At 31.9% G+C, this 72,089-nt stretch overlaps 4 protein-coding genes across 7 annotated transcripts in view; all 4 read left to right on the top strand.

The window, feature by feature from the left end:
- Positions 1-2,734, top strand: part of LOC129906378 (potassium voltage-gated channel protein Shaw) — a 20,515-nt gene extending 17,781 nt beyond the window's left edge. For 2 of the 4 annotated variants that reach the window (XM_055982122.1, XM_055982121.1), the window contains exon 9: positions 1,601-2,733. In XM_055982122.1, coding sequence (XP_055838097.1) covers positions 1,601-1,773 — 173 coding nt within the window. In that variant the 3' untranslated portion in view covers positions 1,774-2,733. Of the gene's footprint in view, positions 1-1,030; positions 1,114-1,600 lie in introns of all 4 variants that reach the window. The other 2 variants (XR_008770778.1, XM_055982124.1) reach the window with 2 other exon arrangements.
- A 10,584-nt stretch (positions 2,735-13,318) lies between these two features.
- On the top strand, positions 13,319-41,880 carry LOC129906377 (ell-associated factor Eaf-like). The gene is made up of 2 exons (XM_055982120.1): positions 13,319-13,619; positions 41,377-41,880. Exon 2 carries the CDS (start codon positions 41,436-41,438, stop codon positions 41,871-41,873), a length of 438 nt encoding a protein of 145 aa, XP_055838095.1. The 5' UTR covers positions 13,319-13,619; positions 41,377-41,435; the 3' UTR covers positions 41,874-41,880.
- Positions 41,880-48,845, top strand: LOC129906376 (monocarboxylate transporter 10). The gene is made up of 10 exons (XM_055982119.1): positions 41,880-42,522; positions 42,601-42,882; positions 43,003-43,176; positions 43,247-43,406; positions 43,487-43,628; positions 46,822-46,962; positions 47,031-47,192; positions 47,268-47,439; positions 47,499-48,195; positions 48,250-48,845. The coding sequence occupies exons 1-10, from the start codon at positions 42,180-42,182 to the stop codon at positions 48,473-48,475; spliced, it is 2,499 nt and encodes an 832-aa protein (XP_055838094.1). The 5' UTR covers positions 41,880-42,179; the 3' UTR covers positions 48,476-48,845.
- Positions 48,846-58,321: 9,476 nt separating this feature from the next.
- The window catches only part of LOC129906427 (uncharacterized), a 16,573-nt gene continuing 2,805 nt past the window's right edge, over positions 58,322-72,089 (top strand). Inside the window, exons 1-14 of the mRNA XM_055982200.1 lie at positions 58,322-58,534; positions 58,670-58,716; positions 58,807-58,941; positions 59,079-59,251; positions 60,649-60,843; positions 61,275-61,352; positions 61,658-61,741; positions 61,814-62,405; positions 64,731-64,870; positions 64,937-66,760; positions 66,819-66,982; positions 67,248-68,521; positions 68,576-68,771; positions 68,839-68,973. Coding sequence (XP_055838175.1) covers positions 58,495-58,534; positions 58,670-58,716; positions 58,807-58,941; positions 59,079-59,251; positions 60,649-60,843; positions 61,275-61,352; positions 61,658-61,741; positions 61,814-62,405; positions 64,731-64,870; positions 64,937-66,760; positions 66,819-66,982; positions 67,248-68,521; positions 68,576-68,771; positions 68,839-68,973 — 5,077 coding nt within the window. The 5' untranslated portion in view covers positions 58,322-58,494. The remainder of the gene's footprint in view (positions 58,535-58,669; positions 58,717-58,806; positions 58,942-59,078; positions 59,252-60,648; positions 60,844-61,274; positions 61,353-61,657; positions 61,742-61,813; positions 62,406-64,730; positions 64,871-64,936; positions 66,761-66,818; positions 66,983-67,247; positions 68,522-68,575; positions 68,772-68,838; positions 68,974-72,089) is intronic.

Raw genomic sequence — 72,089 nt, 5'->3', positions numbered from 1 at the left:
ATCGAAATAATAATTTCTGGGGCCACTTCCAAGTAAATTTCGTCAACAGGTAGTACACAGACTTTTTTGCACATTTTGCTTATTATTTATTACTATTAATCATTGCTCACTTTTTTTCGAGAAAAAAATATTTTGTATGTTTCATAAGGACAAGTAAAACTTAAATAAAATATTAGCTTAAAAAAAAATGAAAAAAAAAAAAAATCAAGATTACCTACAAAACCTAAAAGATGAACTGTAACTAGCACCCTCTTGCGGTTAGGATAGCGAATTGAAATTTTTCACAACCTTAATGTTATAGATAAGTGGAACAAATTTTACATCTAGTGAGCATTCTGTAGAAGGCACTGTTTTTTTTTGAAAAATTTTACTTTTAAGAAAAATAGCTTTACTAAGAGTAGAAATAATTGAAATCTGTAAATCTGAATATCTTGGACCAAATGGAGATTAAAAAAAAAAAAACAAATTTCTGAATAATTTTCGTAAAAATTAATATTTTTCTAGAAACCGTCGAAAATGAATGTGATAAGTAAAACAAATGCAGTAATTTTGGGGGTAGTGTAATGACTTTCATATTAATATTTTTTGTATTAGTTTTGATATTTCGTTTTAATTTTCTACAAATAATATTATTAAATCCAATACAGTATTCGACTACAGGAATAATAAAACACAGCTTATAATTTTTATTGAAAAGATATTATCTACTATTTTTTTAGGAGAATTATACGAACTCTTAAGAGGGTCAGCAAAATAATTTTTATGAATTTGTATGAATGAATTTTTTTTTCAATTAAATTTTGGGTTTCAAAAAAAAAAAAAAACGTTAAAAGAACGTAAACACATCCAACCATTACATCACCTACCCATTCCCACTATTGTTTTTGGAAATACCAAAAAAAAAAAAAACAATACCCTATTTATTGTTTTTAGTATACCTATACAATTACATATTATTAGTAATTAAACACCGCTTCACATAAAAAAGCTTTCTTTACAGTGGTTTATCGTTTTAAAACTTTTATTTCAGATATGGCGTTCAGTTTTGACTAAAAAAACAAACAATAACACTTCACGCTGGAAACACACTATAAATAGGGAGTCTTGAAAAATGTATAAATTTACATTTAAGATTATAAAAAAAAAAACAAAAACAGTTTTAAAAATTCTTTTCGTTTAAACATTTTTATAAATATAATCTAAAATGTATTTCCCCCATATATAATATACATACATACCATATATCAGTTCTCAGAGTTGCTGAAAATGCACTTTTCTTTTTTATCATTTTCAAAAGAAATCGTTTTTCAAATATTCCAGTGTTACATTCCATATAAATATATATTTATTTATATACAACCCCCACCCCTCAGAAAAAATGCATGTTTCTTACCTGAGTTAAAAAAAAACGCACATTTATTTACATTGTCTTGTAGTAAAACACTCTTGCACAATAGTTCTGGTTTTGGTTTTATGCATGTTCATTAAATTTTTTATTAAAAAAAAAAATTATATTCGTTTCAAATATTTCAATCTTATGTCATTTTTACTAAAAAAAAATATTTTTATTTCTATAAAAAATTTGAAAAAAAAAATACAGGTCCAATTGGTGCCAGTATTGTCGCTATGAGTCCAAGAACCATGTTAGATCTTAATCCAGCCCTAGCAATGAGCAAACCAATTTTCGAATCCAAGGGTCCACCGATTACTACAAAAGATAAAGACGGAGTTCGGAATCCGCTCGACAACTCAACTAAGAAGAACTTTCTTTAACTTTTTTTTGTAATGTAGCAACGACGACGCAACAAAAAGCCATTAAAATGTTGCCGTGCAACATTTTGAAAGCTTGATATTATTTCTTTTTTTCAAACTAGTATCAAACCACATTTTTACGACTTACTTACATTTTATTATAAGCTATATTGTTTTTTATTTGCGACTGCATCAGAATCTCATAAAATACCATTTAAGTTAAGAAAATATTGAATTTTAAACAAAAAAAATAAATAAATAAATAAATATCTTAAACGACTTAAAGAAAAAAACAAAAATAATAAAATATATCTTCTGTAAATCAACATACTCACCCAAATTCATACAAAACATAGAAATGATATTTTAACAAACTTACTTACATATCTTTAACCATATTCATATATATATATGTATAAACAAAATTTATAAATCTAAATTTACATTAAAATTAAAAACAAAAAACCAACAACAACCAAAAAAAAAATTACAAAACAAGAAAATAAATATAAATTACAAATTTAAATTAGTTCCTAGTTCTTAAGTGGTGACCAATCCCAGAGTTGGAAAAGTTTGACAAACTAATACAGGACTATTGGATGAACTTAAGCCAGAAATATTGAAAGGCTACAGAAGATTGATTTGTTTTAATTTTTTTTTTAACTAAAGTAAGTAAGTTATATAGATAAATTACGATATTATTTTTGTAAATACTCATCATGAATGTAAGTAAACTTGAAAAAATCTTCGATTTCAAATAATTCTATTTACATCTATAACTTCTGCTGTAAATGTAGTTTTTTTTGTTTTTTTTTTATGCATCTTTGTTATAAATTCTAAAGTTGTTCTATAAAAACGCCCATGATTAGGTCCAAGAAAAAATAAATAAGCTCACAACGGATTTGTATATATAAACAAACAAAAAATGTTATTACAATTTTTTTATGTTTTTTTTTTTCAAACAGAAATACCTATACAAAATGTATCGATTTAAAAGTTAAAATAAATTATTAAATTAAATACATACAAGAAAAAAAAAAAAATAAAAGTAACTCAAAGTCTTTCCTGTTTCTTAAGCAGATATTATTTTACTACTTTACACTTAAACAAAAAAAAAAAAAAATATAAAAATTAAAATTAATTGCTTATGATTACACTTAAACATTACAAAGCTCAAGTATTAACATAATATCAAATGATTGTGAAATGATACATGACACTCTGTTTCTAGATAGCAATTTTTTAAAATTATCCAACAAAAAAAAAATATCAACTAAATACTGTAATTTAAATGAGGTTAAGTTATATGAATTATCATCCCATTAAATATTGAAAATAATTAAAAAAAAAAAAACAAAAATAAAACAAGTTATAATACATTTATTTTTAATAGGTTAATCAATTGTCAATAATTTTTAACATAAAAGCGAATATTTATTGAAATAAAAATTCTTCATATTTATATTGAATTGTTGTCTTTTATTTAATTTGCGATTGAAATACTTAAAACAACGGTTTTAACAAAGTCGATTTATCTACGCTGAAAAGTCCGGCGGCGAATTGATCACGAATTGAGGTTTGGAATTGAACGTTTTTTGAACCAAACGACACAGTTGACTTTTGTCAAACATAACCGCAATTAAAAAATTGTGGAATTTAGCCAAAATAATTTATGAAAACACGAGTGCTGACGAAACTGATACTGTTTTTCTCCAAACGAACTCAAGCTATTTTTTAAAAACTTGTACGAGTATGTTTAACGTATTACGAGTAGAGCATAATTATCATAGATGTATGTTAGACGCTATTTTCAACAACGGTAAATTTTAATTCTTCAGAAATGGGTGAAACAGAATCTACTATTGGAACAAGAAATGAAAATAAAGGACATGAAACATGATTTACAAGAGACGGATTGTCAAAAAAATCAGCAATAACAGTTAGAAATAAAGTGAAGTATCATACGGCTGACTGACAAGCAGAGAATTTTAGCGACACTCAGTGCGGTATTTTAGTTTAAAATCTGGCCAAAACATTTGGGCACATTTTTCACATCAAATAGGTACCAAATGACAAAAAAGTTATTCGGAAGGAAAAATGTTGATATTCTTGGTACAGTAAAACCCACTTAAGTGATTACCCACTTACCTCCCGATTAGCCGCAAGAAAAAAAAATTTTAAAAATAAAAAAATGCACTTACAATCCTGTTCTATAACTATTCTTAAATTTAGTAATTCATTCCTTATTTTTTTTTTGACTGAAGTTGTTTCATTAAATAATTTTTGAGAAATTTAGTTTTAAAAATTAATTTTGGAAACAAATTTTTTCGTTTTTTAATTGATTTTGTATAAAATTTGCAAACATTATGGACATATTTATACCATTATTTTTTGACCTGGAAGTTTTAAGTCGAATACTAAAGACTTCATTCTAAGTCTAGAATTCCTAAGAATTAAAAAAAAACTGCAACCTTATTTTATCCCTGGGAAACCATGTTTTTTTTATTTGCATTCAAATTTTGTATTTGCATTTTTTTAAATTTTAAACTGAATGCATTTTATCTTGAGAATATTGTGTTAAAATTTTAGGTATATTGAAGCCAAATTGACCAAGTTATGAGTATTTTAATACTTCGCTTACAAACTTTTTATTCCAGAGTTCAAAACTTTAAAATTTGGACAATCTCTTAAAATGCAAGATTGTTCTACCATATATATCCAGCAGTTCAATAATATATATGTACATAGGTTAGGCAATGTTGCGACGTGTTGCGCTATTTTAAAAACACTTATGTTTAAAAAAAAAAACAAACGAAAAAAGTGCAAATTTTTTAAGTATGTATTTCAACCCCTCCGTATGAAAAAATAGAGTTGCATATGCAACTAATTTTTTTTTACCGACTTCCAAAAAGGAGGAGGTTTTCAATTCGCCTGTATTTTTTTTTTTTTAATGTTTGTTACCTCATTACTTTGGACTGAGTGAACCAATTTTGATAATTCTTTTTGTATTGGAAAGCTGGTGGCTGCAATGTAGTCCCATTTCATTAAAGCCATAGGAAATATTTGGAAAACCATAAAATACCATAAAACCCAGTTTTGATCCATGGAAGTCGGTTTTGTTTTTTGATATAATCTTTTTTATCAAAAAACTAAACCGACTTCCATGGATCAAAACAAAACAAAAAAAAAAAAAAAAAAATACAGGCGAATTGAATACTTCCTCCTTTTTGGAAGTCGGTAAAAAAAGATTATTTAAGAATACCATTCATAACTTGATTGTCGATGTCCATATCAAAATTTTGCACCAAAATCACTTTCAAGTAAAAAAAAACTACTAAGAAAATTCACATTTTTTTCGAAAAAAAAATTCGTGTTTACCCAAAAAGTCGTATTTTATTTGTGAGATGGAGCTTTTCATTGCAAAGGGATGCAACATAACAATAAAATTCGCAGTCGCAAATAGACAAGAGTTTCACTCAAGTTCCTTCTGTTCTTTTATTCATATATTTAAGCAACTCTTATAATTTGATTTGCTTTAAGTATGAACCATCCCTGGATCCGCCCTTGGATTCAACTATTTTTCGAAATGAATCTGCGTTGAAGACGCAAATTTTTTAAATCAAAGTAGAACATCGTTAGTTTAAAGAAGTTTGCCGTTATAACACATCTTTAAATCAAAGTTGTTTCAACTTTGAAAAAAAAGCATCAATTTATAAATAAGAAAGAAAAAAATGGCAACCACTGGGATCGAACCTATAACTCTTGGATCACTAGGCGAATGCTTTTCCAACGTTCTATCTCACTGTTGGAAATAAGTGTGATAAAATGCAACAAAAGCTGAAGTCCGACAAAAATTAAAATAATTCTTACTTTGTTTCTATTTTAATTTAAAGTTGTTTCATGTTAATTTTTTCAACATAAAATCAACGTTGAACATATTACATTTTATGTTGCGTTTTTTCCCTCAGTGTAGATTACCTGAAGTAATCTACTCAGCCATGAGATTTAAATTATCATAAAACACTTTTTAGCTGAAATGATAAGATATTTAATTTGATATTTAAAAAATTTTAAATGATATTAGTTTTTTTTTCGGTGTATGAGAGAGTTTTAAGTTTGTTTCTTAGAAAATAAAATTGGACAAAAATATAACATTTTTCATTTTGGTTTAGTTTTGAAATTATAAAACTCAAGGACTATTTTTCCACATTAAAAGAATAATAATATTATTTCAAAGTAGAAAATAAAGTTCGAGGTTCAAGGACGTGTAAAAAGAAGAAAATTATCCTTGTGCTTTGCCTGATTAAATTAGTATCATCTAAGAATGAATTTAATGAACAAAGTTCTCTTTAGAATTGGGGGAAAGTTTACAAATTAAAATTATTAAAAAGAGATATTCTGAAGTATAGTTTATTATTTGTTTGCATCACTGCAATTAGGTAAATCAAACTAAAAAAAAAAAAGAAATAAAATCAAATGAATAGAAATAAAATTCAAATCAAACTTTAATTAAAACACATGCGAGAATAGGCATGTTAAGGATATATCCAATAGTTTTATTATTGTGTAATAATGTGCGGTTCATAAATATCATTTTACTTAAGAAAAAAATGATACGGACAGGGTTTTATGTTGGGTTTATTTTAAGATCTCTTTAATAAATATTCAAAAGCACGGTAAACATTTTTAAAATAGGTAAGTTCTACATCAAAATATTTTTTAAATCAACCAAAACTTATTTATGAAATGTTTAAGACTTAGTTTTCTTAAATTTTATAAATCTGCTCTTTGCGGATAGACTCGTATAAACATGACTCGTGAACTCGTGATTTTGATTTGAGATTAACTAAAAATTATCCAAACTAACCTCTCTGTGGTTTACCTTTATTCAGCTTATTTAACTGGTACTAATATAGTTCCTCCGTCCCTGAAAGCATTCTCTTGTTATAAAACAAAAATTAATATTTCCATGAGAAAAATTTCGTGCCAGAGCAACAATTGGGTATGGGTTCTTATGTCAAGTCATTTGGTCAGAAACTTTTACATCTACCAAATTCTACCCATTTTAAAATCAGTAATGGAAAAATGTTACATTAGTATTTCCCATTTGGTATATAAGCATTTTATATAAGGTAATAACGTAGTTGCAGATGTTTAAATGTTCAAGAATCACGTTTTAAATTTATTAGTTACATTATGTCTCTGGGATTGCAACGAAACTTAAAACTTGATTATACTGAAAATGAAGAAAATAAAGGCGGGAAATGTTTTGTACTACTTCACTGAAACCTAAACTTGGATAAATGTCAACTCCTCGAGTGATTTGATATTCGAAGGACACATACTATACCAGAAAGCTTTCCCTTTAAATGTCCCCAGTGACCGGAGAGCTCACTAATACCGTATTCAACAAAATAAATAAATCTCCACCTCACCTACGTCGAAAATGGATTCTCCATTGTTATAGACTTCAATCCATTAACAAATCAGGAAATTTCAAGTAGCCATGTACCTTATGAGTATCTTAAACTCTATGTTCACAAAAAAGTTATCTAAACGGAAATGCGTTACTATGGAAAGTTCATTGACCTGTATCAGTCAGATTATATCCAACTCGACAAAATTTATTGACTTCACTTCCATTACAAAAACAAAAACAAAAAACATTCAGAAGCTTACTTATAGCTTTCATCCGAAAGTATAGAAAGATCCCTCTTGAAATACTGTTCCTAAGAGGCTTAACTAAATATTCAATCCACAAGAGTTTTAATAATTGTATTTTGGTTCTCTCTATTCTCCCAAAAGTACTATACCTACTCTTCTTCAAAGCATAGATATAGAATTATCTTATTATGATACATTTGCAAAGAAAACGTTGCTAAAATTCAGCAACACAAACATTTCCTCTACTATAAACTATACACACAATTCCCATACACAAAATTTAACATCATCATACAGAGAGCCTATAAACACTTTAACCCAATTTGTTTTCAAAACGTACCGTCCGTCCATCCGTCGTCGTAGTCGAAGTTGAAGCAATCTTTAAGCAAACTTTCCCAAGTACTTCAAAAATATGTTTGAGTGGATAGGATAGGATATATGAAATTTGTACCCCTATCATCGTCAAGGCATTAACATTCATGGTTATGCATTGATATTCGAAAGGAACTTTAAGTGACCAACTATTCGGTCAACAAATATAACCATCGCAACCTTCCCTTCCCCTTCATTTTCACCAAACAAAAAAGGACACTCAGATTTTCAAAATCAACATCAATTGTTTTGCGTTTGGAGGCCGGTTCGGTTCGGTTGGTAGAAGTTCTGGGATCTGACGTGTGTTCGTGTGTTATCGTTATCATCATATCGAATGCCAAACCAAAACTGTACCTTACCTTCTTTCCCATATAACTTCAGGATGAACTTTAATTAATGCACATTGTGTGCCTAACTACTCCAGATGTTTCCATTTGAAAATCTATCTATCTTCATGATATGCTTTCCTTCATGTATTCATGTCTCGGATGAACGCTTTGAAAACAAACATTCGCCATCGCCCTCCGTTCACACAGGCTCTATACACTAGCACAACAGACCTATTCCTATGTTTCATAGTGAGTCCTTGGTCCACAGGATTGCTCTGGAGGTTATATACGTTTATGATGGGAAAGATGGTGATGGCGATATATGGTGAACCAAAACGAACTCTCACACACAGCAGCAGAGATACAACACGTCACATAGAGCGTCACACACAGCATGACAATTGACATTTTATGATATCAGTTGGTTTTGGTTATGGTTTTAAGGACCATCCCCCCGCACGTAGGGTGTCACATATAGTTGGCCTCAAGCGATTTACAGTCACTTGGTACGCTTTTCGAAATTCTAATTATACGCAACCACATCAGATGAAGCTCTCTAAGTGCATTAGTTCTCACCATTAAGAGCCTTCACGTGATTTCAGGAACAACCCGTTATTACACCAACCATCACCATAAGCTTCAACTCCATAGCTACTCCTAACTATATGCTATGGTATACCGAAGAAGGGGGAAAAGGGTTACCTTCACCATAGTATTCAAATGGACATTGTTCTTTTGAAAACTTTAATTTACTTGTAGAATAGGACACGTACAACAAACACGCTCGCTCTGTACAAAGCTATAACCATCATCAGCATCACAGTGTGTTGTAAGCGTTGTCGTCCTTGATTGCATTCCGTCTTTATTTTTTTTTAGTTTTTCGTTGCATATATCTAGGTAGATCCATATGTATCCTATAGACGACGACGAGCGACGACTCTATCTCTGAAAAATGTTTTAGTTCCGGAAAATATAGTTCCAACAAAATAGGCCACTGTGAGTGCGAGTGCGAGTGTGAGGAGTGCATCAGGACGACGACGACGAGCTGGGGGCTCCAACAATGGATTAGAGATATAGACAAAGATACAGAAAGGAAAAGCATCCCTATCATCAACATCATCATCATCATCCAGAGCAACCATATAGTGGATTCCATTCTCTAGTAGAGAGTATGTACATCATTTTGTTGTTGGGATTGTATAGAGTTTATAGTTTATTGTAACACACACAAAGTGAGGGAGGAACTTTAAAACAATTAAAATACGTGAATGTAATTTGAAGACATACGGAAAGTCGGTCAAAATTTTTAACGAACCTAGAGAGCTGCTAGCCCAACCAAGACCATGAAGTAGCTCTCTAGTTATCCTCTGCTTTTATAGTATACCTCCAAAAACAAAAACCACAAACCATATGGAAAATTTTTGAATTTTATCATATCAAAATGAAAAATAAGGGAATTCAAGTGGAAGTTTTGCACCTAATTGCATTAGACTTATGGCGTTGAAGTTTATGATGCGTTGGTATAAATTTATATATGGGAACAAAAAAAAAAAAATTATAGAAAAACAAGATAAATAACCCGCGATTCATCGTCATCAGAAAAATAAAATTCCATCGCCCAGAGGCTAAATCATAGAAACTTATATTGAGTGTGTGTCTCTCCACTCTTTTGTTGGTTTGCCAACAAATCTATCCATCTATTTTCTCTTGCCGTCTTTTCCGTTGATGTTGTCGTCGTTTGCGGCGCTCAGTACTCTAACTTGGAGCGCTGCAAGCATTTTTTTTTTTTCATAACGAAGTAGCTTTTTGGACCACAAGATGGGTATACCTATGTATATATCTACTATTTTGCGAGCTCTTTTGAGCGCCACGTGAGACGACGACGACGGCCGATGATGATGATGATGACGATGACGATGAGGCTAAAGGAAAGCTGTCCGGAAAAGATATATTTTTAGGGTTACCAGGGAGTGGTTTATAAAAGGAAATAAATACCTATATATATTGATAAAAAGCTCATTCAGCAATTATTTACTTCAATGAGGGAAAAGCCACCATAAAACAACGTGAAATCAATGAAAACCACATTGATTTAAATATTATTCGGAATGATTTTGCGTTGAAGATGTACATTTTAACATCAACGTGGAAAAATGGTTAATTTTTGATGGTTTCGTATCTTTAAGTCACATAGGTAAATCAAAGTAGGTCATCTCTAAAACAACGATGTTTCAACTTCAATTTCAATTGGGGACGCACAGTGGGGAAAATGCGGAAAAAACTATTTCAGAAGTACCTACGATTTATTTTGATACTGCATGTGTTTCTAACAGTAAATTAGTTGAAGAATCAGAAAATGAAAACTGTTTTTCAAAAAAAAAAAATTTGGGCCTGGAGATTATCGCTCAAAGTTGAAAAACAGTGAAAACTGATAAAAATACAAGTAGTTTCAAAATGATCCATTTACCGTATAATTTCAGGGTTTGAACCAACTTTTTTTTTAAATAGGCTAAAAATAATTTGACAAACAATATGGTACATTAGTTTAGCGAAAAAGAATGGAAAACATTACATTTTAGTGACTTTTTACTTCCTCTGTTTGCCTCTGTGGGCGGATGGGTTTCGTTAGATAGTGTTAAATCTCAGCAATAGTTTTCAAAAAAAATCTCACCCGAAGACGTCCGTATTCGGTTTTTATAGCAATTTCAATCTGAAAAAGTCATCCAAAAAAGCAAAAAAAAAAAAAAAATAAGCAGCTATTTTCGCCAGACCAATCTTTCTTAATGTATTTTGGTATGCTGAATCTGACCGTTAAGTCCGTTTTGCGAAACAACCCAAAATTTTTGATAAGATTGCAAAAAAAAATTTTTAACCCACAATTTTAGAGTTTTTCCCAATTTAGTCCCTGTTGGGATCAGGAGTTTGTGTTAATGAAACCTGCAATGCACATTTACCTATTAAAACAAATGTTTTTTTCACTAATCCACTTTTTTGACTTTATTTAGGTATAACTATCGGAATCGGAATACAGTAAAACTGGTTATTTGAAGCCTCTCTTATCTTTTTTCCACTTGTCTCCAAAAAAAGATAGAATGATTTGATCTAATGTTCCGCTAATTGATGGAAAAGTTTGGGTTTGGTAGCCGTTTAAATTTTAGAATGAACCAAAAAAAAAAAGTTTTCAAAAAAGTTAAATTTTGAAAAAAATGTCATACCTACTGTTTTTGGACATTTTTCCTTTTTTGAAAATTTAAAATTTTTTTTTTTTTGATTTTTGTAAAATTTTAACCGTATTTATTAATAAAATGTTCTAATAAACTCAGAAGAATTTGATTTTCCTAGTAAAAAAGTGATTGGAAGTAAGTCATTTACAGCAGAAAAAACTTGTTTTCAGATTTTTTAATATAATTTTTTGGACGTGGCAATGGGTGGTCATGGATGTAGATGCAAATTTCATGAAAATTGGTTCAGTAGTTTAGTCTTAATTGAGTTTTTTCCGGTCTCCCATACAAGGTGCCCCACTGTGGGACGCTTCCTAGATTGGTTCCAAATCAGGAAAAAAATTCCTAACCCTGACCCTATATCATTGAGAAATTTTTTCTTTTTTCAATGTTTCGATATTTCATCATTTGCTTTAAAGGGGAAAAAATTACATTTTAGGTATACTTTCAAATATCCGCCATTTACCCAACACTGGACACAGAATATCACCGCTACCCTAGTAACTTCTAATCAAAATAGGGCCAGGAAGGGTTAGAAATAAAAATATATGAAAAAATAGGGTATTTTTTATTAATTTTTTGGACTTGATTTTCGCAAAAGAGTAAAATAAGGACCACCCTAATATACCTATAACGAATTACTCCAATAGAAAGGATTGACCCAATGTTTATCATGGATTGTCAGTATTATTTCTTACCTACCCAGTTTTATATTCTCGAACACTCCGATAAGGATCTGTCGAGTGGGTCACTGTGGTGTATGTGTAACCTTTTTTTTTATTAAAACATAACAATGGTTATTGAAAGGTGTTTCTCTTTATCAGCAGAGTTGATTTTTTTTTACTTTTCTTGACATTGATTGATATAAAATTTGTTGACGAACATGTAAGAGGCCTTCTGTAATACAATGGTTAAATCAATAGCTTAGTTTGAAAATTCTACTGACTCGGTTATTCTCGGGGTCTTCCTTCCCAGTTGTCCAGGTGTAGTGTTGATTGTGTTAGGTTGGGTGAATCCGTTTCTTCTCTTCATCAGGGGGTGAAGTAATGGAGGACTTGGTTGGTTTTTCTAAGGATAGACAGAGAGTGTAGGTTAAACCTAAGGAGCTCGTTGATTCTTCCTTAAATTTTGGATTCTTTCGATCAATTTTGGTCTTGCTGATGAATGATATAACAAACTTAGTTCCCAAATACTGTAATCTTTCCACTCAAAAGTTTCATAAAAAGTTATTATTATGAATTAAACCTTTTAACATAGAAAAAAAAAAAAATGTATTATTTTTACAGAGTTTGGTCTACAAAGGTCAAAAATTTTCTTGATTGACCATAAATAGAATAATATTTGTAATGCAATAACAGCTTAGTTAAAAAAAAAAGGTTACACATACGCCACCATGACCCATGTTTAACCGCAGATCGGTGCAGGTGTAAATCAATACCAAATTCATGCGATTTGGCGATGGCAGCTTACGACTACTACCACGATCTATTAAGCAGGTTCTGAAACGTTAGTGACTAAAATGTTAGTTAATTTTCATTTCTTTGCCAAAAAAAACCTATACAAACTAAGGAAAATGGACTCACAAAAAGAATTAAAGAATAGTTTTCATAAGACAAAAACTATCATCCAATGCCAACAAAAAAGTTTAATTAATTTGTTCACCATATTCAATCCACTGGTAACCCTGGTTTTATACTAAACGACAAACCAGCTAGCAGTGCAGCAGCAGCAGGTGATGATAATGTGTGATGGAGCAGCAGCAGCATTGGAGCAAGCAACCACCAAGAAGAGATTCAAATGGAGAAATTACAAAATCAGTCCGTAGTTCGCATGCCCGAAAAGAGAAAGAACTTTCACACACAGCTTTGTGGCAGAGTTCGGTACTTTGGTTCAGTTCGGTTCGGCGCTGACTTCACTGGATGTTTGTTTTCTGTGTGTAAATGTGATTGTATATGTCTCTATATAGCGCTGGCGAGAGAGTGGACTTGTGGAATGGATACCTATAATATCGTATGGATAGAGGAGAGCTTTGGCCGTCGTTGTCGGTCGTTGCAATGTTTTGCTCCAGAAATCTTCGTCTTTTTCAAATATTCCGATGCTGAAAATTTGTCTCTGCAAGTTTTGCGGCGTGTGTGGTGGCGGAGAGTCTTATATTGCTCCTCTCTGCGGCGGGTGTATAATATAGTGTATGGAGCGCGCGGAACTTCAACAACTTGAAGACTTTACAAGAGCATACGTTTTTCACTCTGCTGGAGCTGCTGTGGAGCCATTGCCATCATAGGTATAGAGCTAGTTGGGATATTTTATATCATTTTGTGTGTTTTTTTCGCACATATTTTTTCGTGCGAGCAATTCGCATTCGTTGGCTCGTTTGTTCGTATATTGTCGGTTGGTCGGTCCTTGGTGCTGTTAGGTGCTCTCGGTGGTTTTTTTTTCGGGGTCTTTTTCGAGGGTATTTTTTCCCTTTGAAGGTAGTATATTTTTATTTCCGTTACCTGGGCTCTGTGAGCAGGTACATCCTTAGTTATAAAAAAAAAAAAAATAAAAAAAAAAAAAAATATTCCACACAATATTCACCGAGAGAGGAGAAGTGAAGAATTAAAGTGCGTGAGGTTTTCCAACTTTTCCGGTATTTTTTTTCCTTCTTTTATTTCTTTTTCTTCTTTCCGTCGTCGTCGTTGTCGTCTATTTGCTTTTTTTCTATTTTAAAGTGCTCCTGCGGATTTGTATCTGTGTATCTCTCTAATAGCAAGCTGTTTTCTCGGGCTTCCCAGGGTCTGAGAAAGTCCGGACGAGAAAATATATAAATTAAAACAAAAGCAAAAGCAAAAACCAACAAATTCACGACTTTTAACAGCTAATGGTATACTCGTCGTGACCTTAATTAAAGACACTAGTGATGGGGTGAATTCCGTCGACACTTTGTCGAAGCTAACGACTGTTCTGCTCTGTGCTGCTGCGGTGCTATCATCATCATCTTCATCATCATCGCTTGATAGAGAGAAAATCACAAACTTACAAAATCAAATCAATACGCGCTGACTTTTTGCCTAGATACGATACAATACAATACAATACGATACGAATACGAAACGCAAACGATACGGTTTCGATTCAATATTCAATTCGATTTGATTCGACAGAGAGAATACGGACTTTATACGGCGAGTAAGAGTATAACCCATCTGCATCATCATCGTCGACTCATCTTGCGTCGATATATATCGTCATTCGCACGTTTATCGACATTTGTCGATTGTCGTTTGTCGTCGTTTTGCCGTCGGTCGTCCGTCATATCGGAGCCATTTCCGAAATCATAGTTCTCATATCGTCAGTAAATCGTGTAAAGTGTGTTGCTGATGCGAGAAGCTGCAGAATATTGCGAGCTCCAAGACCTATCAAAAAATCCCAGGCAATTGAATAAATAATAGAAAGTGTTATTGTTATCGTTATAACAATAAAAATAAATTGTATCTAGAGAAGTGTTTCTTTTTGTTTTTCTTGTTTTTATTCAATCGTCGACGACGGTAGAAAAATTCAATGTAAACGTGTGTATGTAGTAGATTTGTAGTAGAGTGTGCGTACGTGTGTGTGTTGCATAGAGATATATAGCGAACAGAATTTATTGACCCGAGAGTTAAAAATGGTATTTGCGTCCTTGTTCCATCGGAGGAGATAATAGGGTGAATGAGCGCGGCGCGGCATTGGTGATGGAGTGGTGATGTTTCTGCGGAGAATTACTTTCGGGGGATGCATATTTAACTTGACGACTACTATTTGCTTGGTATGTGTTTATTCACCTGCTCAAACGAATATTGTTTTTTTTTTTTTTTTTTTTTTATGTCTTCTATATTTTATTCCTTGTTTGACTTTTTGTTGTTGTTGTTGTAAGCCTTGTTTGGTGGTGACTATAGAGAGGAAGGTATAAGAGTAAGGGTAGGTGTACCTTATTTATTTTTTGTGTAATTTAATTTTGCACTATGGTGGGTTTCCCTGTGTGGATGGATGATGGAGAGGATATCCTACCTGGAAGTAAAGGTAGCTATATAGTACTTATATGCTCCTCTAGGTAGTGAAGGTACTTATTCGAATGCAGTACGTATGAAATTTTAATTAATTTCTGCAGCAAACCGCAGTCTCTCACTCTGCTCTTGTAGACCCTGGGTGGTGTAAAAGTGGTCTGGATGTTGGCACGTAATTTCGGTTTGTTTATCGTTCGTGTAAAACCACAGAACAAATATCCTTCGTTTCGAAAAGCCCCCTGATGATGATGATGATGATGCCCGACTGTGCGCCCGACTGTGCGCCCGCTTTTGCTTTCCCCAAAAATCTCTCTTCAGCCGTCTCTTGTTTTTTTTTTTTTTTTTTTTTGCTTTTTTATTGTACATATACCGTCGTCAACAGCGGTTACTGTGAAGTCTTTACGCTCTAGAAAGCCCCAATGGACTCGTGAAACATTCTTGACTATGTTGACAACCAAACGACTGACTGCCTGCCTGCCTGCCTCACTGCTTTGCCTCTCTTTTTTCGTCTGTGATTCGATGGAGAGATGAGATGCTTCGCATCAAAAAAATTGGGCACAATGCGTTAATAATTTAGAGCAAAAAAAAATTAAATAAAACAAAAAAAAAAAGGAAGCAAATGAAAAGCAAGTCTGACAAAAGGCGCCTTTAGCTAGGGCAGAGATAGATATATAGAATTAATGGGGATTTCTTGTCAAGATCGTTAGAGAGCTTCGCACATCTCTCTCTCCAAACTGATAATAGCCGCTTAAATAGATATTTCATCATTGTCTTGGTAGGGTGGAAGACAACGATGTACAGTAGGATAGTTGTACTATTTTTTCGATACAAAATGTTTAATTTTTCACCAAGAATTTAAAAAATGTGTTTTTTTTTTTTACTTTAGTATCACTGCCCTTAGGATCTTACGCTTAATTTAACCAACTTCTGAACTTCTTGTTTATTAGACTTCTAAAATCGAGCTATATCACTGTTTAAATTTTTGTATTTTTGTAACTGGTGTATTACCTGCTAGAATTACTAAATCTCAGCCGAAATTTCAGACAAAGTTAGTAAATCAAAGCTGAAATACTTTAATTGAATCAGAAACTAGAATTACTAAATCTCAGCCGAAATTTCAGACAAAGTTAGTAAATCAAAGCTGAAATACTTTAATTGAATCAGAAATTAGAATATAAATGTGAACCTTAGTCTAAATGAGCAAATTTCAAAAAATACTGGTAGATATTGACGAATCTCTGGTAAAACTACTGAAGTTTTTTTAGAAACTAGAAAATTTTGAGAAAAAAAACATCTAGGTCTCAGTAGAAACTACTAATTTTATGCAGAACCTAACAATTTCAAACAGGAAGTGGTATATATTAGCCAAAAACTTTTTAATCTCTGGCTAAACTCCTGGGGTGGGTGGGGTGATTAAATAGAGAGAGCAATAGTCAAAACGTTAACGAACGTATGTCGTAGTTCGACCCCTGATTCTCAGCAGGAAATCATAAATATCAGACGAAACTCGTAAATTTTAGCAGATTGATTAATTTTTACCGAAACATTGCAATTAAAGCAGGTTCATAAATCTCACCGAAAACTATTGAACTTAATAAGAAACTACTACGATACTAAAAAAATATTTTAAATTTTAACCAAAACTCGTAATCTCAGCCGAATCTGGATAAAGATTTGTTTGAAACTAGTAAGAAATTGATAAATTTTCGCCATGTGTTTTTTCATTTCCACCAAAATAAATTAGCCGAATTAGTTTCAAGCTGATGTTGTTAAGCTTTTGCTGAAATTAGTAAATACTGAAAGAAATTTAGAAATATTGCTCATTGAATAATTAATGTTTTTAATTGTTTAATTTTATTAGCTGTTATTCGTCTTCAAGATTCATATCTTTTAAAAACAACAGGAAGAAGTAAATATATGTTCTTTTTGATCTTTCGGTTTGGAAATTGTATTTAGTTTTGTCTTCTATTGTGCTTCCTTTGCTAGCTGATCAAATGTTTTCAACATTGTTGATTGTTGGTTATCTTAAATACTAGGCGTTACCTGAACAGTTTTTAACTGTATTGACATTTGAATGTATTGAAACTTAAAAAAATTAACAACTTTTTTGGATCGAAATTTGAGTTCTTGTAGACCTCTTGTGGTGTCAGTTAATTTCTCAAAATTGGTATTAAGGTCGAATGTAAGTTTTTTCTATTTGCATGACTTTTTATTTTTTTTTTTACTGATTTTCATAAAAAAATTGTAAGAGGTTAACCATATTTTGTCAAAACTTATTTTCCTAAAAATGTGGTAGTTAGGTTTTGATTGTATTAGGTATTTAACTCGTAAGTTTGATGGCGTATTCACTGCAACATCTGCTTTAGCATTTCACTCTGCTGATTGTCAGCAGGATGTAAGCCCAGTTTTTTAATTGATGATGATTGGCAAAGTTGTTGACCCCCTGTCGAGTTTTATATGGATTTACTGATTTTTCTGCTGATGATGTCGGTAATCAAGTTCACGACTGAAAACCTTCCATACAAGCTCCGTCATATCACATGTTGCTATATGAAGAACGTTCATGAATCTGTTGCCAGTGCAATATTTTTGAATCACTCCTCGAATTTCAAGTAAAAACCTTAAAAATCCGGCGGTTCTTGCAATTTAGGTACTCGAAATTTTTAAGGTGTTTGGGAAAAATTATTTTTACAGTTTGAAAATATCTATGTATTTGCTTTTTGGAAAGAATTTTGACTAACCTATCTGAAGTTCACTTTTAGCTTTCATGACGATCAATGTACAAACCATTGATCCTCATGAAAATTTTAATTTTCGCCCCCGAATTTGCTTTTGACTTTTGAGCAAATAACTTGAAAAAAATTGTTCATCAAAGTCTTTTAGAGCACATAATCATCGAACAAAAAAAAAATCGTTCTTCTTTCATTTGGTATCAGTTGATGCTGACGTCTCAAATTTAACGGGCTTGTTAAGTTAGTTATTCTACCCTAAGTCAAATTCTTTCTGTTCAAATTCCTATCTTTACAAAATTTTATTAAGTATGGAATGTCGAATTTAATCGTAGGTTTATCGGTCAATGTGCAACAGATGTCATCAAACCGGACAACTTGTGGCACATTTTAGGTATTGTATTTTTGGCCAAAATTTATACCATTTTATCCCAGTGTTAAACAGTGATGGGTGGTTAGGCTGACATCCCTATCGCACTTAATCGCTAGTGATGAGCAGCAAGCATAACAAAGCAAGGAGGTCACACGACTGTGTGTGTCAATTTTTTTCTTTTTATTTTATTTTACTTTTTTTTTTTATATAGGAACACTCAAAACCGTAATTGACATCAATAGGCGAACTGTCATTCTAGGTATTTTTGTTGGTATTCGGTGTAATTCAGTATCAGTTATGTAGGACGTTGTCAATGTATATAGAGAAGATGTCGATGTCGAAGTCGTCGTTTTTCTCGTAAATAGATTAGCTCATTCTCTAAAGGACAATAGCATAAGAATATAAGAAAAGCGGTCGTTGGCTTTTTGATAAAAAATAATAAAAAAAAAAAAAAAAAAATAAGAAGAAGAAAGAAAAGTTCCTAAATCTGGGGATGTCCTTGTAATAGCTTCATAGCATTTTATTGAAAGCGAAACATTTATGCTAAAATGAGTTCTCTTCTATTCTGTTCTTTAGTTATAGGTAGATATTATGTAGATAGATGAATAGATATATATACAAAAGTGGCTATGTAGCGGTATCTGTCTCTCTATTCAGTTGCAATTGGCCTAATTACAATTTTTGTAGCAAACGATATGGCGGCAACAGAACAGCAGCAGCAGCAGCGGCAACGGGTACGGTGGCATTGGCCGTCCGTTCGCCTCCAAAACTCATAAAATTCTCTACTTTATGTCACAGAAAATTGGATCGCACCATTATTCACATTTTTAATGGTGGCTCTTGCTATTTCTTCTCTTGCTGCTGCTGCTCTAGTGGTAGTTTTGTGGTGGCTTGTTTCTTAAATCTAGGTCTTGTGCGTTAAAATGGTTTTTCTCTGATTATATTTTTTTCTTGCTAGCGTTGCATTTTTATATATAAGAAGAAAAAAAAAACTGTATTAAAAAAAAAGAGAAATATTAAATAATGAAGACATGAAGACGAGAAGGCCATAGAGTATCTACCTATCTTAGTTGTAATAATGTAATGGGTTTGCACAGAGAGCAGAGCTAACAAAAATCGATTCCTTTGCAAAAAAAAAAAAAATAGGAGCTCTTTTGCAGAGGATTAAAGTATTAAGGACACTTAATTGAGACTCCTTATTGCGACATCGTATATATATGATATTTGTGTGATGGTTGGTAAAAGTATACATTTCTTCTTTTTTTTTTCTTCTGTCATATTATTATTTTTTGCTTACAAATGTGTTTCAAGGTCACATAAATGGATGGAAATAGACTCGAAATAACCTTCATGAGTCTTCTTCTTCTTTTGGTTATTATTTTTTTTTTTTTGTAATAATTGTACCCACCTAAGTGTGCTTTTGTTCCATCAAAGTGGATGCTAATGCGTACTTTCACATTTTATAGTGCCTCTTTAACATTTATTTCATCTTCTTGCCTTACGGACTAATGCCATTTGTTAAGTGTTTCTTATTTTTTTTTTTTGTTGTTGGTTGTTGTTGAATGCCCGTATTCTGTGGTAGGTATAATGTTGATTTATGGATTTTTTGTGTTGTTGTTGAAATTTTGCAATGATCTTCGTTAAGACATATTTTTGAACTTGCTTATTGCAAATAGAAGAAGTAGATACGTAAGTCGTTAGTAACCTTGTTCTGAGTGTTACCAGCTTTTAGAAAAAAAAACACACTAGGTAATTTTTCATTTGCAAATATTTTACATTTTCAAAATGTAATCACTATTTGTGATTTGTACATAAATACTCACGAGATCTTTAGCTTGTGCCCGAATGTGGTTTAAAGCCAAAAAAACTCGAATATATTGTTCACAAAAGTCTCTTAGAAAACATAATTACGGGACTTTTATGCATTATATACAAAATATTACTAGTCTAACAGAGGCAGAGGATTTAGGTTAGTAGGTACAATTTGGACTTAAATTTTATTGTTTTATTTTATTTAAAATTATTTTAACAAAAACTCACAACTTTTTTTTACATTAGTTTAATAGGCGACGCGTTTCGGAGTGTCTTACTCCATCATCGGGCTTTTGACGTTTGACGTTGTTGGGGCCAGGCTCTGTCTCATGTTGTGTTGTTTTAATTTTTTGCTTATATAAATTTTATTAATTACAGTTGATAAAAATTAAGTTTACCTACATATCGTATTATTTTCCATAGGTATCTTATTAATTCACAAAAATTTTGAAAAAGGAGGATGATGCCAACTGTTATTAATCGAAATGTAATTGAAAAAATTCCTTAACCCTTTCGAACCCAAGCTATGAAAATCAATATAAAAAAATGTTTTTTTCGGTATTATCGGATCAAAAACGTCACAAATAAGAAATATGAATAGCAAAAAGTTATTTTCCAAAATTAAAAATTAGCAAAACTGATGTGTTTTTCTCATGCTACATGTAAGTAACATGCACTGCCTATGACCACAAAAAAAGTAAGAGAACTGAGAAAATAACTTTTTATGAAACTATAATGTATGCTACTTTTTCTAAGCAAAAAAAAACCCTTTCTGCATTAACACTTTTTATATCTTTTTTCAAAATTATGACCATATATAAAAAAATTTTTTTTTACAAAAAAAAAAAAAAATGTGAATTTCAGTCCCTTTCTCGATAAAAAAAAATTAACCCTAGTTTACCGCACGCAAAATAATGCAATAACCAAACTTGGGGGTTCGCGCGAACCCCAAAGCTTTTATGCACCTCTAATTGTTCATTATCAACAATTTGATGCATTGTCTCTTTCTGTTATTGATTAAGGTGACAGTTGCGGTGTCTTTTTATGATAACACGTATATACAACAGGTATATTTTTACCAAAATATACCTAATAAAAATTGTTGAAAATAGTCCATTTAAAGTCTTGGGGTTCGCATGAACCCCAAGTTTGGTTTGTGACTTTTTTTCAGAAAAAAATTCCAGAAAATTATATAAAACCGCTTTTATGAAAAAAAGACAAAAAACGTAAACAAAAATGAATTTCGTTCACTGAGTTTTCATCCCAGGTCGAAAAAACGATTTAGAAAAAAGTTAAGCATGCGTTGGGGTTCGCACGAACCCCAAGTTTTTTTTGTGACTTTTTTTCAGAAAAAAATTCCAAAAAATAATATAAAACCGCTTTTATGGAAAAAAGACAAAAAACGTAAACAAAAATGAATTTCGTTCACTGAGTTTTCATCCCAAGTCGAAAAAACGATTTAGAAAAAAGTTATAACCATTTAAACATGCGTTGGGGTTCGCACGAACCCCAATTTGTAAACTAGGGTTAAAGGTATGATATTTGACTAACTTTTTGTAATAATCCAGTAACTAGGCATTATTATCTTTCAATTAAGACATCGTAACAAAAAAAAAATTGTTTAATTTAATATTTTTTACGATTTTTTAAAAAAATGTTACATGAGAGTAACGCTGGGTCCGAAAGGGTTAAAAAAGTTGTCCGGTTTTCCATAAAATAGGTTTTAAAATACCAAATTTCAGTATTTATCAACTATCAATTGGTAGTTGATAATCGCAATACTACTGAAATACTCTTATATTTACAGCCATATTATTGACTTTTAATAAAATCGTTTTGAGTGAAAACAAGTGCTATCAAAGTTCAATTTGCAAAATCGGTATTGTTCACAAACATTTTCACATCTAAAAAACGAAATTTTAAAACATGTTTTGAATAAAACATGATTTTTTATAAAACAGCAAAAAGTTTGTTTTGTGACTTCTTCATATTATTGATCTAAGCAGAATTTTTTCACTCAGCCGCTAACTGCGTGATGGCATCTTAAATATGCCTGAAAGGAAGGCTCACCAGATAGCCGCTTTCACCTTTTTTCTTACCTTACTTAACCTTTTGGGATGCATGTTTCATTTTCCAGAACACAAAACTCTTTTGAAAACGTAAACTTGTTTTGTTTTTAAAATTGAATAATTTGAAATTATTTTCTAAACAAGTTTTAATAAATTTCTCAACAAAACATGTTTTAATGAAAACTTGCTTTGTTATGTGTTTTAAGAAATTAAAAAAAAAATTTGTTTTTTTAATTAAATTACATTTGTTGATGGATTACTAAATATTACTTTAGGAGCCTCAAAAAATATGACTTCGGGGCTCCAAAAATATTATATGAAGTTTCCCAAAAAAAAATTTTTCAGGAACCTCGTTAGTTGAGAGGCAATCAAATATTAATTTGGGGGTCCGAAAATCTATTACTAAGGAGCCTAAAAATATTCATCAAATTTTCTGATGGCATGACATATGTATATAATTTGAGGATCCTCAAAAGCTATTACCTCGGTGGTTTAAAACAATCAAATGTAAAATTAAATATCAATTTAGGGGCCCCAACATAAATACATCAGGGCCCAAAATAAAAACATTACGTTATTGGTGGCATTCCGAATATTACTTCAGAACAGAGGCCCCAATACTTATTAATTCTTGGCTCCAAAGAATTATATTATATTTTAGGGGCCTCTAAGCACTTAATTTTGAGACCCCAAAAATAATTTTTCAGTGGCCCCAAAAGAAATAAACTATGTTTGCTGATGGAAAATCAAATACTATTACTTCAGAACAGAGGCCCCAAGAACTATCAATTCTAAGCTAAAACAAATTTGATTTTAGGGGTCTCTAAATATTTAATTTTTGGGGGCCCCTAGTACAAGTATTTACTACTTTTATGATAGAAATTTTAAGTAAGTAACTATAGCAAAGTGCATTACGAACATATTAAAACATTAAAATAAACCTAAAAATAAATAAGCCATACAAAAAAAAATGTATGGCGTATACGTACTTTTTTTGCATCTAAGGGGCCCCCAAATATCAAAGGGGCCCCAAAATTTAGTCTTGCCATGGGGCCCCGGCGACTCAACGTACGCCACTGCGGGTGTTATTGAATAGCTTATGAATATTTAAATTCAAAAGATTCAATTTAATAGAAAACTCACTTTCAAAACATAATTCCCTGATAAAACTTGGCACACAAATATTATTTACCTCGAAATCATGTTTCAAAAGAGTTCACATGTTTAAACGTTATTTTCAGTTCTGACCATATTTTTTTTTATTTAAAAATTCTTCCACAGTAAAAATCTTTATGTATGTACCTATTTATAAACAAGCATATTTTCGAGTCCTGCTCAAAAATCGCTTTTTTATTCCGGACTCTCTTGAATAAGCCTACAAATGGTCTAAAACAGGTTTGTCAGCTCTTAGCCTCTCTTTAATCACTGTCGTTGAAATAATATTTTCGAGATAATAACAATTGATTGATACTCTTTCGAATTCAGATCTCAAAATGCATCTATGAATTTTTTTTCAAGAAACAGTCTAAATGAAACAGTTATGCTGTTTTTATAATTTACTTTTATAAACTCGAAGGTACTCAAGGTGGGTTCTATGATCAGCAATTACACTTTCAAATTGACAGACTTTTTAAACTCTCTTCGATTAAAGAAATTTTTTGTGTTTTTTTTTAAATTATTTAACATTTTTTTAAGGTTGTTTGCACCGGACATGTACGAGGTGGCAAAGTTAAAATAAAAAATATGTTTTTTTTTTACAATGGACTTGTTAAAAAGTATCGACTTAAACTTTCCTATAAACAACACCCATTTTTCACTCAAATATACAGTGCTTAATTTTTAGGGGCGATTTTCAGAATTAACAATGAATATTTAATCCTGCAGTATAAACCCCACTCATATGTGAACTCAATTCATTTAAATAGATCCTTTAACAGTTAATTTCCTCTGAAGTGGTAATTCATGTTATTTCAGACTTTAGGCATTTTGTAAACTCCTCCACAAGTCAAAGCTCCAGTCATATATCCTATGTGGGATGTATCATTCACAAGAAAGGTTATATAATTTCCCTCAAACAACTTCACAAAATTTTTAAATTAAAACAAAAGTTGATTTTTTTGGCGGATATTGAATCACGGATTAAAAAAACTTTTTCGTCACAGTTTAAAAACAAAACAAAACTTTTTTGATTTTGTCTCCTGCGTTGATTCCGTTTTACAAACTCAAATAAAAATGAGCTTCTATTTTAGTCAATCTGGGAACACTGGATTCGAAATGCTTTGGTCCTTGAATTCAATAAAATTTAATTACCCTCCACTCATACACCAACACAGTGTTGTAGAGTGACTGCCACATTTTTTTTTGTTGTAAAAAATAATTTTTTTTCTTCAATTTCTTTTTTTTTTTATTACAAAATTAGCAACATCGAGGTCATTTTATTTTATATGAAATAAAAAAATGAAAAAAAAAGTTAGTTTTTTCAAGTGTTCATTAGTGTGCCATTTGGTTTGTCGAGGCCGGAGGCTGGAGACCGGGTACCGGGTACAAACGGAAGAATGATAAAAATTCGAATTGCATAGTTTTTTTTTTTGTGTAACGTTGTTGTTACACGGAGAGGCGCGCATAATGAAGGAATTCGCATGGAAACTCTCATTTTTATTAAGGATGGATGAAACCGGGACGATAAAGTTTAAGTTTGCTTTGTGTATATTTGCGTTTTCCTGATGGAAGTTCTATATACGTTACGGCTTAGTGAGAGCTGTGTAGTAGGTAGTACTACCTACAAAGTACCAAGTACCTATTCACTCTCTGATGTTTCACAGAGTTCAGCGCCTGTTCTTGGGGTTTTAATGAGCGGAACTTTTCGACAATCTCAGAGCCGCATAAGCAAAAAATAAATTATGCTAAATGTCCTTTGTAAACGCAATATTGCGGTATACATACCAATGATGTTTTTTTTTTTTTTGTCACCTGAATGCCTGGCCCAAAGCGAGGTGTGTGAAGTCATTGGTAAGATACACATAAATTATATATAGGTATAACCTATATCTGCAAATGTGTGTGTGTTTGTTGGATGATAAAATTTATTCATCAGAAGTTTTTCTTTTCCTTAACAAAAAAATAAAATAAAAAAAAATCACACAAAAAATAAAGGGTACCTAAATCTATTTAGGATTTTATGTAGAGACAGGCGCGTAGAAAGTTTTGTTGTTTTTTTTTTTGTGTGTGTCTTGAATTTTATTAGGGTGGTTTTTATGATTAACGGCGATATGGCTTTATGTGTATCCCTCTATATCATCCCTATCCCTAACTCCAACATAGTTTAAATACAAAACCAACACGGCTTGTGCTGCTTTGCTGTTCTTTTTTTGTTTCATAAATTAATAGTTTGATGATAAGCAAGAATGAAAAGGGTTGTGAAAATGTTTTCATTATCTATCCTATGGGCTCTATATAAGGAAAGATAAAGCGATTAACTATTTCGAGCAAGCTCTGCATATATTATAAGGATTAAAAATTTTAGGAAAATCTGGAGAGTTTTTTGTTTTTGTTATAACAACATTGTTTTTAAAAAAAAATGATGTTCATTCATTGGCAATCTGTTTTTGTGTGTTTTTTTTTTTTTTTAATTTTATGTTTGAGAACTTTTACCCTCAAAGTGTTTACATTTGCATTAAAATCTTACCTCAGTATAATTTAATGTGAATTTGGAATTATATTTTAACTTTTAGAGTGCTAAGAGTTTTTTTTTTTTTTTTTTGCTGTCTGCGGTCAAAGGAGGTTTTAGAGTGACTGATGGTTATAGTTTTGAGAGCATTTGGAAAAGTGTTTTTTTTTGAGTATTGATTTTCATAATTATTGACTATGAAATTAGTGGGTTCTTTGGTAAGTTTTTCTTGTTGTTACATACATATTTCTCTCTTCTTACTTTAAAATCTTAAATTGAATTGCGTTTGGAGTTGAAAGTTTCATTTTTCTTCTGGCTCATTGGGATACCGGAAAAAAGTACCCATGTCCTTTTGGTAAAATAGTTTCAGACTTGTTGTAGGATCTTAAATTTGATAGTCATAACATGCTTAGCTTTAATTGATACTTAGGTTTTTCAAAAATGGTTAACTTTGTAGAAATTTTGATGTAAAATCTATTAAAAAAGGTTTTTTTTTAACTTAAAAAATTGGTGAAAAATCTGGTTCACGTTTGTTCATATAAATGGCTAAGTTATTGGGAATAGAAAAACATCTAAATTTTGGTAAGGATTATTTAAATTTAGAATTATTTAAAACCCTTCGCATGATCAAAGAACCACCAAAATAAACTTTATTATCGAAAATAGTGATTTTTGTACATTCGTCAAATTTATTTTCTTTATTTAGTAACTAAAAAAAGAACGGTTTGGCACGGTTGTTTATGGTAACGGCGCAATGAACATCCTAGTTTTTTCGGAGTCGAGTGCCAAATGTAACATTATTATCGAAAAAAAAGATACAATATCGAAAACAACCGAATTTTTCATTATTTGGTGATTTATGCTCCAAATTGTTGCAAAAATTTATTTCCCGGTGGTTCACGTTGTTGTATTACACTGGTCTGCAAAATTTCACTTTTTTTTTCTCCTTCAAATAATTTTTTGATATTATGAAAGATTAGACTTTCCTGAATCGAAATCTGGTTTCAGAAAAATTCTATCAGGTGCCATTTTTGTAAAAATGATTTTTGAAAAATGTGGGTAGTTTCTAAAAAATCAACCTTTTAGATTTATTTAAATTAAAACTATTTGTAGCATTGAGCTCAAATTTGGAAGACTTATTCCTCATAATATGGCCTATCGATTGACACCAAATATGTCCTTTTACATTAATGTTTACTCATATTTTAAAATACTGATTTCTAAAAAAAAAGCAGAAATATCGAAATCCTTTACTTTTTAGTAAATCCAACATGAACAAAAACACCTTAATTAAGGAAAATGTAAAATATCAACGCCCATTATATTTAAAAAGTCAAATATGTAAAGAAAACCATAATAAAATACATGAAACAAAATTTGTACGTGTTTTGTAATTTTATATTACTATTTATCTATTTATAAATATCTTATTTGTAATAAACCATTCGATAAACTGCCTTGTAAAGCTTCAAATTTGCTTCTCCTAGAAACTAAAGTATACTTTTCTTATAATTTTTGATGTGCTGAGTTAGAATCCGAAGTCAAAAAAATTATATCACGTGAGGATTTTAAGATATTCGCATTAAAGTATCACAAAATCAAGTTTTTTCTTAGAAAATCTCAATAAAAACTACTATATCTCACAAACCAGAGCTGACCGAAATTTTTTGGGTTCGGATTCAAAATCAGCACACTAAAGTCCATTAGAAAAGTATATTTTTGTTCTAGGGAGAAAGATATATTAATTTTTAAAGATCAGTTTTTTTTATGATAAGATATGCCAAACCTACTAAACTTACTTAAATTAAGATATCTCGGAGAAGAAAAGAGATATTGAGAAGATTGAAACTGAATTTGAAAGAAAAAAATAAGTTATTTTATAAACCGTAACAATTTTAATTGAAAAATATTACATTATGCCAAAATATTTCTTCGAAAACAGCAAAAAAATGGGTGTTTGAGATTTTCTAAAGGGAATATCTAAAAAACGTGACGTGCTAGATCAATTCTGGATTCGGAATCAGCATACAAAAATCCTTTAGAAAAGTATAGTTTTTTTTAAAGAAGGATTTCCTTGCAGACCAGTGTTATAATATTCAAAGTCAGGTTTATCATTCAAGATACAAAAACAGTCAAAATATCGAAAGTTAATATAGAATACATCAATTAATTGAATTAAAATTTTTTTCTGAGCTTTATCTATGTGTTCTTTTCTCAACCACAATAGCTCAGCAAAAGTTTTAATTCACTTCAATTAATTTCTAAAAATTAGTTTTTATTTTTTAAAATAGGTAATTGCACTCAGTTTGTTTATTTTTTAAAAATTTGATGCAAAATTGAGGAGAAACGGTTATCCACAGAAAAAAAACTGTGATAAATTTTTGATTGGGTTTAAAAAAATCTTACAAATTGGATGTAGCTTGGCAAAGATAAAGCTAGTTGAAGAAAAAGAGAGGAAAAATCATAAAAACCGTCATAACTCGAAAACGGGACGAAAACGCGATGAATGATCAACCATCCGGTATTTATCCAACACTGGACACAGAATATCGAACCTGCTAGTAACTTCTTATTAAAATAGGGTCAGGAAGGGTTAGAGATAAAAATATGAAAAATGGGGTATTTTTTTCCTGATTTGGAACCAATCTAGGGAACGTCGCACTTAATTTTCGTAAAAGAGTAAAATAAGGACACCCTAATGTGTATATACAGAAAAAAAAACGCAGTGAAAGTCGATTAGTTTTATAAGTTACTTATTACTAATTAAATGCGATGAAATTTAGAGGGTCACTGTGGTGTATGCGTAACTTTTTTTTTAATAAAAAAATATTAATGCAAAATATTTAATTATTGAGTAAATGAGTTGAAGTTTTTTGACCATTTGAAATTAAGTTGATCATAGAAATATTTGCAAAGGCGATACATTTCGGATTCGGAATCAGCATACAAAAATCCTTTAGAAAAATATAGTTTTATTTAAAGGAGGATTTCCTTGCAGACCAGTGTTATAAGGAGGATTTGCTGTTGAATTAAATCAAGTCAGAAGGAATTGAATGGAATTTTACTGGTGTGAAAGATTACTCTATATATTTTCTTGTTAAAACAAAGAAAAACTTAATTTCAAAAATATTCACAACAATTTTCTTTAAAGAACAAATTTGTGTCTTGGTTTATTCTTCCTAACTTAAATAAAACTCTTAGTAGTTTTTGAGAAGAAGTAAGAAAACCCAAAGATGCAGGAGCGGATTCGTTAATACTGCTTTGTGTTGTTGATTTTTACGGGCTTAGGTATTATTGTCATTATTATATTTTTGCTCATTTCGAATTGTGCTAAGGATAGGTATTTTCTTTAATCAAACATCCTCAAGTCCCAATCGATGGAAGTTATCAATTAGAGCTGTAGCAAATCGTATGTATTCGTTACTAAAATGCGGGTATTCACTTCAGTAACGAGTAACGAAACGTTACTTTCTAAACAGTATCGTTACTCGTATGTTTCGTTACTGGGTACTGAAGTAACGAAACATACGAAACATACGAGTAACGACGCGATTCCAGTTTAAATACTAAATCCGATGTAAGAGAAACGAAATGAAGTGATACACTCAATTTGTCGCATTTCGCATCTCGTGTCGGTATCGTAACCATAGTCAGAATGCTAACTGCAGATAATTATCTGGAGTTTACTTTTTTTCTCGATTAAAACAGTAGTGCCAAGGTTCAATAAATCATTTTGTTATCGATAATTTATACAGACATATCAAAAGAGACGTTTTTGTATTTTCTCTATTTGGCCGAAATATGTATATCCACGACGCAACCAATCTGTTAATGGTGTTAATGGTATTGATATTTAGCTTAAGAATGTACAAAAGTTTTTTGGTTTTTCAAAAAATTAGTTTATTTTCGGTGCAAAATTTTCAACACAAAAAAAAACAGAGAAAACGAGGTTTGAAAATCAGTCTCAATAGAAAAAATAAATGAAAAATTGTTCGACATGGTTGTATTGAAGTGTTAATATTTCGAGATCTGCGCGTTGCACTTTTGAAATAAAGGTCTCTAAAGAATTGTGATACGATTACTGAAAGAATATAAACAAAAAATTACCAAAGTTTTGTGTAAAAATTTGGAAAAAAAAAATCAAAAAAGTTTCCACGTTTGATAAAAAAAAAACGAAAAAAATTCAATATAGCTACCTTTAAACTCTTATTACATGAGAATGCCGCAACTAATTTTAATGTTAATGACCTTAAAATGTAGTTTAGATTATAGAAATTGTTTTTGGTTTTTTTCAAAAAAAAAATTTTTACACCCTTATACCAATGTACGAAACATACTTAAAATACCAAACATACGAAACGTATCAAATACATGAAATATACGAAATGTACGAAACATACGAAGCATGCGAAAGTAACGAAAGTAACGAAACATGCGAAACACACGAAACATACGAAATATGCGAAAAATGCGAAACATACGAAAGTAACGAGTAACGATATTATTGATGCGGTTACTAGTATCAAAAGTAAAAGTAACATGCGGGTACTCATATTGTCGTTACTTTTACAGCCCTATTATCAATAGTAAGGTTGCCATATCACTACATGACATCTAGGTACTACCAATTCTGTACTTAGGTCCGAGCTCTCAGGTAAGATGGAAAATTTAATACAGATTTAATTTGTTTTTAGCTTGTCGTATTTCTGAACCCGTGAACCCGACTCCGTTGAACCACCAGAAATTAATACGATATTTGTAAGCTTTGCTAAGCATGTATATGGGTAAAATTTACGGCGGCCGCAGCGTCCTTTCAACTATTCTTAAATTGTCAATTTTTCAGATACAATTTAGTTGGCCAATAAGCCAACTGGCGAGATCTGCTTTCGATTTGTTGAAGCTTGTCCACACCAAAAATTGAATCAACAAAACCAAAGAATGCGTTGGTTTCTGAAGAATTTCTACTCTCCAAACAATCTAAAGAGTTTTGATCGGCCTTCGTCAAAGTACCATGCTTTTGCAACACAAAGCAGAACTGGGTTGATAAGGGTCTTATATAGAGTCAATTAAGTTGCTGGACAGAGGGCATTGCTGGTCAATTTCCTTTTCAAATCAAAGTTGCTTTAATTTCTGTAGTTAGCTGTAGTTATTGTTTATGTTTGGTCCATGATGAGCACTTACACTCCTTTTCATCAGAATAGGTACACAACTTTTCAAATGTTCATTATTCTTTTTCCCGAACAGTGATGTGTGGCCTAATAAGTATTTACTGCAACGATTAAGATTATTTCAAAATTACTATAACTTTCCCTTTGGTTCTTTTATAAAGTATTTTTATAGAAAAATTAGTAATTTTATTTGTATTCTTTAACGTTTTTCTGGATTTTGGGTAAATTTATTTATAAAACGATTAAATTGAGTTTAATTTAATTACTAAATTAACATTTCGAAAAACATTGAGGGATTATAATACCTACCCTAATAAATTAAATAAAGTATTAAGGACCCATCAAACACGCTATATATGACAATTTTCGTTTCGATTCAGCAGCATATACTAAGCCTTACGTGTGATAAGCAACCAGTATTGAGTGTCATTTCCAATACAGAAAATTATAATAGGTACATAATCAATTCATTTAACTGAAAAGAAAGTTTATAATATTGCCTGCTTAAGTTTTTCCATACAATAAAATGTTACGCATACGCCACAGTGACCCACAAATTTTGGTTTTTTATATGGATGAACTACATATTTTGACCTCAGACTTTGAGTACGAGTTTATTAAATTTTGTTCAATTGCGTTTTTAAGAAAATGAAGCAGGCAATAATGGTAATAGTGCGTAAATTCTTGAAGGTAATAAGAAAGAGAATATGTTTAGTATAAAAATATTTAATTTATTATTATTTATTTATTTCATTTATTTAATTTTTAAATACAATTTTATCATTTCACTAAATTGAAAATTTGAATGATCATTGAAATGATAATATTGTATTCTATAACTTATTAACTTCACGTTGTTAACCCTTTTCACCACTTGACTGTCTTAAAAACGGAAATAAAAATGTTCAATGATGGATTTCAATAATAGCTATAACTGGCCCCTAAAAGGCGAAAAGTGTAGGTGAGTTAGTGCAAACTAATAATTCTTTTGGCTCTCATTTAAAGTGCAATCTAAACATTTTCTTACCATGGCTTACAAGTCAAAAACGGTGCTTTCAAATATATCATATGGAATTGTGTTCCTATAGAAAACCATAAAAAAAAAAAAACCGAGAAAAGAACCAAAACACCTCCTGAAGAAAAGTTATAAATTGCTAAAAATACTTTTACTAACAGGATTGCTTTCTACAAACCTAAAGTAGGTATATTGATTTTAAAGTAAATTTACGAACTTTTTTATGAGTAGTCGAATATAATTCACTTTTGACACTTGATTTTAAAAATTTAAGTGGTTAGCAATCATCCCTTTGATAAATGTAGGTATTGCAAACAAATAATAAAAAGATTTATTACAAATCTTATTATGTGCTGGTATATGTGAAATATATAAGAAAATACAATAACCTGGGACTAGAGAACATTCGGATTGAAGCGCTTTTAAAGAAAACCTTTCATTTTATAGGATTTTCTTGGGGGACCCTTTATTTTTAACTGACGATTGACATAAAAAATATCTTTATTTTTGCATTGTTTTTAACGACAGCTTTGGGACTGTTTTCTCAATTTCAAAAAAAAGAAAAGAAAAATCAATTCGTTCATTCTAAGGTCCTGTGTCCCACTTTAAATGGCAAAGGGCTTCAACATCAACTGCAGGTAACTAAAGGACTTAACCATCAGTGTTTCTCCAGTATTGCCGTATATATACATCCCCAGGGATTGTTCTTTTCTTTTTTTTTTTAAATGTTCCATGACACTTTTTTTTTTTCTTCTATCCTTCAACCGACCCACATTTATATGCGCCTCCTTGGATAAAGATTCAACTTTAGGCTTGTGGCATTATTCTGTTTTTAGATTTTGTCGCGCCTCAGTTAGGTACCTATGACTTTTTATCTGGTCTCATTTCTTTTATTGTATCTCTCTATTCTGTATGGATATCTGTTTTAGGTTATTGTTCATTTTTTTTTTACTTTAGGCGCAGCTAGGATTTTTTCTTATTTGCGATTTAAAGAAAAGGTACTCGTATAAATAAAACATTTAAAGGACGAATTCTATGAATTTAATTCATATGAAATATTAGAAAAATATTTAAGTAGGCGTATAAAGTCTGAATTTTGGTGTAGTTTATCTTGACTTAAAACAAAACAAATTAAGGAGGTAAACAACAAGGAGAAACATCTATGTATTTCAAAATTGCTTAAACGCTTGAAGACATTGTACATACATATTATGTATTTGTTCCATATATACTTACATTCTTACATGTATTAAATAATGTATGCATTTATAATGAAACTGAAACATCACCCTGCGGGTATCGTAAGGTAAAATACAATATACGTTATTACTCTTTAAGTTAAAAGCTTTAATACATCGCATTGTCGGTGTTTGTTCAATGTTCACAGGCTATGTGTATTAGTCGATTTTCGTGGAGCAGATAATAGCTATAAAACCATGTGTTTTCACTACAGCGCGATGTTTTTTAAGCAACGCTTTATTAAAGCACGAAATTATTTCATTTTATCATTGTTTAAAAAATTTCAAAAGTAAACTAGCTTAAAAGCATGTAACTTCCAAACAAATACATAATCGGATTGTCATGAAATTTTGAAATTTTTTCTTTCTTTTTCGGTTACCACAACTACGAATGACTGAATTTTATAAATTTCTTTTTTTGACGTGATAACGTCTTATAAATCGATGAACCATGGCAGCCACCACAGAAAAGTGACGCCATTTTCTCCCGTTCCATTCTCGCGGCAAAAAATTTCAAATCAAAATTAAAAATAAACTATCTTCTATAGTGCCATAAATGCATGGATTCCATTAGTTTTTTTTTTATCAGTCATATTTTACAATAATTCTTCCAATACATAACCATTGAAAAAATGTTATAACCGTTGAATAGTGGCTATAAAAAAGTAATTTAATTTTTTTTAAATGCAAAATAGAAAAAAACTTTTGTTTATTATTGCTGTACAATTTTTAAAAAGCTTGAAAAAAAAACTAAAAATAGTGTCAAAGACATGCTAGCTCAATCATTATCTAGAATAAGCTTATTAAATTCCTGCGTGGGATATTCTTCAATCGTAATCCCATGAGTAGGAGGTGTTGATTAAACACACACAAAAATAAATTAATTTCAAATATCCTTAATTCCAAGACTAATTTTGTTTAACTATTTATACAAACAAGAAAAAAAAAACCTTCAATTCAAATGTAGTTCATTAATATTTAATGATTCTCGCAAAATGAAAACAAACAAGTTAAATTTAAATTCAAAATATTTACATTGCTTTTGCTATCAGTAGAAAATCTACTTTGACGAGTTAAAAATCAAAAAATCATTTAAATACTCCTCTGTGACGCGATGAAGCAATCTATTTATATCGATACGACATCGAGGGTTAAATCAGTGTTGTTCCTGTCTGCAAATAAATCTGCTGTATATCGTTCTATTTCCTTTGATAAATCACAGGAGTGGATTTATATGAGTTCACTTTTGATGTAAGGAGAAAAGATGATTTGGGTTTTGCTGGTCTACCGAAAATTAATAAACAACAAAAAGCATAACTATGCAGTAAGTAATCGCTCTTATAGTTATATCAACTAACATTTCAGCTTCGGTAAAGGTATTGAAGAAGCTACATTTCAGCTTCTTTTAAACTTTAGTTAGGTTGTTGGGAATGGAAAAAGGAGAACGTTATACCTACCTTTACAAGAATTGTACTTATAAAGTCTCAAAGAAGCTTACACGAAGTTTTACCGAAGCGTTACCGAAGTGTTACTGAAGCTTTTAGATTTGACAGATAGCTTCGGAAGAGCTTATATATCTCTTTAATACATGTCTTACCGAAATGAAAAAAAAACTACAAAAACAAAATAGAATTTTCTTTTTTAATTTGAGGTTGTTGGGCATGGAAAAAGGAGAACGTTATACATGTTTGACCCTTTATAAGAATGTACTTATAAGGTCTAAAAGAAGCTTAAACGAAGTTTTATTGAAGTATTACCGAAGCTCTACCGAACTGATTATTACTTGCTCTATAGGGCAAGTATTGGTTTCGTGTCGAAAAAAAAAATTGAGGTTTTAATCAAAACCAACATTACGATGATGGAGAATTCCGAAAAAGTGGGTCCCGCAATTCCGTCCGTGCGTCTGTGCGTCCATCTATACACATTTCCACAGCCTAAACGGGTGGATGGATTTTCTTCAAATTTGGTACAGATGATTTTTATGGAATTCTGAAAGTTGTTTTTTTTTTGTTTTTTTATATCTTGTTTAGAACGTATACTTCCCATACGAAAAAATACGATATTACGAATTTCTCGAAAACAGCTATAAAGATTTTGATTAAACTTTGTATACGTAATATTTAAAGCAGTTTCAATAAAACTGCATTTTTATTTTTTCTCAAAAAAGTCAAATAACAAAAAAACATTTTTTTCATTTAACAAAATTTTGCCCTAAATGTCGGCTCTTCCCCAATATCAATTTTTTTAGAATTTAGATCCAGCTTTTTAAATCTACAAGTAGACTAACATAAAAGTGCTTTGAACTGCAAGAGCAAGTACGTGCGACCCCAGTCGTGCATTTTATTTTTTTTAGGCGTATGTTGATATCATGTTTTATTGAATAAATTTATGTTCCTCTTTTAATTCTCCCGGGCCTTAGCAGTTACCTTTGGAATGAATCCGCTCCTGGTGTTTTATTGACCTTTTTAAAACATGTAACTTAACTATGTATAACTATGAACTGTGTTCAATGAAAGAGGGTTAAGCAAATATGAAAAGCGGCTATTCGGAAACTGCATAAGCTCAAGTACTATAGAGAGTACCTACCTACCTCTTCAAAAAGGGCATAGGGTTGGAAAAGTTTTTTTTTTATAGTTGAGCATTGGAGGAAAATGGGACGGATAAACACAATAATTATTGTATAATTAGCATTGTAATGATGACATGAAGGTCGACTGTAATTTACAAAACATTATACCTACATCTGATCCTAGGCCTGTCACTCAACCGAATGATCTAAATTTTAAGGTAATTATAATTGAGCTTATTAATGTTCTTAAAGGCTTTAATAAATAGTCTAGAATAATTTGAAAGGCAATTAACCTGGGATTTGAGGTTATTTTAATTTTATATGAATGAAAATTCTACATCAATCATCATGTTTTATCGCTCTCAGGTTTTTCAGTGAATAGAGCAAAGCAAATTTTTGGGTTCTGCTTTCGTGGTTATTCGCTTTTAAAATAAAAACAAATTGTTGTTAAGTTATGCATCTCTAAATGCACATTTATAGAATTTTAAGAGTTTTTTTTGGGGTTATATTGTATACAAACACACAACACACGCTAAATTCTCATCCCTCTCGATGGAATTTATTTTCACCCCATCACAGTTTAAAAACACTTTTTGAATACCTCTCCACTCCATGTGTGGCTACTGGTTATGGCATGCATGTGAGCAATAATCTTAAAGCGTGAAAATAAAATTAAAAAAAAAAACAAAATTGCTAAAAATAAAAGGTGATTTTAAAATTGAAAATGAGTCTCTTTATGGGTAATTTTTTATATAGCGTGTAGGTACCATATAATATTATATTTTTTTGTTTGCAAAAAAAGAAAACAATTTATATAAAGCTTATAAGGGATGAGTTATTATTTTTTTAGTATTTTTTTTGCCTAGCTTATAGGTATTGATTTCATATAATAAAAATTATAATGATATTGATAAGAAAAATATTGCAATCGTTTGTAGAATGAAATGAATCATTAAAAATAAGTAATGGTTTGCCAACGTTCATAATTTTGATTTTTATTTTATGCTCTAACAGCTTTGGGAAAAATTTTTCTTTCTTCGTAAAATGTATGCTGGTACCAAGTTATTTGATGAAATCAACTTTTCTTCATCAGTAATTCAATATTGAAAAATTGCTGTTTTCATAAGAGTCAATATCAAAGCTCTATTGTTGAAAAATTGAAACGCAATTAACTCTTGAAGGGCAAAATTCAATATTGAAAAAATTCATCGATTTCGACAAAACTGACGAAATTTTAAAAGTAATACCTATTTTGAAAAACATTACAATTTAAAACCTAAAATCAAAAAGGCCTGACAGATCTTGATATTTTTTAAATATTGCGTTCGACACTCGTATTCGAAAAGGACGTGCCAAAAATTAATTTATTAACCGATTTGATTCAGGGTATTCCTCTACAGAATGGAAAGAGTAAATTTCTAGAATAAAAGCGGTTGAAAGTAAGTGATTTTGTGTTCATTTAATTGTTCAAAATTCAGGACAAAATTGATTATTCAATGGGTTATAAAAGAAGGTAAAACCGCGGAGTGCTATTGAATGAGAGGGTGGAAATTGAAGAAAGGGGTACAAAAGCCCCTTTTTTGGTTTTTTTTTTTCAATATATCTCGTAATAAAAACAATATTTTTGTAAAGAATTAAATTTCCTATCAGAATAATGTTTTTTTTTTTAAATTGATGAACACAAATTTCTTGAGTTTTTTTACTTTTTTGGTTGTGTCTTTTATTTTTACTTTTTTAGTTGTGTCTTTTACATTGTTCTAATAAAAAAAGAAAAATAAATTTCTTTCAAAATTAAATTTTTTTATTGAAAATTAACCGAAGTATGGCCATTTGAACCGCTTTTTTCCTATTTTTAGTTTTACTCAAAAGTAAAAAAGTAATGGAAAGTACGATAACTTAGCAACCAAGATTTGATATCGGTTTCTTGTAGAGGGGTTAGGTAAATACAATCATTGTTTAGGGCGTGTCTATTTCCCCCCGTTTAGGCGGGAGGGGCAATTTAAAAAAAAAAAAATACTTAAAATCAAAAAAAAAATTTATTTAAAAACAACGGCAACACTTACAGTTATGAATGATACTTTTTTCGAAAGCTAAAGTTATACACTTAATTTTAATTTTAAAAATAGGCCATTTGAATCAATTGTTTTCAAAACAAATGAGTGAGTCTGGTAAAGAAAGTAGTTTTTCTATTTTTCAATTTTCTAAAAAAAAAACAAGAAATCACCGGAAGTGCACTTTAAACTTCAAATTGTAATAGAAAATGACTGAGAGGGGCTACAATTAATTAATTTTTGCACAACAAATTTCGTTTTGCAATGCAACAATTTCTAGAAAGAAAAAAAAATTGAAAATTCAAATTTTTTGAAAATTTTGACCGTTACATATGAAATTGAGTCTTATTTTAGCGGGATATTGAAATTTGAATTTCGCATTTTTTTGGATTTAAAGGTTACTTTTGAGCTATTTTTTAAAAACAAAATCTTGAATACAAAATTGGGGTTTATATCAAAAATAATGTATTCAAAAGCTTCAAATGGCAAAAGACAAAATTTAAAAATGAATTTTTTAATGTTTCGTGCATTGGTACAGTGAACAGGAAGTGCACTTTTTAGACTTCAAATTGAAATAGAAAATGACTGAGAGGATCTACAAAATTAATTTTTGCCCAACAATTTTTGTTTTGCAAAGCTACAATTTCTAGAAAAGAAAAAAAATTGAAAATTCCACTTTTTTGGAAATTTAGACCGTTACATATGAAATTGAGTTTTATTTTAGCGGAATATTGAATAGGGTAAAAGCGGGTGAGATGGCATACCTTTTTTGTTTTTGACATATTTTTCAAAGTAAACCACATTTCATATTTCTAACAAAGCAAAAATGTTCTATATTCAATATCCAACGTATAATTATGTTTTAGAGAATTTTATATTTTTAGTTTATATTTTTAAATTAATAAAGCAAAAAAGCTTAAAAAAAACCATCTCCCCCTCTAGGGTGGGTGAGATGGCATACCTTGGTAGGTGAGATGGTGCATGAGTTTGTTTTAGGTTTCTATTGCCACATTCATTGCACAAATAGTTAACCGATGTGCAGGAGTGAAGCACCAATGCATGCAACTAGTCGTCTTTTTTATAAAAATGTTGGATTAAAAAGTTGGTTTTCCTTCAAATTTGAAGCTATTTAGTTTTTACTTGTTTTTTAAGTTAAAAGAATGTTTTATATGTCAACGAAGCAATAAATACAAACTATGTCAATGCAAACGTTTAAAAAGTTCACATACACAACCTCATTCTAAATTGTGTGTTTTAATGAAAATTTGAACTTGGCTAAATTACGAGTACTTAAAAAAAAGATTTTGAGGGTGATATGGAACATGCTAACACTATACTCAAGTAAAAAAATTTAGCACGGAATGCGCCATTTCACCCGCAAAAAACTGCGCCATTTCACCTTTTTTCGCATAATTCCTATTCATAAGCACACAAAAAAAGCAGATAGAACTACAGCTCAGATTTCACATGCAATGCATAACTTATACTCTCTTGTATGTATTAGTGTATCAAGGGCATCTAAGATCCTAACGACTCACAAAATATCGGAACAAAAAAAAGAGCAAAAAAAAAAAATTCGAAAAAAATCATCACATGATTAGCTTTGAAAATTTTTTTAATTTTCTGTATCACAGTCAAAGAAACGAATACTGGCTACTTCGATTTAAAATATTTAAAGAAAGCTAAAAATATTTTTCATACATTTTTAGAGCAATAAATGTACAAGATATTTAAAGTGCGCCATCCCTCCCGCCGCGCCATCTCACCCGCTTTTACCCTATAACAAAAAAACTAATCGAGCTACAAAATCGAGGTTTTTGGATTTCGTCTTAGTTTAGATTACTTCAAATTTCTGCAAAAAAAAAAATGTTTGAATTTCGCATTTTTTTTGGATTTTGAAAGGTAACATTAAAACAAAATCTTGAATATTTCAAAAACGGTTTAAGATACAAAATTGAGGTTTATATCAAAAATAATGTATTCAAAAGCTACAATTAGGTACTGGAAAAAAAAACTTAAAAAAGTGATTTTTTAAATAAGTCTCCACTGGCCTCATCAAACCGAAAGTGCACTTCTGAAACTTTAAGTTGAAATAAAAAATGACTGGGTGGAGTTACAAAATACAATTTGCGCAATAAATTAGCATTTAATTAGCTACAAATTTGGACATCAAAAAAATATTAGTTTTCCTGCTTTCGTCCGCTAACTTCAGTCTTATTTAAGCGGAATTTTGAATAACAAAAAAACTGTTCAAGCTACAGAATCCAAGTTTATGTAATTGAAACGCATTTAAAAAGCTGCGAATTTGGAGGTCAACTAAACTCATTAATTTCAATCATTTCAGATTTTGTCCGCTAACTTATTTTAGCGGAAAATTCAATAATTCAAAAACTATGCGAGCTACAAATTTTTAGTTTGCGCAACAAATTAGCATTTAATTAGATACAATTAATGAGATAAATTATAATTGATTCCGCCAAAGGACACTAATTATTATTATAAAAAGGAAAACTGACCCAAAAATGACCCAAAAAATCAAATAATTTTCTGTAATCTTTCTATTTCATTGTTTTTTTAACCTAAAACTACTCAAACCCGCCACTAAACCTTTCTTCGAAAAACTTCATTGGTCAAAAAATCGAAGTTAAAGGTCATAAAATGCTCATAAAATTATAAGTGAAATATGAAGAAAATCTTTATTAAATCGCACTAAAAATCTTATAAAAAGTCACCGTCATCAAACTTAGTTACGTATGTTACTTGATTTATGACTTTTACACTCACATTTTGACCAAATGTCTAATTAAAAGAAAAACTTAGAAACAAAATGCTTTTGAAACTCCTAACAGAATTAAAGACCTGTTACGAAACTCAACTAACTCTTCATATAAAGAACATTTTTGATCCCCCTAAAAACTTTGTACACACATCAGTCTCCTAAAAAAACATTTCAAAGTATTTTTTAATAAACGTACATATAAGGGGTAAAGGCCCAAGCAAAATTCAAATAATGCTTAAAATCTCATTCACTCAAGGATTCATTAAAATGGCATTTTATCTCTCACCTTTGAGTTTTCAATCTACATATACATGAGTTGGCTTCAACAAAAGTTTTTGTTCCCGTTCGAACACTCCTCTTTAGCTTAGAGTTAAGCAACAACGTCTCCCCCACCTCAGACTCAGAGTCATCTATTAAAATGTCATTTTATTTATTTCCATATACTATAGGAGTGTTATAGGTGTCTTATATGTGTATAAAATGAACAAACAAACTTTTGTCTATATATATTTTGACACTTTTTTTTTTTTCTTTATTTTCACACAGATACACAATTCTCTTCTAAGAGATAATGAGTTGGAAATCTTGAATAAAAGTCAATTAAAATGATTGAAAAGTGCACATGCAACCGTAGAGAGAAAATAGACTTTTCAATCAAACAAAGGATGAATGGATGTTCCCTTGTCCAAAGACATCATCAGCTTCAGCAGTACAACAATCCGACACCGGAATATCATCCTATATCCCATAGTTGTCCACAACTCACGACATCATCGTCGCAAATTCATCCAGCAAACAACAACAACTACAATTGCAATTGCATCAACATAAACTATCAACAGCAGGAGCAGCAGCAACCCCACCACCAACACTACCTTCATCATTATCATCAGCAGCATCAGTATAATATTGGACGACAATGCATGTGTGCCGCCAGTGGGGGCGATAGTCTTCGTCATTTCAGCAACAAACAAAATTGTAGCAGTATCCAGCCACAGTCACAGCCACCTTACCATTGGCCATCATCGACAAGCACAGTGTGACAAAACCAGTGTTCCAGTAGTATCGACCTTCGTCAACCCGAGAAAAACCGGTCGGCGCAGTGTAGCACTACCACCACCAACAACTTAGAAGGTGCTACTCCTGCCCCAACTTCATCCGTAGCTCCTTCTAATGCGCTCACCACAAATAGATACATTTGTTGTCATTGTAGTTTTAATAACAGACCCATCATCTGGTGGGTATCCTGTCCACGGCTGTCTTCCATCGCATCGTCAACGAAATTAGATACAAAACCAAGTGTATCCCATTTGGACTTGCGTCAGCTGTACAAGCCCACCGCCACCGCCATGAATAATTTCTATAATTCTTACAACGCCTATAACCAGCAGCATCATTTGCATCAAGCGGATGATACAGTGCTGCCTGCCACAGTTCCCCTGCCGCCCACATCGCATTTGCGGAGACAGGCAGCGGCAGCGTCAAGACCGCCGAGCTTTGGCAATGGCAACCTATCCAACCAGCACTCCCAATCAATCACAGCCTTATGCAATGTTTTCGATAATTATTACGGGAATAGCTTTACGTGTCAATGTCATGGAAGTTTAGGTACCCCCAAAGTCCGCTCGGATCAGTGGTTCGAGGAACAGCAGAAGCCCAGGGAGCTGCCAATGCCACCCAGCTGCTATTCAGGTTTGTATCATTATTTTTTTTTGTTGAATTACCAAGCACAATGGCCACCATAAAGAGCATCCTTTTCATCACCGCCAGGATATGAACGAGGGAATAGACTGACTGATGATGAGGACTCGACATTTCCAGCGGGCCTCCTTGACCGGGAATTCCACATGCTGCATAGGAACATTCCGGCTTTGCGAAGGTCTGGCGTCGATATTACCACAATTCGACAGCATTTTTATCCGGACGGTGGCTGGGGATGGATTATTTGTGGGCTTTCGTTTTTAGCCCACGTTTTGACCTCAGGATTGCAGCTCTCCTATGGATTGCTGCTCTTCTATGCCACTCAGCATTTTGGTAACAAAAGCGAAATAGGTAAAGAAGGATTGTGTTTTTTATTTTTGTTGACCATCATTCGGCAATTTTGTGTGTGTGTTTTTTTTTATTTCTTTTTTTGTGTGTTCAAACTTGAATGAACATTTGGAATTGCTGCAGATTGGTTAGGAGCGTTAAGCTGGTCTGTATCGACAATTGCTATTCCAGTTGTAATAGCTTTTTGCAGAAAGAAATCGACTCGGCTTTTGGCTGTCATTGGAGGGTTGGTGCTGCCGTTGGGTGTTCTTTTCACATCGTTTGCTACCCAACTTGGTCAAATGTCTTTTAGTTATGGTAAGCTAAAGTTGGAAGGGGGTTGCTTTTTATACATATTGACTTTGGTATACTCATAAAATATTTGCAGGTGTCTTAATAGGGCTTGGAGTCTCAATGGTACGAGAATCGTCGATCATAATGATTGGAAATTATTTCAAAAAACGTCGACAGTTTGTCGAAATGGTTGCCATGTCGGGAGAGGGAGTTGGTTTGGCCCTATTTTCAGTAATCCTTAAAGAGGGTGTGGGGTGAGTATATATAATGTGGAATTTATTGGCTTGCTCATTTTTATTGTTTGTTTTTCTTTTGTTTCGGTTTTTTTTTATAGGAAAATGGGTTGGAGACTTGGATTGCAAGTAATAGCTGCAATGGTGTCTATTAGCTTTTTCATGGGTCTATTGTATAGACCGGCTTCGCTTTATCATCCACAGCGGAGAGCTATTCAACATCTTAAAAATCAAAGGAAAAAAGTAAGTTAAGTTTTAAGGATTCTAAAAACAGTAGTGATGAAAAATTTTTTTTAATACAATGAACTAACAAACGAGAGTTTTTTTTCTATATTGAATTTAAAAATTTACTGGAGTAATTATGATTTGGTTTAAAATTTTAGAGAAACATTAATTTTATGTTATTGATAAAGTGAAGGATTTATCAGTCGAATCTTAATCCTATTTTAAGCTAGAACTACATCGAAACGCAAAAGTAAACAAAAGTACAAAAAAACAAATTCATTGATGTGACATTTAAAAATTTAAATTATTTGAAAAATAAGAAACTTTTTTTACTTTTTTTTATTTGTGTTTCTACATATGTAGTTCAGGCTTTATGGAATGAAATTATTAGAAAAAAAGTAAAATTTGAAAAAATCACTATTAGCCCATCCTGAAGATTTTCGATTTGGTAGGTAAGCTTTTGTCGCAGTTGATTCGAGTTATGGGTTATTGAATATTCCAAATATTCGGCCTCGATTTTCAAACGCAACACAAACTAAATACAAAGCAAAATGTTAAAATTACCCAAATTTTAAAGTCCTTGGCCATTTAATGTCTCAAAGACTAATTTGTGACAAGAACATTGAATAACATCCTTAGAACTTATAAATTTCAATAATTGGAGTCTTAAACTGTCCTCAGTACTTGGCTTATTTTGAAAGGTTAATAACAAGAAATCATTGCCAATGATAAACAAAAATAATCCAAAATGTAATAGTTTCTAAGGTTTTGGTATCCAATATCGTTATTTTTATTAAAGTTGAATAATTTTTTATTAATAATTGAAAAATTAAAAATTTTCTTACTTGGCTGTTTTGGTAGTGCAAGTGCAGGCACTTTGTAATTTCGACATACGTTTCAATTTGTGTGCATATTGCTTGGACATTGACTGTAATGAAAAATGAAATTTTTCGCCATCGAAGGTGAGTTCCATCAACAATTTTAAATGTAATTTCTGTGGTACAACTTGTCCTAGAGTGGTTAAACGAAAAAAATCAACTCATTGAAAAAAACATTTCGAGAACGCATAGCTTTTAGTAATTAAACCCTTATGGTTCTGTCAGCCATTTTGACCAAGATAGAACACTGAATTTGCACTAATCTGCAAAGTATTGGTTTCGTGTCAAAAAAAAGTTTGAGGTTTTAATCAAAACCAACATTGCGATGATGGATAATTCCGAAAAAGTGTCTTGCAATTCCGTCCTTTCGTCTGTGCGTCCATCTGTAGATACACGTGTATCTACGTGGACGGATTTTCTTCAAATTTGGTATAGATGATATTCATAGCATTCTGAAATTTGTTTTTGTTTTTTTTTAGGTATGTATACCTCGCTTAGAAAGTTTACCTCCCATGTAAATTTTTCAAGTTCTACCAAATATCTCGAAAACTGCTCTAACGATTTTGATCAGTTTATGCATTTTTGGTATAATATAAGGTTCTTTTATAAGCTATACCTAATGAATATAGTTGATGAACATTACATCTTTATATTGCTTCGAAAGCAGCAAAAATAGGGTTTTCTAACATATGTAAATATTAAAAAAAAAACCTGTGTGCTAAAGCAGTTCTGGCTGCAGCTTCGGAATCAGCATACAAAAGTCCTTCCGGCAAAGGAGGAATCTGCATGGTCCTTTGATTGATAGGACTGGCATCTTTAGATCATGATTTTTAACCATCACCCAGGTAGCAATCGTCTACGTGACAAGCTACTGGCTTAAGCTCCAGCGCCCATTTAGCATCGAAAGACTAGAAGCGAGTTCGTCCAAAGTAAGACCCGATGTGCAGGTATCTTTGTCGTAAAATTAAAAAAAACTGTAAATAAAAAACTTTGCATATACCAATGCATAAAATCAAAGCAAACTAAAATACATTTTGCCTGAGGTCCAATAGGACCATCCATAAATATTTACAAAATTTCGACTGACCACTACTATGTTAAGTTAATATTCAGAAAATGCAAACTAGTTTATATTTGTCTAACAGAAGAGAACATTTTTTTTAACTAACAAGAAATGTTTGACAAAAAAAAATACGCATACGCCACAGTGACCGATTAAGCTTAAACTCTGAAAATAACTAAGTTCAAAGTTGTTACCGCTGTATTTGTGCAGCCATATGGTTAAAAGTATAACTTTTAACTGAAATACTAACTTTTTTAACCTACTCTTTAGGGCAAGTATTCGTTTAGTGTCAAAAAATAATCAAATTTGGTGCAGATGATTTTTATGGAATTTTAAAAGTTAGTAAGAAATTTTTGAGTTATTGCAATTTTCTCGAAAACAGCTTAAACGATTTTGTTAAACTTTCCATATGTAAAATTAATTTTTTAGTCGTTTTTCGGTTTTTCCCCTTTTTTGACCAACTTAAAAAATAATGGACTGTAATTTTTTATAGAAGCGGGTTTTGGTAGTCTTTTTCATACTTACAGTGATGCTGCCAGTGTTATCTTTTTTTGAAAGCTGGTACTTCTTGTGTGGTTCTATTTCAATTTCGTTCAATTCTGACAGTGCCATCCATAAGAAAACACTATAATTTTTAATTCAAAGAAGTCAATTTTTTGTTAAAATTTTAAATTATCTTTCAAAAAATTTAAATTTATATCAAGGGATAATTTTTTTATTGCGTATTTTGTGGTCCATAAACGACGTTAAATTTTGTGATGAAAATTAGATTAACTAGGAAGTAAAAAAATGTATGATACTGATGCAAAGACGGTAATACATATCTAAGTTTAGCAGACTTCCACAATGCTATTATAATTTTTTTTTATTTGCAAAATAGAAAGCATTGTTTTCGGACGGCGGAAACTTTTTGAACAGGTGAAAGTATGAATTTGCTGAGAGATGTTATTTTATAGACCACAGATTTTTTTTTCAAAAAAGAGGCTATTGGTGATTTTGTACGTCCTATGTCTTAGCCCGATTTAAAACCGAAATCGACAAACGCTACTCAGATTCTTTACTAAAATTTGAAGAAAAAACTTTCATCAATCTATCATATCAAACTTATCAATTAAGTCAAGTGCTAAAATGTCTTGGACTAAGGCTTAGATTGAGAAATGGCGTAAGCAGCACAATTTTATACAAAATGTATTCATACTAACCGCTCTTTCTATTTTCTTAAACAAATGTTTACTTACTAAAGCTATCCTTTTTAAATTTTTATTTCTAGGTTAAGGAAAAAAAGACAACAGTTCAAAGTCCAAAGAAAAGTTTCATAGATCTCGTTCCAGCAAGATCAACGACAGTTAGAGTACTTATTATAACTTCAGCTGTATCAGCGCTGGGAATTTATGCTCCAATATTTTCAATGGTAAATTAAAACACCTTTTTGAAATTTATATATAAAATTTATTAATTTAATTTAATTGTTCTCAACAGTCACTGCATGCTGCCAAAGAAGGTTGTGACATCCAAGACTTGGTGCTACTACAAACATTCCTTGGCTTATCAACAACGTTGGGAGTCGTTATAGCCGGATCAATTATAAAAAGATCTTGCAGAATAAATAATACTTTTATTTCGGTGCAAATCGTTTCTCAGGTAAAAAAGCTTTAAATATGGGGGACAACAGTCTTTTTGAGAATCATTTTTCATTTAAACTTCTTGTATTTTAAGGCTTCACTGTTGACTGTGGCGGTTTCAATACTTTTCCTTTCTTTTGTCCTCGGTTTTCGGCCTCTATGTGTGCTCTGTTGGATATATGGCATTGGATTTGGAGGTTTTCGATATTCATTGAAAATGTTGGCTCTGCAACGAGTAAAGGCTAAATATTTTACAAAAGCATGGGGTAATTCATTTCACATAATCTCTGTTTATATTAAATTAATTTTCATTGCATACTTTTAGGCCTTATAAGAGGAGCCGAATCATTGCCTGTGATTATAAGTGTGCCATTGACTATGTTTTTGAATGATTACTCCCTGAAATATGGTCGAGCTGGATACTTTATCTGTTCAGCAGCAGCTGCCATTGGTGTTGTTTTAATATTTTTCGTTGGCTATTCGAGCACTAGACAAGGAATTTCAATGAAAAGTTGCAACAATGGCACCCTAAGGTCACAATACTCCACTGCCAATAGTAACTTTACTCCAGACCTACTCAATCGAAGTTACCTAAACTTACCTGCTGCTGCTGCCGCTGGTGTCGTTGGTGGTGCCGGTGGTGGTGGCGGTGGCGGTGGCGGTTGCAAATATATGGGACAATGCGGCTGTCAAGCCTGCTTGAGCCTCGTGCAGCAGAGGAGCTGCTATAATTGTCACCAAGTACCTAATATTCCTCCCAGATGTCATGCTGCTGGAACTAGTCATTTTAATCCCTATACAAACTCGTATTGCTTTAACGAAAGCATGATGTGTCCCCAGAAGTACAATGCTCTGCGGGAAAACCAAGCTCGATGCCGAAAATATACCTTCGGATCGGGCAGCATTGGGGCCAACATGGGAAGAAAGCTTCAGAAGAGTTTCTCCTTTGTCAGTAATCCATGTACTGCTACGTGTGTTTGCACATATCCTGAGCAATATTGTTTGCCATGTACTCCTAAAAGGTATGCAATTAATTTTTTTTTCTCTAAAATTTTATTAACTTTGTTCATTTTTAGACCAAAACAAGCTTTACATCCAAGTTCATTTACTCGAAACTATGGCGGTGCTGGATCGTTGTGTCATTCATCAAAAAGTCGCAGTGTTCCCGAAGGCTTATCAACTTTTTCTCAGGCTTGCCGATGCCCAGCAATGCATTGCCAAACATATAACGTTCAACGCCAACGATCACAATCTCTGTCGAAGCCACTTCATTTTGTCGAACAAATAACGACTTCTGTCTGACCCATAGTAAAATATGAATAGAATCAATGTTAGGAATTTTTATGTAGAACCTTTTAATAAAATACATTTATTAAATTAAAAAAAAAAAATGAAAACCCCCTCCTTAACCCGACCCCACCCTTTAAACGCCATCCAAAGATTCAAGGATTCCTTTTAGAGAAGTAATCCTATTTTATGGAATAAAATAAATTAAAATTAATAAATGGAAGTTTAAAAACGAACGATATACACAAATTGTGTTCACCAATATCAGGCATATCGAAAAGTTCAAGTATTAGAATGTATTGTATATAAAAGCTCGATATAGGATTTTTATATAATATATTATGTATAATAGGAGCTAAATCAATGTTAATCTAATCAATTTCTTTTTTTTTGTTTTGTTTTTTAAATAAAAATAAATCAAATTTTTGTCGAAAATTTCTTGAAAGTATACATACGTTTTGGGGAAAAGGATCATCTCTAATCATATGAAAACATCAGAGATCGTAGAATATCATTCAGCTCTTTCCAACCTCTGGATAATAAATTTTAAAAGAGGATTTGTATGGAAGAAAAAAAATTAGAACTGAATTTTTAGAGATTTATCGAAATTATAAAAATTAACAAACAACTTCAGGTTGAAGTTCAAAACATCACTTGTTATTCATAGGCTAAGCTCTCAAGCTGCTTCTCAAGAGAGAGTACAATATGTGCGTACAGTACACATGTACAGAACATATGTATAAATAAAACAAAGAAATATGATGTTCTCTATCTTTTTGAGCAGTCATTTTAGAAAGTCAATCCTTTTATTAGAAGATGTAGGGGAAGTAGGGGCAAGACCGCCCACTTAGTGTTTGACTGTCTTAAAAACCAATAAAAAACATCTTTTAAATAGAATAAAGTTTTTATTCATTAAGTTTAATGTTTTTTGCAGAAACTCTCATTATTATAAAAAAATAAAAAAATACTAAACAAAAGATAATACGTTTTGAAAAAACATCAAACAAAAAACCGTCTTGCCCCCATATGGGGGTAAGACCACCCTATCAAATTTTGTTGGTAGAAAGATGGTTTCTATTGTTTTAAATGCAGCCTATTTGTAATAATAACACAACTATGCTATATTTTCATTAGTTCTCACTAAAGCACAAGCTTTTTGGTACACATTTTGGAAATGGTAACGGAGTTACGAATAACAGAGTTACGCGCGACAGAGTTACGGCCGTCAAAGTTACGCGAAACCGAAGTTACGAAAAACTAGAGTTACGAATTCTAAAGTTATGTTAAGCTATGACATGTGATTTTTGGGTTGGCAACAATTGCAACAACAGTTCACCACACCAAAATAACGTCTGTAAAAAAAAGGGGTGGTAATATAAATAATAACAAAGTGGGTATTACAAAATACGCTATGAATAATTATATTAATTAATAGAAAAAAAAAAATACGTAGGTGCAATATTAGTTGGACAAATAAGAACTTAAATTCAATTATGTCTTACATAAGTATACTTATGTTTTTTTTTTTCTATTTCAACGTTTTTGCGATCTTCTCACAAAAACAAAACCATACATGTATGTATATCTATACCTATCCAATCAAAATTTTACAAGATTAAATAACACCCATTTTCGCTTTTCTCAATTAGTTCTGACCAATGAGAAAAATGTTAAACTCTTGTTTGTATTTCCATAATTTCATATCGTTCCTAGCAATTGTTACCAACCCAAAAATTACATGTCATAGCTTAACATAACTTTAGAATTCGTAACTCTAGTTTTTCGTAACTTCGGTTTTGCGTAACTTTGACGCTCGTAACTCTGTCGCCCGTAACTCTGGTATTCGTAACTTCGTCGGTTTCCCCACATTTTGCACTTAATCCAACAATACTTTGGATTGGATCTAGAAAACAGTTGCAGATAGAAGGTACAAATACAATCTGCAAAGTCCTCTTCATCAGAATTATCAATTACAGTATTGTTTGGCGCCTGTTGCTTAGCTTTTTGGAAGATTTAACTGTGAACTTTTTTTTTCACTTTGTTTAAGCTACCAGAGCTTCCAACTTCGCTCATGGGTGGTCTTGCCCCAGTTATATCATATTTGATGTTCTGTATTATTTTTTTTACTTGGGATATAGGTACTATAGGGCAAGTTTAGGATTCGTAAAAAAAATCGAACTCGAGATAACAATTTTACATGACATTACGATGATGGAGAATGCCAAAAAAGTGGGTCCGGCAATTCTGTCTGTCTGTCTGTACCTCGAGCTACAGCCTAAACTAATGGAGCGATTTCCTTCAAACTTGGTAGTTAAGAGTTTTGGGTTATTCCCTAGAGGACAAATTGAAATTTTTTTTAAGACCAAAACTAACGGTACCTGTCATATAACGGAAATAGAAAAGTTAATTTTTTTCAAAAACGGCTCTAACGCTTTTGATTAAAATTTTTGTGTATAGTGAAGCACTTAAAAGCTTTCTTTGGAAGTAAAAAAAATATTTTTTGAACCGTTATTAACGGTACCTGCCATAGAAAGGTTTTTTTGATTTATGAATTTCTCGTAAACGACAAAACATATTTCGATCAAAATTTTTGTACATACACTTTTAAACTATCGTTATTTAAAAAAATTTTAAATTTTTCAAAAAACACATTTTTGAAATTTTAAAAAATATTTCAAATTTTTTTTTTTGAAAAATCAATTTTTTTGAAACGGGTTGGTAAAAAATTTTGAAACTCCGTTTTTTTGTGTAAATTAATTATTTCTTAAAAATGGCATACCAACTTTTTTTTTGAAAAATGTTTGAAATTTTTTATATATAAAAAGTTATTTTTTTAAAAAACGGCTCTAACGATTTTCGAAAATTTTTTTCTAAAAACTCTTTTTAATACAAGAAGTCGTAATATGGCATACTTAGTTTTTTGTAAAAAAGCATTTAAAACGGTATTTAATTATTTATAAAAAAAAAGATTTTTTTGTACCACTTATGAAATTCCGTGAAAATATCAAATTTTAACTTATTTTGTTCAATGAAAAGCTTTAACATTAGAATAACTTTTACCATAAGAGCAAGTACGTGCGACCCCAGTCGTACAATTTATTTTAATTTATATTTCTGAATCCTTCTTTCGCAGAAAAATACTTTTTAATATTCACTTTCTATTATAAAAAAAAGGAAAAGTTAAAAATTTTAATTATTTCAGTGTCAAAAATACAACTGAATTTTCACATGAACGACAACAATTTGATGAAAAATCACAAAATTTACCGTCACTCTTCGGGGTCTTAACCGAAATTGCTTAAACTTACAGACGTGATCAATCGTACCAAAGGGCACCTATTTTATATTGCAAGTGTTGCCAATTTTACTTTTTTTCATACAACATATTACGAAAACCGTCTTGCCCCCATAGGCGGTCTTGCCTCCACTTCCCCTACATAATTTTATTTCCAAAAATATAGTTTTAACAAATATTTATCTACCATAGAAGCCTTAAAGACGGAATTCAACAAGTTTTGTATCTATACTTTTGTTTTCCATAACTTTCTGTGGAGAATTTTAATCCCTATCCCGGGAATTAAAGAGAAAAAATGGGGCAAATTCATAGTCAATTTAAGATCTCAGTGTATATAAGTCTGAAGTTTATCCCATGTTATTTGAATAGGATAAACTCCAGTCTTTCTTAGAAGCGGCTAAAACAGTGTCTATGAATATGGTCCAATATGTATAGGTATCTCCATCGGAGATAAAAAAAAGATTTAAATTAATTAAATTGTAAATTGAAAATCTTAATCTAGCCAAATGTCGATTTTTACAGCTGAAATATTTTCTTTTGGAAACAATTAAAACATTATTTAACAGATCACGCATTATTGGCAACAACTCTGGTTAGTTTCTCATTCATAGAACAATTTGCATTTTCAAAAAAATTACGCATACGCCATAGTGACCGTCTAAATTCTTTCGAATTCACACAATTAATAAAGAAATAAGTCGATTATTTTTAACTTTTAATGAGCTTAAAACTTATATAGTGACATTCACAAAAGTTAGTAAGTAAGTTCACAGCTCAATATATTATTTGCATGAAATAAATGAAAACACACCTTCAATGATGTAAAACTATTTTTCTGCGATCATAACATATACTTGGAACCAGATACATTAATTATTCCAAGATAAACACACCCCTTAACTTAAAACATCAATCAAAAACAAATTAGAATATTTTAAGAGACAAAAATATTTCTTGGAAGCAAAAATCGAATGGTACTTACTATTTTATTTTCCATCCACTCCTCCAAGTCTTAAGTTAATGGTGACGATCTATTGCTCGTGATCGGAGTCCAATAAATAGTCTTATTGGAAAGAAATTCCTATTGATTCCCTCCATTTTTACAGCATAAATTCGAAAAAAATTGTGTCTTCGGTGCAGATAGTGTTGAAGTACAGGTGAATGTGTCTCCTCTTTTCCATAATTTTGAGAGCGCTGACGTAGGTACACCTTTTGTTCTTTTGAAAGATAATCAAAATTATTGAGAGTTAATTTACAATATTATTAGGTGCCTATTATAATGCTCGAGTAAATGGCCCAAGTTCCAAGTATAAAGAAGGTTGTTTAACTCCTCTTTGTTAGGATCAGCTTCTCTCGCGCTAGCCATTTACTTTTCTTATTGTTTGTTTATTTGTTTTGTATTATTTTTGCTTCTTTTTATTATTTTTAAGGACTTCAAAAATTTGTTTGTTTTTAAGTTACTTTACAAATATGTAATATTATTTCAAACACAGTATTTTTTTTATTTATTCCGCGTGATAGGTTTTCACACTTTCGGGGTTGAATTTAAAATGTGACTTCGACTACCAGAGAAATGCACTCAAAAAAAAGAAAGTACAAATCAGTCTGTATGTATTTTTTTTGACTATAGGGCTATATTGGTTTCGTGTAGAAAAAAAAATCGAGGTTTTAATCAAAACCAACATTACGATTATGGAGAAGATAAAAAAAGTGGTTTTCGTCATGGCGTGGCGTCCGTCGGTCTGTGCGTCTGTGCGTCCATCTGTACATCGAGCTAGGGCCTAAGCGGATGGATGGATTTGCTTGAAATTTGGTATAGATGATTTTCGGGTAATTTCCTAGGTCCGTATTTTATAATTTTTTAATATCTCCTTTTTAACACATATCTCCCATATACCGTTTTCGAGGTATTGCAATTTTCTCGAAAACGGCTCTAATGATTTTGATTAAATTTGGTGTACGTAATGCTCTTATTGATTGTAATAAAACTGCGTTTTTAATTTTTCCTCAAAAAATGCCGGAACAGAAATATGGCGTTTCCGTTTTTGACATATTGACATATTTTTAAGGTTAGTATATTTCATCAAGCATAAGCCAATTTTAAACAAAATTTACAGTCATTTATTTCATATCATTTTGACGTGTAAAATGTAAAAAAAATATTTAAAAAGTTAAAAAACAATAAAAATTTTTTTTTTATTTTTTTTCGAAACTTAACCAAATCATAAATTTACACTATATGTATATTTAAGATATCAATACTTTGAACTACAAGAGCAAGTACGGGCGACCCAGTCGTGCATTTTTGTATGGTTCTCAAGTAATTTTCTTTATTAAATCCAGTATTTACACACGGAGAAAAAAGACCAGATAAAAACTAGCGGATTCCTTTTTTAATTAAGCAGATGCCTGCATGGTTTTTTGCCAATATGATATCCGTCTTAAATTAAGCGGACAAATGACCTTATCTTAGGTAGGAAGGTAGGTAGAGATGGCGGTCATAAGCAGCCTAGCTTGATGACCCAATTAGAGCAGAAAGCGCCGTTTTGATACCAAAACTTGTGAAACCTATTGTTTTCCAAGATACGATAAAGTTAAGTTCAAGATGGTTTAACTGTTGCCTTCTGGCCAAAAAATGCACTTGGAAAAGCATACTTCAAGTGCATATTTAGGTTATATGAATCCATAAAAACTTTCAAAAACCAGGCAATTCGGTTTTAACCAAGGAAAATCTATCTGATGGCAAAATTTTTTTTTTTTCTAGTTTTCCTCCATTCCATACGTAAAATAGGTACTGCAATTTAAATGCAAATTATTTTGGAATTACGCGCCTAGGGCTTGCAAAAATTTCATATTTTATGCATCCAAATGAAAGACCCATCCCAGATATCAATAATTTTATGTTATCACCCACATCCTCATAATTTCAGTGGGTCCTTTGTTTATCATGTGCATTTCAACCAAAAACAAGCTTACAGCGTCATTTAAAAATAAACCTTTATTGTTTGAAAATAAGAATCGTCATAGCAAGTTCCGGGGATGGTTTCTGAAAAAAATAAAATGCACGACTGGGTCGCACGAACTTGCTCTTAGAGTTCAAGTTGCTTAAGTTTTCAAGACTTTTTATATAGAAAGTTGGAAAATGTACAATGTACTATACATATATGTAGTTAAAAAAAAAAAAAAAAATAAAATTCGTTTTTTTAAAAAAATAAAATAAAATCTGAAATCAAATTGCCCTCCAAAACAAGTATGCAGTTTTGATTGATATATTAAAGTGCATTTTTAGAAAAAAAAATTTTCAAAATCGTTAGAGCCGTTTTTTAAAAAAAAATTTTTTATAAATAATTTTTTGAAAAAAAAAGTTTTTAAATAAAATTGGTATGCCATTTTGTAGAAATCACTAATGGACATCTAAAAACAAAATTTCAAAAAAATTCATTGTCCCGTTTTCGAAAATTTGATTTTTCAAAAAAAAAATTTCAAATTTTTTTTAAAAATCCAAAAATTATTTTTTTCAAAATTTTATTTTTGGCTTATATTTAAAGTACATAAATGCTTTTGTAAAAAATACAACAATACGTTGAAATACAATAAGCAGTTTTGCAGAAAATCCGATTTGAAAAAAGCGGTCCTATGGCAGGTACCGTTAATAATGATTTTCAAAAAAAAAGTTTATCTTCAAAAGATAGACCTCGTTTAAAAACTAACATTTTAATTTTTTTAACAAAATCGTTGTAGCCGTTTTCGTGAAATTAAACTTTTCCGAAATTTTTGTATGACAGGTACCGTTATTTTTGGACCAAGTTATCTCAACTTTTTTTTTTGTACGAATGCATAACTTGATATATAGTACCTATATCGCAAGTAAAAATGTCATATTTTTTATCTAGTATTCAAGATCTTTAAGGCCTTATAGGCCTCATTCGTATCGATGCTGGGTTGTTTTTGGGCATTCTCCTTTAAAAATATTAATAAAATAATTAGATGATTTCCACATTAATTTTAAATGGTTCATTTCTTTTAAGAAAAACTTTTAATATTTAGACGCATGCACCTAGAATTAAGATGGATCTTTTCATCTTTAGTCGTTTTTTTTTTAAGATTAAAACTCTTATTAAAATAAATGAAGTTTACCTTAAAACAACAGAATTTAAGTGGATCACACCTATTGAAAGTGGAAATTAATTTTTTTAAGAAGATAAAGTAAGCCTTATCTTATTTTATCAACAAAAAAGTGGACAGAAGAAGCATTTTATTCCGTGCACTCTGGTCATTCCAATTGATGAGAATCAACAAGAACGAATATTTAATTAAGAACCCTATCACATGTATGTACACTTCAATGGATTAAACAACAAATTTCTGAATTCATTTTTCATACCAACCTCGCCTTGCTTACAAAACTTAATGTTTGGAAAAATTTAAATACAATTTGTACTTTCTTTTTTTAACTATTGAGAAACACGAGTAGAAACAATGCTCGAAAAGTGCATTTTAAAACTGCGCGGGGGTAAAAGATTCTGCTATAAACCTTGACAAATGTCAAACCCATTAACTAACCTTATTGTTTCGTTTCTTGTTTCACTTGTAAGGTCAAGAAAATTGTTGTATATAGTCTAAAAATATTTAAGTTCCGAACCAACAAACTTCAAGCACAAATATGTCCGACATTTAAAGTTCAAATTCTATTTACACAATAATCCTACCTCGAATAAAATCATATATTTTAAAAATAAAACAACAAATTCCATCATCCAAGGGCATCACGCATACTAAAGCCTTTAGTAGCCCAAATTCAAGGCTTAATTTCGATGATACGTGATATTCACACTTCTCTCTTATATCCCTGCTGACCATTTAACACACTATACTGACTGTGATAGAGAGATGAAAATCCTCTGTATGATGCTCCATGTATGCATCAGATGTGCCTAAAAGTTATTCCGAGCGGAAGACGCGTTTTTTATTGTCATGGTTACACAACGAAAATAACAATTTTCCACTCGACGAACTATATATGCCTTCTGTGTTTGCATCCTGCAGCATTCTGACAGGACCTACTATATAAAATAATTTCTTTTTTTTTTGTAGGAGTAAAAAAGAGCACACACCGTTTGTTTGGCGAGGGTGCTGACAGGCTACAGTGGGAGTTAGGTATATCTTAAAAAAAAAAAATGAAAGAAAAAAATTTCGGCATCCTTCATTGAGGAGAAATAAATAAAATAAAAAAAAAAACTTTGGAGCAGCGTTTGCGCTCTCCCAAAATATTTTAATCAAAGAAAATATTTTAACTGCTTTTCGCTGCACTTGAGATGAAACAAGGACTTTAATGGCACTTCATTCAGTGTCGAGGATTTTTCGTTGAGGGTGTAAGGGCCAAAGCTTGTGCGGATTCTATAGCTAAACGAATAAAGAAAGCAAAAAAAAAAAAAAAATACCTATATATCAAGAGAAGAAATTCCAAGTCTTTACACTTTTTTTTTTCTTCGAATCTTTTTGAGTCTATATAGTCCTCTGTAACTTTTCATTTCGTCGTCTTCTCTGGCTTTTCTTTAATCGTGGAACTCCCCCCGAAATAAGTTTCTAAATTTTTGCAAAATATAAGAAGAAAAAACTTTCCACCATAATTCACGGGGAATGCTTTTGAAAAGAAGTTTTTCACGTTTCGTCTCGGGCATCATTGAACATCATCATTCGTCAGTATCAGCAGCAGTAGCAGCAAGGAAAAAGATTTTACATTACGTAAAGGATTAACAGATCGCAGCATAGTGGAAAAAAAAGTGCAATTTTCAACGACGGAATTTTCATCTATGATTTCTGAAATATTTCTTCGAGTTTTCTAAAAAAATTTCTTTCATTTCGATTTTTACCCAAAATTTACAAAGCAAAAGAGGCTACAAAGAACACATTTTTCCAAATATCCTGATTCTATTAAATATTGATGTGATAAATTTTCGCTACACCATCAACCAGAGATGACTTCCACAACCATACGTACAAATGGTGAGTTGATGAATGATATGATTTTTTCGACTAAACAAAAATCCTACAAAATCCCACTTCTGAGATTTTTGTAATACAAAAAAAGGGTTTTTGTTTAATTTTTTCCGATTTTTTTTTCCTTTTTTGGTGAAAACATTTTTTTTCTTCATCATTTTCGTTGGAATTCAATAATTCTAAGGGTATAGAAATAAATCAGCTGTATCTGTGCAAGAGAGGGGATGCTTGACTGGTTAAGGGTACTCTGCAGCATCCCCGATTGGAACGCACACGCGTACTAGTGACTCCTGTTGTTTAAAGGTATGCAGGAGTTTCTCAATTCTCAATGCTCTCTCTTGCATCCATCCCTTAGAGAAGCTGTTACACTTTTGTGTCAAACAAGAATTTATTGTTTTTTCTCATTTAATTTGGGAATTTTATAAACAATTGGATTTGGCAGAGGTGAGGAGAAAGGCGAGGGAGACTTGTAAGCTCTACTGGACATATAGTGGCGGCGGCGACAGCAACGGCGGCGGTTTTCTCATTTCATTCCAGATGAGTTTTCCTTTGTTGTTTCTGTGATGGTGATGTTTTTTTGTTTTGTGATGAATCCGAAAGTAAACATCGGTTTTCAAAGCAAACATGTTTCACATTGAGCTCTTGTTTTTGTTGTTGTTGTTTTTGATAAGTGCTTTGCGATGGAATTTCTTGGGCTCCTCGTAAATAAAACTCTGTGTATAGTGTGCAAGAAATTGCAATGACGTCATTTGCAACGTGTAAACCCATAGAACAGGAGGGTACCTATCTTGTGCTCCATTAACCTCAATTAAGATTCATTTGAATGCTATCGATTGTGTTTTTTTAAATTGAATTTGGTGAAAATTACTGTGAACTAAATAAGAAAATTACCTTTGGTATCTTCTATTTTGCAGGACTGCATCATGCAATTTCACTAGGGAATATCGAAACATCAGCTAAGGTACTTATCATAGTTTTTTTTCTTCTTTTCTTTTTTTTCTTATAAAATTAATTTTCATTTTCTTATACATTTTTTTTTTTTTTGTTGCAGTCGAATTCGTATCAAGTTGAAAGATGTTACGATTCAGAGGATGAAAATATGGGCAGACGAAGGACACGAACACAATCTCCATCGGATTTGTACCATAAGACTTCGGTATATTCGAAGGGTGATATTAGGGAGCAGGTTTGTGTGTTGTTATATGGAATTCTTACGTTTTAAAAATTGTACCTATATGTACATATAATTGAATTTGTATTTTGATCTAATTTGGAGGAAAATATTTGTGTTTTTTTCTGTTTTTGTTATGTGTGTATTTTTAGTATTGCCTTACGGATAGACAACTTAATACGATTGAACGTCCAAGGAGGGAACGTTTTTTCGGTTGTTTTTCAAGCCGTGGAGCTCCGCAATCATTTTTGGGCGTTTGTGTGGGTAGGAGAGCACCCTCTGATGAGAATATTGCAGATTATGCTCCATTCTACAAATATCCTCGGTAAGTTAAATTTTATTTTTAGATTTAATTTTAGACACATTTTTGGCAGGTTTGAATTTTAATTTAATTGAATTTTTTTTTCAAATCTTATGTCTTGAAGGATTTTTGACAATTTGATTTGATTTTCAAATGTACTGAATGTTTTAGATATTTCTGTAAAAAATGAGATTTGATTTATGGATGAGTATAAGATTTATATATAGCACTTGGTTCTATCTGAATTAATTCATCTGTTCAGAGAAATTCCTTTTTTACTTCATCGAGTCATCTTTGAAAAATTTTCCAAATAACAAAAAACAACTAAAAAAAACGTGTTGTTAATCGTAGTTAAAAGCCAATTCTGGAAGTCAATGATCAGAAGAAGATGATCAGTTCACTATCTTTGTTTAATTGAAGTTGAAAATACAGCATTTTCCGAAGAATTAAAGAAAAATGGCTCAAAAAGAGCAAAAAAGGTAGATTTTGAAAGCCCTTATTTTATCCAAATTTAGCCGTATTTAATTTTTGTAATCATTATGTTGAAGAAATAAAGTACCTTCTTTTCTCAGTTACATGTTCAATATCTATAAATGCTCAAAATATAAAAATAGACTATTTAGTAAAAACATCAAAAATGTCGTTTTTTTTTCTCGTTTTTGAATAGTTTTTCTTAAGTTTTTTTTACAATAATTTAATTTTTAAACTTTTCAAAGGGATACATAAGTTTTCAAATTGGGCTTGCTTTTCATGTTATAGACAAAATATCAAAAAAGTTACAAAAAGATTCGAAAATATTGATCGTTACAAAAATGGTCATATCTTTATAGTTTATGCATAGATTTTCAAGAAAATTGTCTTGTTATCTTTGTCAGAAAGTGAACTACACTATGAGAAATCGAAAGATTTTGATTTTTTTCTTTCAGTAAGAAATTTTTTTTTGGCAAAAATTTAGTTTAAAAATTCCTTAAAAAAATTTTAAATGTTTTGATACATTGTCTTTAAAAATCTGAAGTGACGCAGAAAAGTTGTTTTGTTTGCTGGTTTTCGTGTTCAGATTAATTTATTATTAATCAAGATATAGCCCGAATACTAAGCATGCTGGTAAAAACAACGACAAAAACACTTTGAAAAATCATATCTCGAAAACTTATCCATTAACATTTTTTTAGATAAGATTTTCGAGTTTTCTGGGCTCAAATCTATACGAAAAATATAAAGGCACTTGGTGTCCAATAAATTTTTATTTTTTTGTAAACTAATGTTATTTAAAGATCTTGAGAAACCTCAATGCATTGAAATCTTTGTCCATTGTTTGTAGTCTAAATTTTCTTTCACTTTTGCAATTTATCTGTATACTACCAAATCGCATTATTTAAAAATCACCAAAATACAAAGCTCTTTCTATTTATTTTTCACAGCTACCACCATCACTGTTCACCAGAACAGAAACCACCTGAAGATGACCAAGACAGTTCCTATTTTCGAAGACAACCTGCTTCCATATTGATAACAGCGAAATGTGGTACCAGTAATGATAATGCACCAGATCGTTATTCATGGATTGAACCAACACAAATTATTGACGACTCTAATCTTCGCCCCAAAGATCTAGGGTTTGTGTAAAATTATTTCCAACAGATTTTTGTATTATTGATGTAGTAGCAAATTCAATATTTTTATACCTTTTTCTAACGCATCATAATTCCCAATAATTAGTTTGCTCTAAAAAAAAAAATAAAATATATTTTTGCCGGCATGAAAATTAGAAAGACCGGCAAAAGTCTGAAGAATAACGCCTTAATGTATAACATCCAAACCCTTTATGTGTGTATCAGCTTGCTTTTTGTAGGAACTTGGCTTAAAAAAATTATATATAAAAACCTGCCACCGTAAAAAAGCCAACTTGCTTTCTAGCTTTTTTTGTTAAAAAAAAAATCTGTAGAAAATTTTTAAACAAAAACTCACTTTCTGTATAGAGAACAGACATTTATGTGTGTTTTGTTGTTATATATATATACAAAAAACTGTCATTGCCGGAATCCAGCTTCCAGCAAGAAGCCTTTATAGTGAGAGGCTACAAACAACCGCAGTATTTGAACCACAATTCAGAACATATTACCTGGTATGTACTCGTAATATATGTATATAAGGAAAAAAAAATTCGTGTTAGAAAGAACGTTTTTTTTTTGTTTTTGCTTTTTGTCTAACTTCTAACTACTTTTATATACCGTTCTTTGGTATTTTTATATAAAATAAACACCTTTACACGCATTATGAGGGATTTAAACAATGCATTATATCAATTTCTTAGCATTTTAAGATACATTTTAGAACCTTAGCCTATTAAATATCATTAAATTGAGTGAGATAGTTAGAGAGTTAAAAGTTCATTTCATTGAAACACATCATTTTAACCATTTTTAACAGTGTTTATCGATGTCCAGCGCATGTTGGTCTCCCACCACCTCCTCCCCCACCAACTAATGCCCCTAGTGGACCACCAACTCCAAGGTACAAATCCATTCAATCCAACAAACATTTTTAACTAAACGAAAAAATCCTTCATAATTCTATCCAATTTAGGACAAAACACGTAAGTTTTGCTCGATCACACACTTTGACATCCTTTGATGAAGCATCACTTCGTTCATCTGGTCGCATGAAAGGAGCCCGAAGTCAAGAACGCCTCATTGGCGGCAAGAAGCCAATCATGAATGCTGGACCTATTTATGAGCCAGCTCAACATCCAACTGCATTTGTTACCAGAACTTCACACCATCACATTATACCGCATCCGCATCAGCACACTCAGATAATTCAACAACCGGCTTATCACATTCATCATCCAAATCAAATACTGGTTCCAATGCATCAGCATGAATTGGTAGCAGCACAACACCATCCAACCAACGAGGAATTAATATCAATGATGCAAGTTAATCGAGGATCTATTGCAGAGCTTAATGCTGCAAATATGGGAAATATGAGTAATATGGGAAATATGGGTAGTATTGCTACTGCCCAGAAATCTCCATCAGCAGCTGAGGTGATTCTTGTGGAGAAAATCAAGAGAAATGCCATGAAGACCCAGGCAACTCAGACTGAGGGATATGCTGCAGCAAAGAAAGAGGGAGTCCCATATAATTTGGCATTGAGTCCTCGCACTGTTCACAGGGTAAGTATTGATATTTTGATTTAGTCATAACAGCTCTAGTATTTATTCATATTAGTTCATAATTCAAACTTATGGATCCTTAAGTTGAATGTAGTTGATGTACAACAGGCCTTTCGAACCAAGCACTTGAGCCATTGGCTTTTTGGGACCAATTACAGATTTTACTGTCTCTTCGAAAAAAAAAAAACACCCTTTCACCTAAATTTGTTTATGAAAACTCTTTATTCTTGCTTTCAATCCTAAATTCAACGTTTTCATTTTTGTTTTCACTCAAAAAACATCCTTTTAACCATGATATTCTTATAGACAATTTAGATTCTTGTTCCTAATCTCAAAAGTAACATAATTGCTGAATTTCAATAGGGTATCACTATTATTACTCATTTTTATCCAATATACCCATATTTTCTCTACTTATGGATCCTTAAGTTGAATGTAGTTGATGTACAACAGGCCTTTCGAACCAAGCACTTGAGCCATTGGCTTTTTGGGACCAATTACAGATTTTACTGTCTCTTCGAAAAAAAAAAACCCTTTCACCTAAATTTTTTATGATAACTCTTTATTCTTGCTTTCAATCCTAAATTCAAAGTTTTCACCAAATATCATTAGCGTGATTTTTCATTTTTTTTTCACTCAAAAAAACACCCTTTTAACCATGATATTCTTATAGACACTTTAGATTCTTGTTCCTAATCTCAAAAGTATCATAGGTAGTTGCTGAATTTCAATAGGGTACCACTATTATTACTCATTTTTATCCAATATACCCAAATTTTCTCTGCACCTAAAAAAAAAAACACCCTTTCACATGTAAAAAATGCCTTTTATACCATTGATTTTATCGGACTTATCGCCGATTTTCCTTATTTCCTAAAAAGGCACCCATACACCCAAAATATTTGTACATTTGCTTAGATTCTTAGTTTCTGTTTAAAATAAAGCATTTGTACCAGTTTTCATTGGTGTAACATGTTTGTCCCAGTTTTTGTGGTACTAACTCCGAATTTCATCATTTCTTAAAAAAAAAACTTCTCAATTTAATTTTGTAGACTTTTTAGATTCTTAGCTTTTATATGAAACGAAACTTTTTCAACAAATTTAAAAAATTATCAAAATTCATGTCAGCTGTTACAATACCTTTCTCACACATAACTCAACCCATCGAGAAAATACCCTTTCACCAAAAATATTCTTAGAAACTTTATGAATTCTTGGTCCCTGCTTTATCTTAAACCTTCATCCCGAATTTAATCAATGTATCTTGTTTTTCACATGGGTTTGGATAATTTAATAATAACTTTTCTTAGAGCAATCGTATTGACGTTATTTTTATGTCATTAGATTCAGCATCAAAAAAGACTTTAAAAACATGTTTCATATGATGATATTCTACATAAAATGTTTTCAATATATTTTTGACCTTCACCCCCTCCCTCTTGTCGGCGAAAAAACACCTTCACACCCATTTTTTTTTTTTGTATAGACTTTTTTTATTCTTGGTTCTTATCCCAATAGCAATTTTTTGCAAAGTTTCATGAGTGTAATAATTTTTTTTAAATCCCTAATTTAACTGTACTATTCCGAATCTATCAATCATCTTTTCGATTAAGTTAATGTTTTAGAATTGGAGTTTTTCTCAAAGTCAATTCGCTTTTCCAGATCTTCTCCATCGTAGGTTTTCAAGAATTGTCATCAAGGATATTATTATAAAAGAAGAAATTCGTTTGAACCTATTCGAATTCATCGTCCAGTTGAAATACTAAAACTAAAATGTTCGTTCTTGTTGATTCTCATGAATTTGAATGACCAAAATTATATAATAAGTTATCTCTTGAACTTGTTACTTTTCAGCTGTATTTTCTTCCACAAGCATGTTTTCAATAGCAAATATTTTGAAATCATAGAATTAAACTATCGCAAATTTGACATTTCTGGGTTTAAATGCATTCATAGAGCGATTTCTTGTTTATCTCCAATTGAATGATAAATTCATTTCAGATAATACTCTGAATCGTTCGAAACTTAGTGGAAAAAAAAACATGGTAGATTAGATATTTCTCTATTTCAGACAACACATCAGGATCATAAACTGTTAAATAATTGGAAGCATTTCAATACAACCAATTCCTTTAAAGGGTCGTTTTTTTTTACTCATTTTTATGAAATCACGTTTATTTTTTAACAAATTTAAAAACAATCTTCTCTGTTTCAAAACTTAGCACACTTTTCAAGAAACATATCGAATTGAAATTTAAATTCTACTGCAAAAATGTAAATTCCTTATTAAATGTAGATATTTTCTTTTTCTTTTATATTTTTCAGGTCAAAGTTGTTTCCCAAGGAGCTCAAACGAATGGCATTTTAAATGGAAGGAAACTTACTAAAAGCTTGTCGGAAATGAATAATGGTCGTGCAGTAAGTGGACAATCTGGCGATTATCTATCAGCTGACAAACATAAACTGTAAGTCACTTAGACCACCAATACCAAAAGAAATTCCTCCAACCTACTAACATAATTTAATTTCAGACCAATTGATCATGAACAATTACATCGCACACAGTCCGAAGAACCTCCACGATCTCCATCAATGACTCTACAAAATAACATTGGTGAAGAACAAACTAACATTAAGTACTATGAACCACCACCGCCAATAAACATATCGTCCCATTTGAAGGCAGTCAACGCAAATGACCTATACATGAGTAATTTGCCCAGGAAGCAATCTCAAGAAAGCGTTTACTCTTTCAGAGCTACAGACAACGAATCAGCATTGTCGATGAGTAATAGTAGCCGACAACACCATCATCGGGGCCCAGAAGATCATTCACAACAATCACAACACGTCTCTAGATCTAGATCGTCTTCCCAGAGCATTCACGCCTCGCAATCAATTTATGGTCCCGGGTATGATGGATCTTCGAATGCTGGCAGTGTGACTGACTATGAAGGACCAAATTTTGATTTTGAACGAAATAGTTTGCCACGTCGAGCTTGTGGTCAGCACAGGTTGGATGTTGAGACTTATACTCATAGCTTGCCACGACGTGACACGATGCAGAATCACGAGAGTTGTCGGCACATTACAGAATGCCCGGAACTCTTGAGTGATGGAGTGAGGGAATACAGGGGAGAAGATTTGCTGGAAAAGCTGGAAATCCATCGCCAGTCGTGGAGCGAACAACGAAGATCATCCATGACTGGTCAACGTGCTTCAGATAATGCGTTTTCACGTGACTCACTGCGTCGCAAATCAATGCCAATGCAACCGTTTATAATTCCTTTCCCTGGTGCGCCCACATCCATTGTCAAGACCAAAATTTCTGAGTCAAAAATGCATGCACAACAGCAGCTTCAATCACAGCCACAGCCTCAGGCACAACCACAGTCATTACCAGTTGTAATTAGTAAAAAAGAAGAACCCAAACCAGAACCCGAAGAAGAAAAAGAGATCTTCATAGATTTCAAGCCCCATGCCTCGCCAAAACCAAGTCCGAAAATAAACAAGAAAAAACTCACCAAAACCTCATCGGACGGGGAAATTCTTCACGAACGAAGGCGACGGCAAGAAGCCGCCCAAAAAGAAGCTGTCCATCTTGCCACAATTTCGACAAACCATGCTTCATCAAGTACAGCTGAAGAAGAAGACAACGACGAACATTTGTACCAAAATCTTCCACTAAAAGATGTAAAACCTATACCAACTGTAACCAGTCTTTCCCCTCCAGACCAACCGAAGGAAGGAAGCAAACGAGACATGTTCCGAAAAAGATCAATCAGCTTGGAAGATCCAAACACTTCCAACGAAGCGAGATTGGCCAAATCAGCGCCACCTTCACCCTGCCAAGAGGAGCTCTTAGCCAATACATCAACCTATCCATCATCCGACTCACTGGCCAATGATCTAACACGAGATCATTCCGATGGACTCTGGAATGACTCCCAAGTGACTGTAGTCACTGTAGAGCCCCGTGAAGAAAGTGACAAAGGTTCAACATCGCATCTTCTGACGCCATCATCGAAAAGGAAAAACTTACTACTGCAGCACCAACAACGAAGTTCCATAGACACTGACTTCATTGATTTCGATGAACAGATGTCCGACCATAGTCCAACGTTCTTAGTTCCTCCAAAGCCAATGGCAATTCAAGTTGCCACCTCGAAAGGTGTTAAAGATCCAACGCAAAGCAAAAGTCTGACTGTGCCATGTTTGAAGCAACCCTCACCAACGATTGCTGTCACTCCAACTATTGCGATTCGGGCTCATCCTGAACTTCCATCTCCGGTGAATATTAGGCGACTCTCAAGGACGATGTCACCAGCTCCAGATCCTATCTATGTGTCAAATAGGTAAGTGATGAAGAAACCTTATCTCTTGAATACTCACAAAACCTCTTTGATCTTCCAGATTCCTAGACACATCGATAACGGTAACTAGTCAAATGCAACCAGAATACCACATCTATAGCCGTCGGGACTCGTCGGTGAAGACCAACAACACCGACCTTTCAGAATGTAGTACCAACACAGATGAATACATCACGTGCACGGACACCTCAAGACGCACGCCAGGTATGAAGACGCCACCTACTACAACAAGCTCGTCATCAACCACACAAGTACCAGGTTTGCAAACTTTTATCACAAAAAATACTAGATTTGATGTTTTGTGTGTGTATTTCTCTGTATTGAGCCTTGCATATGTTATGTGATGGTCTAGCCACTTAGACAGAGGTATTTGTTGTTGCTTGGTGAACTGCTTGCAGTGTAGTCATGTGTGCTTCCAATATGTTTCTCCCCGTCCATTACAAGTTTACTGAATCAAATTGCTTTCCAGTTTCAGCTCAAAGTTCCCAGACAGAACGAACTCATGATGGGTCTTCATTTGAGAGTGCTTCTTCGCTGTATTCCACTCGGGGAGATGGACTTTCTGAAGATGCCCCAACAATAGACGAACAATTACCGGGAGTTCTAGTGCAATCGCCATTATCTCCAAAATCTGAGATGGTGAAGCAGTCCCCATCGCATTCTATATGCAGTACCTCTTCTGGAAGCTATAACATTGCCGGTGGACAATCGACACAAATTACTCCACTTAAAGAAGAAAGTCCACCACTTCCGATTGCAGTATCCCCACCCAAAACTGTCACTATTGCTCCCAGACAAAGTGTGGCGTCCTCTTCGAAAGGAGTTTCAGCAACATCTAGCAAACAGGGTGCTTCGATTTCGGTAAAGAAGAAAGCTGAATCGGTATCGGATGATGAACGAAGTGAGAAACGGTACTCATCGTCTGGGTACTATGAGAGTCCTCCACATGAAGAAGATCCTAAATTGTCCAAATTTCGACGACATCGAGCCGAAGAAGACCGCCGCCGGAGAAAGTCATCAATGAAGCTGGACATTGAACGGGAGAATCTCCGAGCCCTAACAAGTCCCATTAAAAAAACCGTTCTTTCTCCGAAACCTGTTGCTCAGGTTTCACCGGAAGGACAGTTAACAACGAACACAAATGCCGCCGTAGCAACAACAGCCGTCATCGCGACCATCGATGGTGCAAGTCCCAGCAAAATGAAAAGGTTCCGTCCTAAAATACGAAGACAATTCCGCCGATCATCGAGGGACGAATGCACCCCACGCAAACAGAAGGCAATCAGTGTACCAGGAAGGAGTTCAGACTACAAGCCGCCGCCGCCGCCACAAGATGTGGCAACCATCACGAGTCCATTGAAATCATCACAAAGTTCTGGCAATCAACTCAAGGCCAAGTCCATTGAATCGTTGCGTTCGGTTTCACCGGGCTCGGATTCAGTTTTTTACAGCGAAGCCGATGGAGGAGTAGGAATTGATCAGCAAGTACATTGTTTACACTGTGGTAAAGAAGTTGAGATTGTTAATGCATCTGGGTCACAGGAATCAATAGCAGCTATAGAGCAGGACGATGACGAACTGGACATTGTAAAGCCGCCCGCTGATTTTGCCGATTCACCAGTTACAACGAAAACCTCGCAGCGTTTGTATAAGAAAATGGACAAGCGGTTCCGGTCGGAGGAGAGACATGGTGGTGATCGTGGTAGACACTATAAGAGCCGGCAGGAGAATATTAGAGCTAAGGTAGGTCTTTTATAAATGGATTTATTAATTTAAGCACTTTTTGTTTGGTTTCAGAGTGAAGAACGTGGCAAGGATAATAGCTCGCAGAGTCCTCCTGTATTGAGACCTGCTGGGTCGAGTCCTTGTGTGCTGCCAAATGAAACAGTTGTTGATAAGGATCAGTGTGTCTATCGTGGTAATTATGATAATAGTCGTTATACACGGCTAACAGATATTGATGTGTGGATTCAATTGGATCATCAGACTTTTGGTATGGATATTTCTAAATCTTCTAAATTTTGAATTATTTGTCATAGTTAATTGCGTTCTTTTTATAGATCGACAACGAGATCGTCGTGGATCAACCGAATCGGAAAAGAATTTCCATTCCAAATATCAAGTCATTCTGCATAGATTGGTTCAAAGAAGATGCACATTGGAAATGTACCATCGACAGAAAACTAACTCCTTTAGTAAGTTTTAAAATGTCTTTTAAACTATGATATGATGAGTATAAGGCCCATTTAACTAGGCTAGTCAATCATTCTTAATATAACCTTGTTTAGGAATAAATTTTCTCAGACGATTTCTCGTTTCTCTTCCCTCTTAATATGCCTTCAAAAGAAATTTTTTGTTTTTAATCCGATTTAGAGTCAATGTTCTTGCTCGGGCACGTCAAGTATTTGAAATATTTCAATGTAATAGGGTCCTAAAAGTGGTTTTGGGTGGGTTTGAAAATTCGTTTGTAATGTGTCTAAAACCCAGCAAGATTCTTACGGCATTCATGTAGTTCGTTATTTAAAATCAATCCAAATCCCCAATAGCTAAATCTTCCACCCTTAAGCTTAAGAATTAGGATTTTGGGAATAATTAAGGACGAAATTCGGTTTCTTTTTAATAACTATTTTTAGTTTTGAATGTTTTCGCACTTGCTTCTTTATCATTTTGAATTCTTCACTACTTTTTGAATTTAAAAAGTAACTACAAGTATGTTCAGTTCATTAATAGCTGCGTTCCTTTGGAAATATTTATCTACTTTTTAGTACTTAAAGCTGCTTTGAACTACTTTTTCAGTATAGCAAAAGTAGTTCAAAGTAGTTTAAAGTACTAAAAAGTAGATATATATTTCCAAAGGAACGCAGCTAATAAATGTTTTTTAAAACTTTAATGAATTTTTTAAGAATATTTTAAAACTTTAATGAATTTATTAAGAAAATTGTAAATGTTTTATTGATGCATTGTGTAAGTGAAGTGCGACAGCGAGTGGTGCTCAATAATACAAAAGGTTTTTGATAGTGAAGTGAAGGTACTGAAAGTTGAAAGCACTGAAGATTTTATTTAAATAATAATAATAAAAATTATTTGTCTTACAATTAAAATTAAAAGTCTCAGATTTTATCGCGAAATACAATACACAAATTCGACTCTTAATGATCAGTTTCATTTTTAATCAAATTATCTTACCTGTATTTAATTTTCTATTCAGTAGTTTGAAAAGGAAACGATTTCGCTGCGATAAATGTTGTTTATAATGTTTACCGTTCTCAAAAAAATATTAATAAACACAGGGTCCGATTCAGATATTCTGCCGTTTTGGGTAAAAGCAACATTTACCGACCTTTACAAAACCACTTGCATGTTATTAGATGCCCCAAATAAGCTGGTTGATTTGTTTTGATATGATATTTGTTGATGTAAGCATAATTTCCAATATTTTTTGTCATCAAACATTTTTAAATGTTTTTTTTTCTGTTTTTGCACATTTTCTCGACTTCGGCATTGATTTAAAAAAAAAACCTATTTTTATGATATTTTAAAATTATATTTACATAAGGGCGTTCGTTATTTAGGTTTTTATCGAGAATCAAGTTCCTAAGTGTAAAAACTGTTTCAAAATAATAAAAAAAAAACTCTAATTTTTTTCAGATTTTTATTTTGACACTAGATGGTGCCCCAAGAGGGTTAAAATTTTTTATCATTTGAAATAGGTATGTTTTGACTTATGAGACCATTTTTTAAATATACAGTAGGTTGTGTCACTTTTGTATGGCAGAAAAAAAGTACTCTAATTTTGCAATGTAATAGTGGTCAAAAGCTTTATTAGGGTCTAAGGTTTCATAATATGTAAAAAAAAATTATAATACCGTTCGTCTTTGGCTCGCTCAAATCGGTTGAATTTGTTAAGAAAAAATCGATTTTATATGAAAAAATGATTTATTTTCCTTCGCTTATTTTTCGCAGCTTCTTTACTAAGTGTTCAATTTCAACAAATATAAGCTTAAAAGTTTTTTCGTGGTATAATCTTTCAAGTCAAAGCCTAAAAATATTTAATATATTTGTTTTTGTATCCAAACATATATTTCAAAAATCTCTAAAAATCCAAATTTCTTCGATTTCTTCCTATATTTTGAGCGAGCCAAAGATATTAATTAAAATGAAAATTGTAAACGCAGGATTTAATTTTGATAAGCAATGCAACTTTTAAAAGCTATTACATTTGAAAATTCCATACTTTTGCATTTTGACACACCCTAATATACAGCCCTATTCTGCTATTCGATTTACGTGAATCAAAGGATTCCCTTCCTTAATCATGTTAAATTGGTTTTGAAAAACTTCTAACTTTCGATAGCAATGTATTGTTCCCGTCTGTTTTAGAAATTCTAAAGAAAAAAAAAATTGTCTAGATTTAATTTTAAGCACCTTTTAAATACTTCTTGTTTAAGACTTTCACGTGAATCGAATAGCACAATAGGGCTGATGGACTTAAATTTAAATTAAAATTCATATGAAATAGCATGAACAAAAAAAAAATATTGCCAAAAAAAAAACATGCATACTTTGACCAAACCCCTGGGTGTAGAAAAATGATTTATACCTTTATGAAAACGTTTTTTAATGTAGACAAGAACCTCATCAAAAACTTTTAAATTTAAGTCTATATCTAAACAAATAGCCTCATAATTCAACACATACCTATTTTAAATGCTAACAAACTTAAACCTGCTTGGAGCGCCATCTAATGTCGAAATAAAAATCTGAAAAAATTTGAGGTTTTTTTTTATTATTTAGAAACAGTTTTTACACTTATTAACTTGATTCAAAAATAACGATCGTCCTAATGTACTTATGTTATGTATATATTTTTTCATTCAACTTATTTCTTATGCAAATTGGTTGAAAAATAAATTTTAAACAATTCAGCTCAGGTAGAAATTCGAACATTTGGTTATAAATACAAAAATTGAATTGGAATTTTACTTTTAGTTTCTGTATTTTGGTTGTATTTGGGTAAAATTTTTTTAAATTTTTTTTATTCTTCTCAAATCTGCTGAAAATTGTAGAAGCTAGAATTTTTCTAATAACTGAAGGTGTGAAGGTTCATATAACCGATTTTTGTGTCTAAATCCAAATCCAGGTTTTGTGAGCGTATTGAAATTAAAAAAATCTTTTGTTGGTCACTGGCTTTTCCAATGGCAATATCCAAAGTCATAAAGTCAAAGGGGCCAGGATAAAGAGTGTTATCAATTTACACAAATAAAGAAAAAAAAGTCTGAAAGAGATCAATGTGTTGTGTATTCATGGTTGA

The sequence above is a fragment of the Episyrphus balteatus genome, chromosome 1 (genome assembly GCF_945859705.1).
Source record: "Episyrphus balteatus chromosome 1, idEpiBalt1.1, whole genome shotgun sequence".
NCBI lineage: Eukaryota > Metazoa > Arthropoda > Insecta > Diptera > Syrphidae > Episyrphus > Episyrphus balteatus.
The sequence above is the reverse complement of the archived record's forward strand: the minus strand, read 5'-3'. Positions and strand labels throughout refer to the sequence as shown.

What these genes read in the sequence shown, in the direction of transcription:
- LOC129906377 (XM_055982120.1), top strand. Translation starts at nt 41,436, where the DNA reads ATGATTGAAAAGTGCACATGCAACCGTAGAGAGAAAATAGACTTTTCA.
- LOC129906376 (XM_055982119.1), top strand. Translation starts at nt 42,180, where the DNA reads ATGAATAATTTCTATAATTCTTACAACGCCTATAACCAGCAGCATCAT. An exon ending in TTAAAAATCAAAGGAAAAAA is followed by an intron (nt 43,629 to 46,821) that starts GTAAGTTAAGTT and finishes TTTTATTTCTAG; the next exon opens with GTTAAGGAAAAAAAGACAAC. An exon ending in ATGCTCCAATATTTTCAATG is followed by an intron (nt 46,963 to 47,030) that starts GTAAATTAAAAC and finishes TGTTCTCAACAG; the next exon opens with TCACTGCATGCTGCCAAAGA.